Raw genomic sequence first — 72089 nt, 5'->3', positions numbered from 1 at the left:
TGGAGTGGGCAAGTTCTCAAGACTAGTCTTACCAAGTTTCAGATGTCTGGACTCCAAGTACCAGCTCCTTCCCAGTGTTCAGCCACTGCGTTGATCCTCCATGGGGGCCTGCCATACACTGCTCTGGAGAGGCGTCCCACTGGGGCACGTGCCTACCCGGGGGCACTCTCAGGATCCGTGTCGCTCGGGCTGGTCAGAGTCCCCCACAGGGATGTTCCACAGGACAGGCTTAAGCCACTTAAGGGGCTGCCTTCACCATCCGCCAGTCACCTCGCTTCCTGGTCAAGGAACCGAGAAATATAGCAGGATGAGCTGCAGAAAAAACTCCTCAGACACCGAGTTAAAGAAGGAAGGGGTTTATTTGGCCAGGAGCATCACAAGACTCCTGTCTCAGGAGCTGAGCTCCTCGAGTGAGCAATTCCTGCCCCTTTTAAGGGCTCACAACTCTAAGGGGGTGCACGTGAGAGGGTCATGATTGATTGAGCAGGCAGGGAGTATGTGACTGGGGGCTGCATGTACCAGTAATCAGATCAGAACAGAACAGGACAGGGATTTTTACAATGCTTTTCCATACAATGTCTGGAATCTATAGATAACATAACCGGTTAGGTCAGGGGTCGATCTTTAACTACCAGGCCGAGGGCACAGCACTGGGCTGTCTGCCTGTGGATTTCATTTCTGCCTTTTAGTTTTTACTTCTTCTTTCTTTGGAGGCAGAAATTGGGCATAAGACAATATGAGAGGTGGTCTCCTCCCTTAGCAGAATCTCACTCTGTTGCCCAGGCTGGAATACAACAGCAAAATCTTGGCTCACTGCAACCTCTACCTCCTGGATTCAAGTGATTCACCTGCCTCAACCTCCTGAGTAGCTGGAATTACAGGCATGGGCCACCACACGCAGCTAATTTCTGTGTTTTTAGTAGAGATGGGGTTTCACCATATTGGCCAGGCTGTTCTTGAACTTCTGACCTCAAGTGATCCACCCGCCTCAGCCTCCCAAAGTGCTTGCATTACAGGCATAAGCCATGGTGCCCAGCCTATTGTGTTCTTTTCTCTCTTATTTTGAATGGTAGAGAAAGCTCTTCCTTCCTTCCTTCCTTCCTTCCTTCCTTCCTTCCTTCCTTCTTTCCTTCCTTCCTTCCTCCCTCCTTTCCTTCCTCTCTCTCCCTCTTTTTTTCTCTCTCTTTCTCTCTTTCTTTCTGAGACAGAGTCTTGTTCTTTTGCCCGGGCTGAAGTGCAGTGGCCCCATCTTGGCTCACTGCAACCTCCACCTGCTGGGTTCAAGCAATTCTCCTGCCTCAGCCTTCCAAGCAGCTGGGATTACAAGCACGTGCCACCACGCCCAGCTAATTTTTGTATTTTTAATAAAGACAGAGTTCCACCATGTTGGCCAGGCTGGTCTCGAACTCCTGACCTCATGTGATCTGCCCACCTTGGCCCCCCCAAAGTGCTGGAATTACAGGCGTGAGCCACTGTGCTGGCTGAAAAAGTTTTCTTTATTGTGAGAGACTCATTTTCCCTCTTTACCAGGTTGTTGCTCAAGTCATACACTGCTAATATTGGCACACACACACGCACAAAAAGAAAACCAGTTATTTTCTTGACTAATTTATCAGTTTTAAACCAACAATTATTAATTAAAATTAGAAAAATACATCTTAATTTTAAAGATGTAAATCAGATTTAAAATACTTCATGTATGAAAGTTTGCATTTACCAGACCAAAAAGAAAAATTTACTTCACAGTTTGTTCTTTGTTTCACAGTTTTAAATTTTAAACACAAAAATTCCACACTGAATGACAGAATTGAAGTGACACAAGTTCTGTGTCATCTTTAAAACTACTTGGCTAATCTGTTTCAAACATAGGGATGTGTAAGACCACAGAGGAGAGCAGATACCAACATCCCTGAGTAAACTTCAACAGTTACATGACATCCAGAACTCACTCTTGAAACTAATACATGTGGCTGAGTTGGGATAACTTTATAACTAGCTTCCCAAATTAGTTACCTTTACCATACAATGTTTATTAATGGGTAAGTGACCAGGCACGGTGTCTCATGCCTGAAACCCAGTGCTATGAGAGGCCGAGGCGGGAGGATTGCTTGAGCCTGGTTCGAGGCTGCAGTGAGCTCTGATTGCATCACTGAACTCTAGCCTAGGTGACAGAGCAAGACCCTGTCTCTACTAAATAAATAAATTAATTAAGGGTAAGTAACTGAAATGTACTAACTTGAACCTTAAACACATTATTAAAACCCAACAGTGGTGGGGCATGGAACCTCACCCCTGTAATCTCAGCGCTTTGGGAGGCTGAGGTGGGCAGATCACTTGAGGTCAGGAGTTCAAGACCAGCCTGGCCAACATAGTGAAACCCCATCTCTACTAAAAATACAAACATTAGCCGGGTGTGGTTGTGAGCGCCTGTAGTCCCAGCTACTCAAGAGGCTGAGGCAGGAGAATCGCTTGAACCCGGGAGGCAGAGGTTGCAGTGAGCGAGATGGCGCCACTGCACTCCAGCCAGGGTGACAGAGCAAGACTGTATCTCAAAAAATAAATAAATTGATTAAAATAAAATAAAATAAAGTTAATTATTTTGCCTACACTGATATTTAATTTTGCTTTCATCTCAAAACCTTAATAGCAATCTTTTTCCTGCCACACCAAACGGAAATTGACCTGCTTTATTTCCAGGCTCTTCAAAGTACAACCCCACCCACTTACCAGTAATTCTTCTAATTCTTCAACTTCCAGTGGATAGGACAACCCCCCACCCCCTGCCAATGTTCCCTGAACTTGCCTTGCTTGTTCCTGCTCCTGGGCATTTGCACACCTTCCTTCTCTTGCCTGGGACACTCGTCCCTTGCCCAGCCACCCTACTCACCTTACTCACCCTGCAAACAGCTATGTCAGCTCTCATTTAATTAAAAAAAAATGGCAGGAGTGAGAAAGACCTAGACTAGATGCTCCATACGCCCCCTAGATCCACTCTCCTCACCTTCCCACCCAGCTCTGAGCCCCAGGAGGCTGACCTGTGGAAACTACCCCAATAGTCTCTAACTCTCTGGCTTCTGGTTGGAACTCTTACCCTCAAACTTTGTGAGGGTTTTGTTGTTTTCTTTATTTTATTTTTTTGAGACAGGGTCTCTCTCTGTCGTCCAGGCTGGAGTGCAGTGGTATGATCATGGCTCACTGCAGCCTGTACCTCTCAGACTTAAGAGATCCTCCTGCCTCAGCCTCCTGAGTAGCTGGGACCACAGGCACAAGCCACCATGCCCGGCTAATTTTTTATTTTTTTCTAGAGATGGGGTCTCACTCTATTGCCCAGGCTGGTCTTGAACCCCTGGGCTCAAGTGATCATCCCATTTTGGTCTCCCAAAGTGCAGGGATATCAGGCATGAACCACTGCACCAACCCTAACTCCTACTTTGTGAGATTGCCCTGGGATTGGTGGTGGCCCTTGACCAAAGGTCGTTGTTCCCTTCAAGGTGGCCTCTTCTACATGAATGTCCTTCTGATTCCAGTAATTATACTCTTCCCTACATCCCTCCAGCTTGGACTTGGTAAAAGCTCTGCTACTACCAGCCCAGAGCTATCAAATTATCCCTCATGCTTCCCTTAGGCTGCTATCTCTAGAAAGAGTGCCTTTATGAATAGATTTTTCTAACATTACCTTAATTTGAATGTCTTATCTCTTTTCTTTTGGAACTCTGTATCAGATAGTTTACACACCTCCTCAGGTTCCCCTGGTCCCAGCTGTCTCCCGTGCCCTTGGTTGCTCACTCATGGAGACCCCCACCACCAGCCATCACTCCTCTCAGTGCCACATCATCCGCTGGACTGACAGCCCCCAAGCCTCCACCCAGGGGGATGCCCAGCTCCAACACAGCCCCCATTGCTCCCGCTCCGATGGGAGTTGCAGCAGCTCTGATGCCCAGGCATGACCAGACCTAGAAGGCTCTAGTCTTTCCTTTCACTGATGGATTTGGAGGAAGTGCTGATGTGTAGCATGTGGAAACTGACTTTCCCAGCAGCTGCACAAAAGTATCTGGAGACACAATCCAGAAAGACAGGAGAGTGAACACTCATGGGAGAACCCTGACCAGTGGGAGACAGGAGAGAGGAGAGAGAGAGAAAATAGACTCCTCTCCTTTTTCTCCTTCAATGGGCTGTACTGGGACACTGTGTTCTCTGTGGCTTCTGTGAAGACAACCCGTGTGACTAAGCAACTAGCTGTGTGTTTTCCTGAAGCCATGACCAGTTCTGGAACGTGGCTCCTTTTATTTGCTTCCCCTCCCCTTCTGAGGCGATTCCCTCTTCCCACTTCCCACTTCCCTCTTTCCTTACTCTCACTGACCTGGAATTGGGCCTCCCATGACATGTTAGCAGTTAATTAAGCTTTGCCTAATGCTCAGTTTTCTAGGAAGCCTGTTCCAAGAAAGACTCTTAACTAGCAAAAAATAAATAAATGAATAACAATTAATTAATTTAATTTAATTTAAGAAGCTTGAGGCCAGCCATAGTGGCTCACACCTGTAATCCCAACACCTTGGGAAACTGAGGCAGGACAATCACTTGGGCCCAGGAGTTCAAGACCGGCCTGGGCAACATCACAAGACCCCATCTTTACCAATTTTTTTTTTTTTTTAACTAGCAAGTTGTGGTGGTGCACATCTGTAGTCCTAGCTACTTGAGAGACTGAGGTGGGAGGATCTCTTGATTACAGGAGATCTAGGCAGCAGTGAGCCATTATTATGCTACTGCACTCCAGCCTGGACAATGGAGAGAGACCTTGTCTCAGAAACATAAATAAATAAAAAATTTTTTAAAAGGAGTTTGAGCCGGGCAAAAGTGGCACATGCCTGTAATCCCAGCACTTTGGGAGGCTGAGCTGGGTGGATCACCTGAGGTCGGGAGTTAGAGACCAGCCTGGCCAACATGGTGAAACTCCATCTCTACAAAAAATACAAAAATTAGCCAGGTGTGGTGGCACGTGCCTGTAATCCCAGGTACTTGATAGGCTGAGGCAGGAGAATCGCTTGAACCTGGGAGGTGGAGGTTGCAGTGAGCCAAGATTTAGCCATTGCACTCCAGCCTAGGCAAAGATAGCAAAACTCCATATCAAAAAAAAAAAGAGGAGTTTCCCTGAGGCCGCGCATGGTGGCTCACACCTGTAATCCCAGTACTTTGAAAGGCTGAGGTAGGCGGATCACGAGGTCAGGAGTTCAAGACCAGCCTGACCAACATGGTGAAACCCTGTCTCCACTGAAAATACAAAAATTAGCTGCACGTGGTGGCAAGCACCTGTAATCCCAGCTACTCAGGTGGCTGAGGCGGGAGAATCGCTTTAACCTGGGAGGCCGAGGTTGCAGTGAGCCGAGATTGTGCCATTGCACTCCAGCCTGTGTGACAGAGTGAGACTCCACTTCAAAAAAAAAAGAAGAGTTTGAGTGCCATAGAGTTAGTTCACCGTATCTACCCATAACCACATCCCACAATTCTCTCTCTTTTTTTTTTTTTTTTTTTTTTTTGATACAAGGTCTCGCTCTGTCGCCCAGGCTGAAGTGCAATCGCACGATCTCGACTCACTGAAGCCTCTGCCTCCCAGGTTCAAGCGATTCTCCTGCCTCAGCCTCCTGAGTAGCTGAGATTACAGGCACGTGCCACCACACACAGCTAATTTTTGTATTTTTAGTAGAGACAGGGTTTCACCGTATTGGTCAGGCTGGTCTCAAACTCCTGACCTAAAGTGATCCACCTATCTTGGCCTCCCAAAGTGCTGGGATTACAGGTGTGAGCCACCACGTCCGGCTGCATCCCACATTTCTTGAGCCCATTGCAGGTATGGCAGCATTCTGTGTCATTGTTCACCTTAATGAGCAGCTCGTGACTTTATTTTCTTGCACCAAATCTCATTGATTCCTCTCCTTTAGTATCACCTTGATTTTGCATTCATGGTAGAGTCTCTTCTTTATTTTATTTTATTTTTATTTTTTTATATTTATTTATTTATTTTTTGAGACAAAGTCTCGCTCTGTTGCCCAGGCTGGAGTGCAGTGGTGCAATCTTGGCTCACTGCAACCTTTGCCTCCCGGGTTTAAGCGATTCTTCTGCCTCAGCCTACAGGTGCGTGCTACCACACCCAGCTAATTTTTGCATTTTTAGTAGAGATGAGGCTTCACCATATTGGCCAGTCTGGTCTCGAACTCCTGGCCTCATTATTAGCCTGCCTTGGCCTCCCAAACTGCTGGGATTACAGGCGTGAGCCACCGTGCCCAGCTGATCCTGTCTTTACAAAAACATTAACAGTTAACTGAGTATGGTTGTGCATGCTGGTAGTCCCAGCTACTCAGGAAGCTGAGGCAGGAGGATCACTTGAGCCCAGGAGTTTGAGGCTGCAGTGAGCCGTGATTGCAACACTGCACTCCAACCTGTGGAACAGAGTGAGAACCTGTCTCAAAAAATAAATTGGGCCAGGCGTGGTGGCTCGCGCCTGTAATTCCAGCACTTTGGGAGGCCGAGGCGGGTGGATTACTTGAGGTCAGGAGTTCGAGACCAACCTGGCCAACACGGTGAAACCTCGTCTCTACCAAAATTACAAAAATTAGCTGGGCATGATGGTGCATGCCTGTAATCCCAGCTACTTGGGACGGTGAGGTAGGAGAATCGGTTGAACCCAGGAGGCAGAGGTTCTAGTAAGCCGAGATCTCACCACTGCACCCCAGCCTGGGTGACAGAGTGGTACTCTGTCTCAAAGAAAAAAGAAAAAAAAATTAATTAATGAATTCATCTAATTGAATTACATACTTCCTCGTAATTTTTGGGAAATAGTCTGTCAAAAAAACAGATGGGCTGGATGAGGTGGCTCATACCTGTAATCCCAGCACTTTGGAAGGCTGAGGCAGGTGGATCATGAAGTCGGGAGTTCAAGATCAGCCTGGCCGATACAGTGAAACCTCGTCTCTACTAAAAAATACAAAATTAGCTGGGTGTGGTGGCATGCGCCTGTAATCCCAGCTACTTGGGAGGCTGAGGCAGGAGAATCACTTAACCTGGGAGGCAGAGGTTGCAGTGAGCCGAGATTGCGCCATTGCACTCCAACCTGGGCAAAAAGAGTGAAACTCCATCTCAAAAAACAAAATAAAACAAACAAGAATGTAGAGAGCTATGTATAAAGTATGCTACCATGTGCACCTTTGTTGTTGCTTATAAAGAAGAGTGTTATATAATCATTATATCATCACATATGTTTGTGTAGGCATAGACTATCTTTGCTAGAAGCAATTGCTTCTGGAGAACAGAATTGGGGAGTGTAGAATGTAGGGAAGTGTATAGAGGAAGAGGGACAAGCTGAAGAGGCAAATGAGGAAGGCACAAGCCAAATCTTTCTGTTCCCTCTTGCTTGCTGGCCAGACCAAAAAAGGACCTTTCAGTTTCAGTGAGAAAATCTGAATTAATTCCTTTGTTCTTTCTCTTTCTTCCCTAAGTAACTTAATTAAGACAGAAACAATTGGTGCTTTCTTGCTCGCTGGTCCTGGCAAGGGCTCACAAATTAGTCCACACAGGGAAACTGTGAGAGATTCTGGGAGCCTCCTAGGCTTGGAATCAGCTCCTAGCCCTCTGTCCTTTTGGGAGCAAAACTTGAGCAAGATGCAAATTTCCAATCAGAAGAAATTTCCAATCAGAAGGTAGCAAGAGATGAGTTGTGTGTGGATGCGAGGTTGACACCATTTCCTTTTCTCACAAACCCAGACATTGACAGAAGACTGTCTTAGTGCCAGCTGTTGTCAGCCTATAGCCTCTCTCTATTATCTTTTTTGTGTGTGACAGGGTCTCGCTGTGTTGCCCAGGCTGGAGTGCAGTGGCATGAGCATGTCTCATGCAGCTTTGAGCTTCTGTGCTGAAAACTCCTGCCTCAGCCTCCCAAGTAGCTGGGACTACAGGCGCATGCCACCATGCCTGGCTAATTTTTTATTTCATTTTTTGTAGAGAAAGGGTCTCTTTCTGCTGCCCAGTCTGGTCTTGAACTCTTTGCTTCAAGCGATCCTCCTGCCTGAGCCTACCAAAGTGCTGGGGTTATAGGCACGAGCCACCATTCTCAGCCCTCTTTCCATTAGTATCAGTCCCATGGGCTTACTGTCACTGGTGCATTTGCAAAAAGCAAGAATGAACCAAAAGTTAACTCCACTACAAGCTCGAAGCCTTCCTTCAGTAGTGCCTATTACCTCTCTTTTTGTTGAAAATATTCTTCTTCCTTCTCATCTCCCTTGATGCCTTGGAAGAAAGTTAATTAGGCTGAAAAGAGTCAAGTCTATTCAGATTTATAAATGGACCAGTGTGAAGATATGCTCCAATGAAATGCTGTCTGAAATTCTACATACATATGGGAAAGATAAAGTGGAATTTCATTAAGCTTCATAGGAGAACATTTAGCATTAATGAATTAAAACAATAATAATGCCAATATTTGTAGGGAAATTCCATATATCCTCTAATCTTTAATGTTATTCATGTAATGATACAATTGCTAGGCCAACTCAGGGTACCTTGGTGTAGAGCCATAACGAGAGACCGCTATGCTCCTAGCCGATTGTGCATTGATTTGTATTTCCAGTTGACCTCCTTGTACAGTCACCAGGATGAACAAGATGTCGTTCAATCAGCGATTATGCTCCAGGCAGCCAAACAGCCAGTTGTTATCACCTTTGGTTCTGTAATATGTGGTGAAGCAGATATCTCGAAATTGGTTAAGTGCTCAGAATTTATCCCAACCCTGAAAATAAACGCAGCGCATGCTTATGTGTGCTGGCTCTGAGTGGTCGTCTCTCACTGTGATTCTGAAGTGTGACAAAACAGATTTCCCACATTGAGGTTAAACATAGGCAATGTGGGAAGAAATCTGTACTCCAAGTTCCAGTTGTTGAAAATGCAGCTGTTGCCGGGCGCGGTGGCTCAAGCCTGTAATCCCAGCACTTTGGGAGGCCGAGACGGGTGCATCACAAGGTCAGGAGATCGAGACCATCCTGGCTAATACAGTGAAACCCCGTCTCTACTAAAAATACAAAAAACTAGCCGGGTGAGTTGGCGGGCGCCTGTAATCCCAGCTACTCAGGAGGCTGAGGCAGGAGAATGGCGTAAACCCGGGAGGCGGAGCTTGCAGTGACCTGAGATCCGGCCACTGCACTCCAGCCTGGGCGACAGAGCAAGACTCCATCTCAAAAAAAAAAAAAAAAAAAAAAAAGAAAATGCAGCTGTTGCTTCCAGAGCTGAGGACCATTGGAAGAAGAGGGACATGATTCTCCCTCCCGTCCGCACTTGTATCTGCACACCCTGCCTGGAGAGAGCTGAGCACAAATCTGGATGAGGGTGTTTCACAGATGAGTACAAAAATGCTTGATAGTAAGATCCTATACCTAGAAAACCCTAAAGAAAAAAAAAAAATCCTACATTTGATAAATGAATTCAGGAAAGTTTCAGGATACAAAATAAACATACAAAAATCAATACCATTTCTTTGTATCAGTAACAATCAAACTGAGAACCAAAGTAAGAAAACAATCTCATTTACAATAGCTACTAAAACAAAAAAATACCTAGGCATATATTTAACCAAGGAGGTAAAAGATCTCTGTAAGGAAAACTACAAGACACTCCTGAAAGAAATCAGAGATGACACAAACAAATGAACAAATATCACATGCTAATGGATCGGAAGAATTAATATTGTTAAAATGATGATTCTGCCCAAGTGATCTACAATCTACCGATTCAGTGTAATTCAAAACGCCAATGTCATTGTCACAGAATTTTTAAAAACCCCTAATATTCATATGAAACCACCAAATAGCCAAAGCAATCCTAAGGAAAAAGAACAAAGCTGAAGGCATCACATTACCGGACCCTAAATAATATTACAAGGCTGTAGTAAACAAAACAGCATGGTACTGGTATAAAAACAATTGCATAGATTAATGGAACCCAGAATAGAGAAGCCAGAAATAAAGCTATACATCTTTAGCCAACTGATCTTAGACAAAATCGACAAAAACATTAAAAAAAGAAAACATGTAACATATAACGAAAACATAAAAAAAAATGTGGAGAAATAGGAACACTTTTACACTGGTGGTGGAACTGTACACTAGTTCAACCATTGTGGAAGACAGTGTGGTGATTCCTCAAGGATCTAGAACCAGAAATATCATTTGATCCAGCCATCCCATTACTGGGTATATACCCAAATGTTTATAAATCATGCTGCTATAAAGACACATGCACACGTATGTTTATTGTGGCACTATTCACAATAGCAAAGACTTGGAACCAACCCAAATGTCCATCAGTGACAGACTGAATTAAGAAAATGTGGCACATATACACCATGGAATACTATGAAGCCATGAAAAGGATGAGTTCATGTCCTTTGCAGGGACATGGATGAAGCTGGAAACCATCATTCTCAGCAAACTATTGCAAGGACAAAAGCCAAACACCACATGTTCTCACTCATAGGTGGGAATTGAACAATGAGAACACTTGGACACAAGTGTAAGTAAGGGGAACATCACACACTGGGGCATGTCGTGGGGTGGAGGGAGGGGGGAGGGATAGCATTAGGAGATATACCTAATGTAAATGACGAGTTGATGGGTGCAGCACACCAACATGGCACATATATACATATGTACCAAACCTGCACGTTGTGCACGTGTACCCTAGAACTTAAAGTATAATAACAATAACGTGCAGGTTTGTTACATACGTATACCTGTGCCATGTTGGTGTGCTGCACCCATCAACTCATCAGCACTCATCAACTCGTCATTTACATCAGGTATAACTCCCAATGCAATCCCTCCCCCATCCCCCTTCCCCGTGATAGGCCCCAGTGTGTGATGTTCCCTTTCCCAAGTCCAAGTGATCTCATTGTTCAGTTCCCACCTATGAGTGAGAACATGCAGTGTTTGGTTTTCTGTTCTTGCGATAGTTTGCTGAGAATGATGGTTTCCAGCTGCATCCATGTCCCTACAAAGGACACAAACTCATCCTTTTTTATGGCTGCATAGTATTCCATGGTGTATATGTGCCACATTTAAGTATAATTAAAAAGAAAAAAAAAATAAAGTTTCTGAATATATTTTTAAAAAGTATAATAAAGATAAAAAACAACAAAAACAAAAAAAAAGCTTGGTAAATGACTACTTTGCATTTCTCCTCTCTCTGGCCCAAAGCAAACTTTTTTTGTTTTTTTTGCGACAGAGTTTTGCTCTTGTTGCCCAGGCTTCAGTGACTGCAGTGGCACAATCTCGGTTCACTGCAACCTCCACCTCCAGGTTCGAGCAATTCTCATGCCTCAGCCTCCCAAGTAGCTGGGATTACAAGCATTCACCACCATGCCTGGCTAATTTTTTGTATTTTTAGTAGAGACAGGGTTTCACCATGTTGGCCAGGCTGGTCTTGAACCCCTGACCTCAGGTGATTCGCCTGCCTTGGCCTCCCAAACTGCTGGGATTACAGGTGTGAGCCACTGCGCCCGGCCCAAAGCAAGCTTTTGAAACCTGATGCTGATGCCTAAACCATGTTCTTTTAGTCATCATCTTCTTATGCATTGGCGATTCAATGGACATTTAGAAAGCCAGCTCACAGGCAAAAGGTAAAATTTCAAGTAAATACTTGATGAAAAAAGCCTTTTTGGAGGCAGATGGAGATATACATTAAATCGAAGAACCTCCTAACAATTCCAAAATGCAACGTGCTTCCTTTCAGCAGTGAGTGGATAAGTTAGAGGGGCTAGAATCTTCTCTCACTTGTGTCCCCTTCAGGGCCCAGCACAGTTCCTTGCCCAGAGTTGGTCCTCATGAGACTTCAACTCTCCTTTACTAGGCCTGCTCTCCTGCTGGGCACATTCCCTCCTGGGTGCCCATGGGGCATGGCATCAAGCAATCCTTACTCCTAGTCACGTTACAGGCATATGAAAAATATCCCGCAGGCCCTCCAGAACACACTGACTTTCATAACTTGCTGTCAATAAAAGACCAAATTGCTTGTGTCTGCCAGACAGTGAGCATGCATCAGCAAGGAGCCCAGGGGACTGACAGAATCCCTTCCAGGTCCCACCGTGGTGCTCAGTGACATGGCAGTCATCGGTAGAAACTTAGCACCGCGGACACTGGCTGATCCCCAGATGAGAAGCATCTCTCCAAGGTTAGGCAAATTCCCATCAGGTCCAGTAAATTCCTGGTACAGTCTCCATCACCTGCTTCTGAATATTTTACAGACCTCAAGGAAAATACAAACAGGGTGGTGACAATCAGAAGATAAGACACTAGCACTGGTTGTGTGACCTCTAGCAAGCATGTAATCCCAGGACTTTGGGAGGCCAAGGTGGGCAGATCATTTGAGGTCAGGAGTTCCAGACCAGCCTGGCCAACATGGCAAAACCCCATCTCTACTAAAAATACAAAAATTAGTTGGGCATGGTGGTGCATGCCTGTAATCCCAGCTACTGGGATTATCGAGGCTGAAGCAGGAGAATTGCTTGAACCCGGGAGACGGAGGTTGGAGGTTGCAGTGAGCCAAGATTGTGCCACTGCCCTCTAACGTGGGCAACAGAGTAAGACTCCATCTCAAAAAATAAAATAAAATAAAATAAAAAGGGGAGGAGTGTGGGATGAAAAACTACATATTGAGTGTAACATACACTACTCAGGTGATGAGTCCATTAAAGTCTTATAATTCACCACTATGTAATTCATTCATGTAACCAAAAACCACTTATACTCCAAAAGTCATTGAAATAAAAAATACATTTAAAAAAATTAGGTACAGGACTATGGAGGCGCCCATGCAAGTGAGGAGCCCTGAGGCTGAAGCTTCATTAGCTTCATGGTCGATCTGCCTCTGCCCTTACCAGAGGGGCAGAAAAGGAAATCATTTCCTCTGCGGTGTTGATCTCTCACTTACAAGCAGCAACGTACGAGGGAGAACATGTGTATTGGAGTCAGAAAGGCCTGGGTTCAAATACCAGCTGTTTCTTCACTTGCTCTGTGGTCTTGAGGAACGTTACTTACCCTCGCTATGCCTCAATTTCCTTCTCTGGGAAAAAAGAGGTAGTAATGCATATGTCATGTGTATTTACATGGATTACAAGGGATGGCATGTTTTACGTAACACATGTAAAAGTGTTTAACACTGTTAGCTATGTAGATGATAGACTTCCATTCAACAGCTTTCACTAGATTTGATGTATGTGAGTTAAAGCCACCTTCTATAATGGCTAGTTATTAGCTTGCCACATAACCATGGACAAAGAGTATGCAAGCATGTTTTCAAGGATAGTATAAATGTATAAAAATAGGGTGCAAAATAGAACCACATAACCCTAAACCTGTGGCTCACAATTATTATTTTATTTCTGGGGGGAACAAGTCCTCCCTCTGTTATCCAGATTGGAGTGCAGTGGCATGATCTTGGCTCACTGCAACTTTCACCTTCCAGGCTTCAGTGACCCTCCCACCTCAGCCTCCTGAGTAGCTGGGACTACAGGCGTGCACCATCACACCTGGCAAATTTTTGTATTTTTTGTAGACACAGGAGTTCACCATGTTGGCCAGGCTGGTCTCGAACTCCTGGGCTCAAGCAGTTTTCCCGCTTCAACCTTCCAAAGTGCTGGGATTACAGGCACAACCACGATTACTTTTTCTACCTCAGTGTACCAGGGGGATGCAAACCATTCCAGTTGACAATAGCTTCATACAAGAGCAATAGAAAAGGAGTGTGTTAATACGATTTGCAAAGCTCCTGGTATTTTTTGCCTTCTTATGATACACATTTCCTTCCAATCTATATCGCAACTCCTATAGCCCATCCTCAGTCCCAGTTGAGAATCACAGGCTTCACAACAACTAAGGCAAAATACTGAATTTATTCAGTTGATTTGACCAGTCACATTGGACAAAAGTGTTGGGTTTTATTTGCATAATGTAAAACATACTTTACTTAAGACTACTCACATACTTTACAATGTTACAAATACATATATATACACACACATATATGAAAGATTTATGAAGGCATTTGATATAAAACATACACAGTATGCTATTTTAATATACAAATGCTTAAAAGAAAATTGAGTCATAAGAATTACAAAAGGAGCATCATCAATAATTTACAAAAGTGTTCATTTTTCTTCTCATTCTCATCCTTTGGGATGTACAAAAATTATGTGGTTTACACAGTTGTATCCACATTCAAAACATCATGTTTTGAATGTCTTAAGCATAGCATGTACAGTACAAAATGTTTCCATAGGAACACAAAAGAAACCGTCACTAGTGGCCTGCTGTCAGATGGCTTCTAATTCATCAGTTAGCCACTTTTAAGACACTAGTCCAGCTTATTGCTATGGTATTCAAGTTGTTCTATTCACCTAAATTATAATGAATTCAATATATACCAGAATTTACCAATAAAGGCTCAAAGAGTTATATAATATACACCAATATACACAAAACAACTATTCTGAGTAAAATGAAGATTCCATACTTAAATAAGAACCAAGAAGAGTAATTTTAGGCTACTCTGTTATCCTCGTGATGGGTATTTTTAAAATTTTGAGCAAAGTGCACAGTGAATGGAACAGTCAGCAGACACGATCCTTCTGTGAACTCTCAAATTCCTTCCTTCGAATCACATCACCTGAGAAATGAGAACCTTGAGACCTGGTGCGTATCAGAGAGCTTCACAAGTCAAACACACAGGAGCCACTTGGAGGCACATTCATGGGTCATGGGAGGTCACGCTGCTCCTTCAAAACTGGCACCATTCACTGTATAGGGCCCCTGTGTCAAGGCAGCAGAACCAGCCCCCAAGGAGATCAACGCTGTCTTAATTTAGAGCAAACGTGACATGTTTTTTGAAGTGGCATGCCAAAACATGCCACTTCAGCCATATTCAAGTGTTGGTGGCCCCCGAACAAGATTGAAGTAGCCAGCCAGAGCGCCGAGGTCTATGTAGAGAGAGCGTTGTCTCTTGAGCATCTCAGATTCCTCGGTGCTTCCTGTGCATGAAGAATCTGAAAAGGAAAACATTAAAAAGTAAGTTACAAGAAAACCTGTCAAATAATAAATACCTGTTCCTTCTGCAGTGAAATAAATCCTTTGGGGCCTAATGAAACAGTGTCTTAAGTGTGAAAGATGGGTCTTGGAACATTATGGATAAGTTCACATAATAGGACATAGAACAAAAAGTTCAAACAGGAGTCAATGGAGACCAGAAATTAGTTAGAAATCCTGGCATATTTTTCCAACAGCCAGATCGTTCTCTTTAAATACACAAAAGTCAGACAAGCAGCAAAGAAATATAAATAAGTGCGCCCGGCTTGACATCTGGGTTTGGACCTAAATGGATTAAGAATGCCACAGATTTTTAATAAAAATGGAAGCCCTTGTCTATGCATATTCAATGCTCCTGGAATGCATACAGACTTTCTTAAGTGGGAAAAATTTACAACTGGCAAGATTTTAAGCCAAGGAAGATGGAAATGCAAGCTGACTTCAAACTCAGTATTTTATCTGTGCAGGGCAGTGCCATGATGTTCCCCCACCAAGGACTGGGGTGGCTTAATATAAATGAGTTAGGCTGGGCGCGGTGGCTCACGCCTGTAATCCCAGCTCTTTGGGAGGCTGAGGCAGGTGGATCGCCTGAGGTCAGGAGTTAGAGACCAGCCTGGCCAACATGGTAAAACCCTGTCTCCACTAAAAATACAAAAATTAGCCAGACATGGTGGTGGGCACGTGCAATCCCAGCTACTCAGGAGGCTGAGGCATGAGAATCACTTGAACCCAGGAGGCAGAGGTTGCAGTGATCCGAGATAATGCCACTGCACTCCAGTCTGGGCAACTGAGCAAGACTCCATCTCAAAAAACAACAACAACAACAACAACAACAACAACAAAGGTGAGTTAAGACAAACGTTGCAAAAAAGCAAGTTGTAGAAAAGCAAGTCAGAAGCATTTTCCAGTGACTATGCTACCTACACTTGCACTGAAAATCTATTATAATTTGGTGCTAAATTAGCCAATTAAAAAAAAAAAACAAAAACATGCTTCTGTTAATCTTGCTGAAATTTCTCAAGCAAGGTATGGTACTCAAGAAGTCATTTCCTTTTTTTCCAAGTGCTTTCATGAACTACATTAGAGGTTGGATGTGGACAGAAACAGAAGGGAAGCAAGGGTGCGGCACACAGCAGGGTGTCCTCACCAGCAATGTTCTCAGGAAGTTCCAGCTCCTTCCTACTCAGCAGCCTCTTGCGCTCAAAGAGGGCAGAGTCCAGACTCTGACAGCGTGGCTGATCCTCTCTGGGCGGGTTCAGGGCCTCATGTTTTAGTAGGTCTGCGGCTCTTGGGCGGTGATTGGGGTTTCTCTCCAGCGCAGCTTCTATCAGCTCTCTCATCCCTGGACTGCAGTCATCTGCAATGTCTTCTAGTGGAGGCGCTTGCTTGTGGATCTATGAACAAACCAGCTCTCTTAGCATCGAAGGTATGGAGATACACCCTCAACAGCAAACGCACGCTAGTAACAGGACCTAGAAAGTAATCCGTTTCCCACCACATGCCCTGCAACAAATGCAGTTTGTGCCCTTAAGCAAGCAAGCTTCCCTTTAATTTCTTTTTTCTTTTCCCTTTGACACAGGGTCTCTGCTCTGTTGTCCAGACTGGAGAGCAGTGGCATGAACACAACTCACTGTAGCCTCGAACTCCTGGGCTCAAGTGATCCTCTCACCTCAGCCTCCTATGCAGCTGGGACCACAGGCCATACACTACCACACCTAGCTAATTTTTTTATTTTTATTTTTTGTAGAGATGGGGTCTTGCTTTGCTGCCCAGGCTGGTCTTGAACTTCTGGGCTCAAGAGATCCTTTTGCCTTGGATTTCTAAGGTGCTGAGATTACAGGTGTGAGCCACCGTGCCTGGCCCACTTTAATTTCTAAAGGATACCAGGTTAAACCCATCTTCTGGTTTAATGTTGCAAAAGATAAGTGCTAGGTTTGAATGTCAGTGACAGCTTCAAATCAGTGGCCCAAAAGTCACTATGTAGTAACAGGGAAGTGTCTGCTCCTGAATTTATCAACAGTAAATGGGAATTGCATGTTCCACTACAAGCCACGCTGGTGTGAACATTAATAATAAAAAATGTATTAAGTGTTCAAAGAACATATACAACTTCGGTGGCTGATACATTTACGCTACTCTGATGCTAGTAGTATTGCATTATTACACATAAAATGGAATAGCATAATTATGCCCAATGCACATTTTAGTAAGCTCCCACTAAAACAGCTATGTTTTCTTTGCAAGAATGGAGCTTACTTCTACATGGGAAGAACTTGTAGCTACCTGTCATTTCACCATTCCCTCATTCAGATGGGGGTGGTATAGAAGGCAGAGCAGTCCCTCCCAGCCTGCGGGATGCATAACTCAGCCCCCACCCCGCCCCAGGCCTGGTTGAACCCCACTTACTATGTACAGGTAGGAGGGATAGGCTGAGCGAGGGTAGCGCTTCACCCAGGGCGGGGTGCCCGTCTGCATGTGGATGAGCGTGGCTCCCAGGCTGTAGATGTCTGCTTTGGTTGAATGGCCCCTGCATAGGATGACCTCTGGGCTCATGTAAATCTGAAAAAGAAGCGGGAAACATTCAGCTTCATTCCCCTCCTTTGTGTGGGGTTCTATTTCCCTACTCCAGTTCTGGAAATTGACTCATTCGCCTTAAACTAGGAGAATAATGCAGGCATTCCCCAGGAACCATGCAGCTCTTGCTGGAGATGTCCCTGCAGTCCGATAAAGAACACCTGGCTGGGCGCAGTGGCTCCCACCTGTAATTCCAGCCGAGGTGGGCAGATCAGTTGAGGTCAGGAGTTCAAAGCCAGCCTTGTCTCTACTAAAAATACAAGAATTAGCTGGGCATGGTGGTGGGCACATGCAATCCCATCTACTTGGGAGGCTGAGGCAAGGAGAATTGCTTGAGCTTGGGAGGTGGAGGCTGCTGTGAGCCAAGATCGCACCACTGCACTCCAGCCTGGGAGGCAGAGTGAGACTCCATCTCAAAACAAAACAAAACAAAACAAAACAAAAAAACACCCTTTTCTGGTTGATCTGGCAGCAAAGAGACTAGAACCAGGAATCTATCCGGGATTGCCACTCATCAAAGTTCTGCAGTACACTGATCAGGTGCAGCTAAGTTTTCTACTAACAGCCAATTCCTTTTATATTTAAATGAACTACAAATAGACTTCTTGATCTGTTTGTTGTTACATTGCTAACCCTCTAAATATCTGCAATGATAAAAGGCGATATAAGTCTATAGGGTATTAACACAAATGTCTTGAAAGGGAAAAACTTAAAAAATAAAGTGTAATGTTGTGAAAGTGATTTTAAAGAGTCATTTTTACAAACTATCTGTTCTTTTTACCTACCATGTAGCCCAGTGACTAAATATTAAATGCAGCCATATTAACATCGTGTAAGTTATTTTTGGTTTCATGAGTCCATGCTGAATAAACGGGGTTGGTTTTATAAATAGTTTCTCTAAGAAGCATTTATTTCTAAACTTAAGAAAGAAACAAAGAGAGGTGGGGCATGGTGGCTCATGTCTATAATCTCAGCACTTTGGGTTTTTTGGTTTATTTTTGTTTTTTTTTTGAGACGGGGTCTCCGTCTGTCACCCAGGCTGGAATGCAATGCAATGGCGCGATCTTGGCTCACTGCAACCTCTGCCTCCCGGGTTCAAGCTATTCTCCTGCCTCGGCCTCCCAACTAGCTGGGATTACAGGCGTGTGTCACCATGCCTGCCTAATTTTGTATTTTTAGTAGAGAGGGGGTTTCACCATGTTGGCCAGGCTGGTCTCAAACTCCTAACCTCGTGATCCACCTGCCTCGGCCTCCCAAAGTGCGGGGATTACAGGCATGAGCCACCGAATCTCAGCACTTTGGAAGGCCGAGGCAGGAAGATTGCTTGAGCCTAGGAGTTTGAGACCAGTCTGGACAAGATGGAGACCCCCCATCTTTACAAATTAGTTAGTTACCTAATTTAATTAAACATTTTTTTAAAAAGGAATACAGCAAACACTGGTGACCAGTTATTTGTATTCACGGCTGGTGCAGACATATAGTAGTTAATATCCTAATTATCAATATTTCGCTTGAAACAGCTTGTACGCTGTCTGCCACGTGAATAAGAGAATGGAGGTCAGTGTTCCCGGAATACATTTCAGGGTAAGTAAGTAGAGAACTAGCTTACAAAAACCGAAGAAACTGCCCAGTCTCCCCACCCTAACCCTGCTCAACTCCTTCCTACAAGCCACTTCCGGGCCAGCTTCCTTTTGCTTTCAGCAAACAGGTCGAACTGAGCTCCTGTTCTCAAGCTTTCCCTGCAGCAAAGCCAAAGGATTTTCCAGAAGGACTTTGCTACTAAATAGATCACAAAGTTAAAAAATTAATGCACAACATTGTACCTATAGTCAACAATAGTGTATTGTATACTTAAAAATTTGTTGAGAGGGTAGAGTTCATGCTAAGTGTTCTTAACACAATCAAATAAAAAAGAAAAAGAAATGCGATGGGTATTATTAACTGTCCATAGAGGATGCCTACCTTCTCTCCTGTACCCCCTCCCAATCCCACCAATACAGCAAGGATTGGGCCGAGTGCTCACTGCTGGTGTAGGCAACAGGGGTTGTGTAGAGGTGGCTCTGCAGGTTCTACGTGACTGCACGCCTAGGCAGCCTGGGGAGATGGAGCATCTGTAAGCTTGGTGGCCTGGGTGCTGGCCCTCAGGCAGAAACCCTGGCTCAGGGCTCTTGTTCTTCAAGCTCTACCAACTACCAGATAGATCATGGAGCAGCAGAGCATGATGTTCAAGCACTCTGGCTGATTAGAAGGCATGAAACAGCCCTGGTGGGGCCAAGACAGGGCTCTCTGAGAGTTCTGCACCCTTGGGGCTGGGCACCAGAGCAAGAGAAAACCTTGATGTCAGCGATCGAACCCTTCACCTCTCAACATGTTTATTAGAAAGGGAAAGAGACCGTATGTGTGCGTATATGTGCGTGTGATGATTATATAGTTAACTTACAAGTTAACTTTTCAAAAAGGACCAAGTTCTAAAAGTAATTCTGATTTGTTATTCGCATTCACAATGTATGCTTTCTCTGTACCATGTAACTCAAAAACAGTCGATTCTGTATACACCAGATTAACCCTGTATGTGTATTACATGGTTACAATAGAATGCTCTGAATACCGATGCTTAGAGAGAGAAATCAAACAGAGGTAAGCAGGATTTGCATTTGGGAGCTATACTGCAGAAATCAGAAATTGTCTATGACTGTGCAGTAGCCACATGATCAAATTCTAACATCAGCCAATCTGCACAGTTGACTGACTAATTCGATCTCCTAGCTCTTTAAGTAGGAAGAGTAAAAGCAAGCTTGTTGAAAGGTTTCATTGGTGACTTCACAATTTTGTTCATTACCAAACTTCAACTCGTGTGTATTAGGCAGATAGTAAATGCAGGCTGATTAGAAGAGGGTTTATATTTATAAACACCGAGGCTCAGTTTTGGACTTCACAAAAAGCAATTTGCATTTGCCAAAAATAACCTGATCCAAATACTACTCAAGAGTAAAGTACGTTATTATCTCACATCCATGCATTCTGCTAGACAGCCCCAGAAAGAACACTTCTTTCTCCAGTGTTGCAAAATGTTCAACTTCACCACACTGCCAGGAAGAGAAAAGTATTTTCCATCTTTCATACCATAAATAGTTTGTTTCTTAAACTGGTTCCAGGAAAAAGGGTGGTGGAATATTACATATCTGAACTCCTGACTAACGCCAAATATGCTGAAACATTTTCCAAAGAAAACATGTCGTAAGCATTAAGTCTTATGAGATCTCACATTTTGGTGAAGTATTCTTAAGATCTAGGGACTAAGCATTCTTAAAAACAAACAAACAAACTACAGTTTCCCTTCTGAATATTGTTCTGCTCAAAGACAAACTATCAAGAATCCCCACTTGAGTATTTTCAATAACAACTTCGGTAATATTTGCAAAAGCAAGGATTTCTTCTGTTGCCCCGGAGAGTCTTGGCTTTGAGAGAGTTGAGAAAGCACTTACATACAGAATCTTGTTTTTTTTTTGTTTTTTTTGTTTTTTTTTAGGACAAGGTCTTGTACTGTCCAGGCTATGGGTGCAGTGGCATAATCACAGCTCACTGCAGCCTCATCCTGGGCTCAAGCAATCCTCCCACCTCAGTCTCTTGAGTAGCTGGGACTACAGACATGCACCACCATGCCATTTTTACAAAAAGTGAAGTTTTTGTTTGTTTGTTTACTTTTTGTAGTGATGGGGTCTCATAATGTTGCCCAGGCTGGAAGAATCTTGGTTTGAAAGGAAGATAATTTTTTTGTTGCTGCAATCCAGTTCAGTGCAACACGTATACTAGCTAAACTAGACTAAGGGTTGTCATCTGATTGAACACCAAGACTGACCTGGTAACCTTGACATAGAGGTGCAGTCAAAGACCCTCTCTCTATTTCCTGTGGGCACTTCCAGCAAAGAGAAGGGCATGGGGCTGAATGGCTCAGGCGGTGAAGCTTCCCCCAGTAGTGGTGAGGGGCCAAGGAGGCAATTTTACACCCATTTACCTTCCTGCTTGCATCCAACCTTGTGCCCATCACAATCAACTGTGAACTAAACTGTTGTGCTCTTTCTTTTCTCTCTTTCTTTCTTTTATTCTTTCTTTCTTTCTCTTTCTTTCTTTCTTTCTTTCTTTCTTTCTTTCTTTCTTTCTTTCTTTCCTTTCTTTCTTTCTTTCTTTCTTTCTTTCTTTCTCTCTCTCCTTCCTTCTTTCCTTCCTTCCTTCCTTCCTTCCTTCCTTCCTTCCTTCCTTCCTTCCTTCCTTCCTTCCCTTCCTTCCTTCCTTCCTTCCTTCCCCCCCTCTCTCTCTCCCTCCCTCCCTCCTCCATCTTCCTTCCTTCCTTCTCTTTTTTTTTTCAAAAGAGATGAGGTCTCACTATATTGCCCAGGCTGGTGTCGAACCCCCAGGCTCAAGCAAACCACCCCCACCACTTTGGCCTTTCAAAGGGTTGGGATTACAGGTGTGGGAACACCACGCCCATCCCTAAACGGTTGCTCTTTTAATAATTCAGGTAATTTAAAGTAAGTCCCCCCACCAAAGAGTGAGGATTGCTGGAGTGCCACTAAGGCTTGCTCCTCACTGCCTTGTCTTATGCTTCCTTGTTGGTGCCCACAAGAACCTGCCACATAGCAGATGCGCAGCGGACACGTGCTAATTGAATCAACCAGCCAGCATAATGATGTGAATGTTAAATATATGATTTGGAAGCCCTCAAATGAATTTTGCAGAATCTCATTTAGAGTCAGGAAAGAAAGGCTTTTCTGGGTCGTTTTTTGCTTCACAGATGAGTTAAACATGAGTGCTATTTTACATCTTTAAATAAGATACATTTATGCTCACTACTTGAGGTTTATTATAGGATTCCTAGGCTCAAAGAGAGGCCTTTAGAGTCCTCATAAATATTAATGACCATGATAATTAAGACTGTCATTGAGCCAAAACTCAGTGATATTAGTTATATCAGTAATATATTTTAATAATGTATGTAGTAGTATATTTTTTTAAAGTTAACGTAGCAGTTAGACCTTAGGGTTAGACTTGGAAAGAACTGGGTACAAGTCCAGAGTCTGTCACGGAGTGACTCTGGACACTTTATTTTAATCTCTGCAAACTTATTTCCTTTATTGTGAAACGAGAATAAGAACAGAATCTGCTTACAATAATAGTATTTACAACAACTGGGTTGTTGTAAGGATTAAAGAACATACTGCTTTTTAAGGGCTAAACTTATTATAAAGTTAACTATAATTCTACAATTATTATGAAAGCTGAACTGTGGGCCAGACACGGGGGCTCACACCTATAGTCCCAGCACTTTGGGAGGCGGGAGGATCACTTGAGGCCAACAGTTCAAGACCAGCCTGGCCAACATAGTGAAATCCCCATCTCTACTGAAAAAGCAAAATAAACAAAAAATTAGCTGGATGTGGTGGCACACACCTGTAATCTCAACTGCTCAGGAGGCTAAGAAGCATGTGAACCCAGGAGGTGGAGATTGCAGTGAGCTGAGATCATGCCACAGAGTAAGACTCTGTCTCAAAACAAAACAAACCAAAACCAAAACCAAAACCACACAACATAAAGCTGAACTGTGGATATGATCTATTTGTGGGGGAGGGGAGGGTTTGAAACAAGGTCTTATTCTGTCTTCCAGGCTGGAGTGCCCATGGCTCACTGCAGCCTTGAACTCCTAGGCTCAAGCAATCCTCCCACCTCAGCCTCCCAACTAGCTGGGACTACAGGGGTGTACCACCACACTGAACTAATTTTTTTTTTTTTTTTTGAGATGGAGTTTCACTCTTGTTGCCCAGGCTGGAGTGCAATGGCGCGATCTCGGCTCACCTCAACCTCTGCCTCCCGAGTTCAAATGATTCTCCTTCCTCAGCCTCCCGAGTAGCTGGGATTACAGGTGCCCACCACCATGCCCAGCAAATTTTGTATTTTTAGTAGAGATGGGGTTTCGCCATGTTGGTCAGGCTTGTCTCGAACTCCCGACCTCAGGTGATCAGCCCACCTCAGCCTCCCAAAGTGCTGGGATTATAGGTGTGAGCCACCGTGCCCAGCCTGAACTAATTTTTTTTATAGAGATGGGGTCTTGCTATGATGCCTAAGCTTGTCTCAAAGTCCTGGGCTTAATTAATCCTCCCACCTCAGCCTCCCAAAGCATTGGGATTATAGGCATGAGCCACCACACCGGGCCAATATGATCTATTTTGTCATTACATTATTTCTAAATGTTCTATATATGTTCTATATATAGAAATGTTCTATATATCAACATGTATATTATATTACAAATACTATTATGTATTATAAATAACATAGCAAAAAAAATAAAAAATCAAGTGCTAAACTTAGTACTTGACACAGAGCAAGTGCTCATTAAACGTGTTCCAAGGATAATAATGATTTAATGCAATGGATTTCTTTCCCTTCTTTGTCCTTCATTCCCACGATAATTACAGAACAATTTTTCCTTTTTTATTCTTAATAAAATAGTAACCCTTTTCATGTGAATATAATTACCTCTGTTCCCCGGAGATCCTTAGGAAAATAGACATCTTCGGTCATTTGAACACTTAGGCCAAAATCCACCAAAACAGCTTTTGTGGACATGAAAACAATGTTGCTAGCTAAAATGAGAGGAAATTTTTTTAAGATAAAATTTTTTATATATTCATAAGTCAAATGAAAACATTATCTGAAACAATAATGAATCGCAAATCAGAAAAGACTGAAACGCTTCCTCTAGTGAGATGGGTGTATTATATTCAAAAGGGGAGAATGCATCTCAGATTGTAGGTGAAAATCACTTCGGATCCATCAGGAGTTCAGCCAATGTGGGTATGAATGATTGTAGCCATTAATAATGGTCAAGAACTTGAGTTTCAAACTCTAAGACATAAGCATATTGTTGTCAAGCCACTTTTCTAAAGCAGAAAAGTAAAATACCCATTTTTTTTCCCCAGTAAAAGTTATGCCACTCTAATTTAGTACTGGCTATTAAAGGTTTACCTATTTCCTCATCATATCAGACTCCTAGAAAAGTTATCAAAGTTGTGTTTAATGGATTATTATTACATTGGTATATAAAATGAAAGAGGTATTTGTTTCTCAAAAATATTTGTCTCTGTGTTTGTATGTTTTTAAGTAAATTGCATTTTTTTTGGTGGGGAGGGGATGGAGTTTTGCTGTTGTCACCCAGGCTGGAGTGCAATGGTGCCATGTCAGCTCACTGCAACCTCCGCCTCCCAGATTCAAATGATTCTCCTGCCTCAGCCTCCCAAGTAGCTGGGATTACCAGCACTCAACACCACGCCCAGCTAATTTTTTTTTTCTTTGTATTTTTAGTAGAGACAGGGTTTCACCACATTGGCCAGGCTGGTCTCCAGTTTCTGACCTCAGGTGATCCACGTGCCACAGCATCCCAAAGTGCTGAGATTACAGGCGTGAGCCATCACGCCCAGCCTAAACTGCAATTTTAAAAGCCTTTTTAACAGAGCAGTACCTAATAGGTATGTAGCTATAACTTTTCAACAACTGTTCAAAGTAATCTTTCCGTATGACTTGGAAAGCTCTAGTAACCCCGCATGATTCTAAGACACGTCTCTGGAGAAGGAAGATGGACGGTGCTCTGAGGGAGCTTTCCACCCTTCATAGAGGGTCTTCAGATTACAGGAAGGAGCTTGTTTGTCTCCTGAATAACTAGTCTCTTTGAGCCAAAAAGGTGTATGTCCAAAGATACTTACGTTTAATATCATGATGGATTACTTTCTTTGAGTGTAGAAAATCAAGTCCCTTGAGAACATGCTTTGTCACCCAAATAATTTCAAATTCTCTCATTGGTCCACAGCTCTCCAGTTTCTCCAGAACAGACCCTCCCTCGCCTGCTTCCATAAAGAGATGGACAGTTTCACCCCACAGGACTGCGCCATACAGCTCTGCGATGTTCTCGTGCCGGAAGCAAGCCTGGATCTCCACATCAGATGGCTTAAATTGATCTACTGGGATCTAGAACACAAAAATACAAGCGAGATTCTAAACAACCCCAAAGTCATCTTAAAAATATATAATATAGGTCAATGCAAAAACCAAAAGGCAAACAAATGCCCTCAAGAATACTCTGCCCTGTGTGAAAATGGACTGCCCAGTTACAATACTGTTCGCCTCAGATCTGCCTTTAACTATGCTAGTCCGCTTTCAGTATAAAATTCAGAACAAGAAAATAAAAAACAAAATAATGAGTTATTATTTTCACTTAGAAGTCAGAAATCCATCCAATGTTTTCAAATTATGGATGAATCAAAAAAGAGATAATTTCCCACCTATTAGACAACAGTATCTATGGTACCTAGATTTTAGGTTGCATTTTCAATATTTCAGTTTGTTGTGAGATAGTATGAAGTGTTTGTTGCCACAGTTCATACTCTATTATAGCAACGTATTTAAAATAAGCACTGAAGCTGGGCACGGTGGCTCATGCCTGTAATCCCAACACTTTGGGAGGCCAACGTGGGCAGATCACTTGAGGCCAGGAGTTCAAGACCAGCCTGGCCAACATGTTGAAACCCCGTTTCTACAAAAAATACAAAAATTAGCCAGGCATTGGTTGTGTACGCCTGTAATCCCAGCTACTCTCTTATTACAATAAGAGAGACCAAGACATAATATTTGGCAATTATTTATTTTATTTTTTGTTAAATCAAAAGTGAATGTATTTTTTGTTGTACTTTTTGAAAAATTAATTAAAGCAAAACAGACATACAAAAAAGTGTAAAAATGATGGGTCCAACTTAATGAATTATCAACTGAATGTAAAAATGTAACCCCCATCTAAATCAAAACGAAAAATGACATCAGGCCAGGTGCGGCAGCTCATGCCTGTAATTCCAGCGCTGTGGGAGGCCAAGGCAGGTGGATGGCTTGAGGTCAGGAGTTTGAGACAAGCCTGGACAATATGGCAAAACCCCATCTCTACTAAAATACGAAAATTAGGTGGGCATGGTGGTGGGTGCCTGTAATCCCAGTTACTTGGGAGGCTGATGCAGGAGAATCGTTTGAACCCAGGAGGTGGAGTTTGCAGTGAGCCAAGACCCCAACACTGCACTCCAGCCTGGACAACAGAGCAAGACTCTGTCTCAAAAAAGAAAAAAAAAAAAGAAGGGATAGGGTCTTTTCAATCATTGATGTATTTAAATTCAGCCTTTTAAATCTGCCTTCCTGAGAAGGCTACCTCCTTCCCAGTTTCTGCCTCTGCCTGGCCCCCTCCGCAGTTGAATGAAAGGAGAAGCACATAGAATTGCTCCTACTTCGCAGGATGGCTCTTCTCTACCTCTCTCCAAGAGTGATGATGTTATTTATCCAAATCAGTGCTTTAAAAACCAGCACTTTCCTTGTAATCATCTAGATTAAAATCAACTATGCTCCTAAACAGAGATTTTGGGGCTGAATGGCCCCAGGTAGCCAACGAATTCAGAAAAACAAATGCTTTGAGGCAGTGCACCCTTAGATAAGATCCAATCAAAGGATAAAAATCTTTGGTTAATGCAAATGGACAAACAAACAAAAGCCAGAATGCCAAACACACAGTGTGGGTTATCTAGTTATATAACACATACCAGTTTACACGCCATTCTTTTCTTCGTCTTTATATCTTGTGCCAAGTATACCTTTCCAAAGGCTCCCCGAGGAATAAAATCAGAACCAATATTCCTGTAAGTCAGCTTCCAAGGGATCAGGAGAACATCAGAGTCTATTTGGTAACGTCCATTTTGAGGAGTGATGACCTACAGCAAAATAAAAATGTGAGAGGGTGAGAACTTCAGTCAAGTTGACTTTTTCTAAGTTTCCATTGGGAAACTGGTTATTTTAGCAGCATTCTGATACACAGTTACGAAATTAATGTCACCGTGCTTAATCCTACCAACTGTACAGACCTATATTTAGAGCTTGAGGAAGTCAGAGAGAGCATGTAACAGACACAGGTGCCTGGTCAGACCTGGTCATATTTCCACCTACTCATGAGTAATTAATTGCCAAATAGAACTTTAAAAATTATTTATCTAAAAAAGCATGACTACAGCAACCAAAAGGTTGAAAATAAAGATTGCGTAAATATAAACCATGCCTGCAGGCTGACTTGTTTCTATTAAAATGTGCGAACCTGTTAGTCCACATAGCTATTACTCACACATGATGCATACAGAGAAGGAGCATCAAAATGAACTGATGATCATGGAAGATTTTGGAACACCACAGCGTATGCCAGAGCTATGAGTTGACAATGCTATGTAAATTAAGTGAGGGCTGAATTACTTCTCATCTACTTACTCACTTAATATCTATTGCATGCATTGTATCTATTGTGTGCAAAAAAGTTGCTAGGCACTGTGTTTGGCGCTGGGGAGGCAGCCATGAACAAGAGATGGCTGATCCTTGACTTCCCAGGGTTCACAAGCAAGCTGACTCTTAGAAGTTTTGAAACTAGTTGATTCAAACATTGAGAGACAGCTGGGAGCAGTGGATAACGCCTGTAATACTAGCACACTGGGGGGCTGAGGCAGGAGGCTCTCTTGAGGCCAGGAGCTCAAGAGCAGCCTAGGCAACATAGCGAGACCTCATTTCTAGAGAAAGAAATAAAAACACAATATAAATTTTAAAATAATAAAACAAAAATTAAGAGGTCTACTCTGATAGCAATGTGGGTTCAAAGGCACATGCATTTGTCAAAACTCATAAAATTGGACATTTAACATCTGTGTATTTGGCTATATATAAAATATATTTCAATTTTTAAAGAGGAAAAAATTAGAAGAGAAAATAATTATAATCAAAATTAAAACAAAATAATATGGTAGTTCATGGTAAATGCGATCTGGAATACCTGTCTGTAACATGTCCAAAGTGTTCTTTCAAGGGATAAATCGCCTCAGTACCAGTTTCTCCTCAATATAATCAGTAATATTACAGCTTCTGATTCGGAATTCAGCAATTATGAAACTTCTTCTTTTTTTTTTTTTTTTTTTTTTTTTGAGATGCAGTCTTGCTCTGTTGGCTAGGCTGGAGTGCAATGGAATGATCTTGGCTCACTGCAACCTCTGCCTCCCAGGTTCAAGGGATTCTCTCATCTCAGCCTCCTGAGTAGCTGGGATTACAGGTGTGCACCACCACGCTTGGCCAAATTTTGTATTTTTAGTAGAGACGGGGTTTCACCATGTTGGCCAGGCTGGTCTCGAACTCCTGACTTTAAGTGATCCACCTGCCTCGGACTCCCAAAGTTCTGGGATTGCAGGTGTGAGCCATGGCGCCTGGCTCAGGAATTGTGAAACTATTAAAGGACCTTAACTTATTTCAAGTAACAGAAGAAGCTGAACAACTAGGTGTGGTGGCTCACACCTATAATCCCAGCACTTTGGGAGGCTAAGGTGGGAAGACTGCTTGAGGCCCGGAGTTCAAGACCAGCCTGGGTGACACACTGAGACCCCATTTCTATTTTGTTTAAAATTTAAAAGCAGCAGCAGCAACAGCTGAAGGGAATGGGACAAATCCCCAAATCTACGACATGGGAAGAGAATGAACTCCTGATTCATCTGCAGATGTGTGGGACTTCTCACTTGGGACATGGCTATAGAAATAGTTCTAGTAACTGTAAGGGCCATTCAGTCAGCTCCACCACTGCTAAGTTTAGCTACACATCCCACAAACAGATGTGTTCACTATTAGTCAGGGAATAAAGCAGACTAACTCTAATGCTTAGAAATATGAAGTCATTAAATTTAGAAACTATTTACTGAGCGTTTCTGCCGTGTGAGACCCTGTGCAGGGCCCTAGGGCTAACATGAATAAATGCAGATGGCGGTCTTGCCTTGTTTGAAAGATGACTTCCTTTCAAGAAGTATGTCGCCTCTGGTTGCTGAGGCCTCTTTTGCAGCATGTTGAGAACATGATGGATTTAGTCCCTTTTGACATTTAGACACTCAAGAGCACTTGCTGATTTTCCCTTTCTTGTCATTAAATATTTACAGGCCTAATTTCAATGCACCCTCCAGTGAACCATCTCTATATTTAACTCACTTTCGTGAAAGTTTTATCAACCTAAATTTGTTGTAACCCAATTTGGGTTTTTTTGTTTGTTTTTGTTTTGAGACAGAGTCTCGCCCTGTCACCCAGGCTTGAGTGCAGTGGCTGGAGTGAGTTCTCCTAGTCTGGCCCTGAATTTCTAGTGTAATATGCAAGTCCTGACCAGTTTGTAGTTCTGCAAATGCCTGGTTCTTCCCCTAGCCCCAGGTCCCCTGTATTTAACTTTCTTTTTTTGTTTTGTTTTGTAACGGAGTTTCGCTCTTGTTGCCCAGGCTGGAGTGCAATGGCATGATCTCAGCTCATCACAACCGCCGCCTCCTGGGTTCAAGTGACGCTCCTGTTTCAGCCTCCCAAGGTGCTGGAATTACAGGCATGCGCCACCACACCCAGCTAATTTTGTATTTTTGGTAGAGACAGGGTTTCTCCATGTTGGTCAGGCTGGTCTCGAACCCTATATTTAAATTTTAGATAGGTGTTTTACTTCTTTCTAGGGGCCCTTATAATTTTTTTTTTAAGACAGGGTCTTGCTCTGTCACCTAGGCTGGCGTGCAGCGGCCCCATCACAGCTCACTGAAACTTCAACCTCCCAGGCTCAAGCGATCCTCCCACCTCGGCCTCCCAAGTAGCTGGGACTACAAGTGTGTGCCACCTCACCTGGCTGACTTTATTTTTTGTGGAGATGGGGGTTTCACTATGTTGCCCAGGCTGGTCTCAAACTCTTGGTCTCAAGTGGCCTCAGTCTCCCAAAGTGCTGGGATTACAGGCACGAGCCACCACACCCAGTCCTATTAAACCATCTTAGGGAACTCTATGCTGCTTATCTCTGCCAATTCTTCAACTTACCAAAATCATCTCTAAGGGCAGGTATTATAAGCACACTTTCTATTTCCTCATCCAGATCACCGTCATTTATACTAAACAACACCAGGCCAAGAAGCAGCATATTGAGAAAAATTTTTAAGTATTACAGTAAGAATAAATTCCACAAGTGACCTGTGTGATATGCTACTATGAAACAGACATGGTATTGATCTCTAGTCATGCAGGCATATTATCTAGCACAAAGGCCAAGCAAGCTCTGTCCTACTCTGCTGATCACAACGAATGGATCCTCACATTCAAAATATGGCCCCAAGATAGACACCAATACCAGCTTGAGTTCACAGCGTCCTGCCCAGATGATGAGAAAAGTTAACAGTATAATTCATGAGAAGTCATGGACACAGTTGGAAATGCATGTGAAAGAAGAGAGAAGATCTGGGGAACATGCAATTTGAAAAATTTTGGAAGGACTGCCATAAGGAAGGGGTGTAACAATTGTATACAACAGCAACTCCCACAAGGCCTTGTGTCCATTTAACACTCACTATGTGTAACCAGGTCATGTGTATTCATTAATTGCTCCAAATATCAACCCTATGGAGTGTCATGATGTTATCCATTTTACAGGTGAGTAAACTGAGGAAAGGACGGGTGAAATGACCATCCCAGGGTCACATAGCTAATCCGTTTCAGAGCTGAACTACATAACACAGGTACTTTAATTCAGGGCCCATCATCTTCAAAACTGCTCATCATATGTACTTTTTTAAATGGCCAACAAGTAGGGCTTGCACTAAATGGTCAGAGATGAATTTTGGTTCTATATAAGGAAGAGAACTTTCTTACAGTCAGGACTGGACAAATAGGAAACTGTGTCCCAGTGTGTAATAAGCTCCTTGTCATAGTAGATTTTCAAGAATAGACCAAAATGTTCTACCAATTATTGGAGATGATGAATTGGGTTATTTGAGTACTAGACAGAGAGTTAGACTCAAGTATCTTAAGTGCTTTTTCAACTCTGAGAAGCCATAACTCCATGACTAAGCCCTAAGGAACATCTTCAGCATTTCACACTTACAGATATAAAGTTGTAAAAAAGTGAAGGAATGGGGGTCCTTCAGTCCCCATAAAACCACCACAAAGTTGAGTGTTTGGAACCCATTTTAGATGATTTGTTCCCAGACCAGGTTATGAATCAGCATAGATTCTAAATAACATGCAGCACTCTTACCCAAAGCAATTCCCAGGTTATTCTCCCAAAGCTTCTTCCCCAGGTCTTGCTGGATGTTGGTGGGATCTTTAACAAATATTGTTTTTAGTAAAATCACACACACACAGACAGTCACTGAACATGACTGTGCTTCAGGATACTTTTGTGATTCCTGGTTCTGCACTCTGTCTAAATAACCCTCTGGTGTTGCGGTTGTTGGCTGCCTGAACTCATCAGGTCTCTATGTCTCTGGGTCTCCGCACATGCTGTTGGAACCCTCTCCACTTCATCCCGCTGACTCCAACTCAACGCTTCAGACCTCGGCTTAGATATCAATCCTTCTTGGAAGGCTGTGCTGACATTCTCCTTCCTTCTACCACACTCGTGGCTATGTAAGGTATCCTGCCTGTGCACTGCCAGAGGAAACAGGGTGCAGGTATGCTGGGAAGCAGCACATTCTACTATAATTGCCTATTTAACTGCATCCTGCATGCACCAGGCAACAAGCTCCCAGAGGCACAGACTGTTCCATACTATCTCTAGCACCTGACGCACTGTAGATGTCCAAGCTATGTCTAGCAAATGAATAGGTAAATACTTGAACGAAAGTTTCCCCATCCCTATGTAGATACACCGTATAGATGGATTTTACCTAGGAACCAATCGTGTAATAGATAATCAGCTGCTATTTTCCTAAAGCCGAGAGTTAGAGAGCAGCAAATGAAGCCCAATGAGTAAAGTTTTGATAGGGTAGTGGGTGGAAGATGATGGGAACAGAAAGATCTTGAACACTGGGTGGTTCCAATGTTCCATGTGAGGATGAAAGGGAGCCGAAAGCAAGCCTCGCTTCCCTCACTACTGTCTTGAAGTGACTATGTTCAGAGATGACAGTCCCAATCCCTAGGCTATCATTTATGAATCATGGAGCTCTGATGGGTTACCTAGCAGGCACAGCAATGTAGTCCATCTTTAATGTGAGTAGCAGGAAAGTCAACTGCAGTCCCCCAGAGCCATCAACCACTGGGTCGATTTGCCTAGTGAGGTCATGTCTATGATCCAGTGGATTTTAAGGTCCTCCTCTTATTCTATTCTGTTTTTTAGTCTTCTTGTTTTATATGTTATATTCTTGATCATTTTTAAAATAAAAATCTTTTTCAAGTTTTTCAAGATCCCTGCCTTTACTTATGTATTTGTTTACTCTTAAAATTTTTCCTGGTCAGGCACAGTGGCTCACGCCTATAATCCCTGTACTTTGAGAGGCCAAGGCGGGTGGATCACCTCAGGTCAGGAGTTTGAAACCAGCCTGGCCAACATGGTGAAACCCCGTCTCTACTAAAAACACAAAAATTAGCCGGGCGTGGTGGCAGGCGCTGGTAATCCCAGCTACTCAGGAGGCAGAGGCAGAAGAATCACATGAACTCATGAGGCAGAGGTTGCAGTGAGCCAAGACTGCGCCACTGCACTCCAGCCTGGGTGACAGAGCGAGACTCTGTGTCAAAAAAAAAAAAAAGAATTCTCCTTAATTATGTACTTGTTCACTTAAAGAGCACAGGACCCATGGCAGGTAATGACAACATTTTACTCAAATCCTTTGCTGATACAATTTTACCCTCCTCTTATTGTCTTAGTCTCTCTCCTTTTTAGGATTAACTTTTCTGGTCCCACTCCTAAAAGACTTCAGAAGGCTATTTTTTTGTATTTCTTCTAATTTTCCTGAATTTCTTTCTGTACATTCCCAGATAGGCCAGGGGAATAGGCAAACATACCTAAGTCTTTGCATGTTTACAAGCAAGAAAAATTTAGTTTTTTCTGCATATTTTCATTTAAAATACTCATTTTTATAGAAGCAGCAGGATTTTAAAAAAATTAATTCCCATTTTAACAAATAAATATGTTAAAAATGATAGAAATACACAAACAATTATATTTCTCGGTATAGACATATATATAACTTTGAACCTGAGTTCTCCAACTATCCTTTAGTTGGGAAAATCAGATATGGCTTCTAGTTCAAATGATTACTTCTCATTTATAAAAGGAAGAAATATTCTGAAGATAAAGTACTTAATCGACTATTAAATAGAGCTTGATAGATCCAGACCAAAGCAGTCACACAACAGTGCAAAATATGATCTTGCTCCATGGTGAGCGATGGTTGAATATGACTGGCTTCTGACAAACAATTCATACCTGACCTAAATTACTGTGTTGTTTTTAATTAAATGAATGTGGTATGCAAAAAAACAAAATAATTAAGTACTTTGTCTGGACTCCATACTCACTCAGCACTGACTTTCCCCCCACATTAGCCATTTTGCCATTTAGATACACCAAAAGAAAGGGCGTCACTTTCATCCATAAGCATGTTTTGTAAGTTACCACCTACTCCTTTGCAAATTATTCTTTTTAAAAATATTAGGTTACCTTTAGCCAGCACCTACGTTCACCTCTGCCATACTAAAAGCCTGACAGAATCCCAGGCACACCTAAACACATCACCTGATCTACTATTAGGGCAACAAAATATTGCCACAATATTTTGCATGATTTGCATACTTGCGATGATTAAGCAAATATATCATTTGCCATTCATACTTTGCCAATTAAAGAGAGTGAATCTGTGGATAGCTATTTACTGCCTACATACTACGTGTTTGCAGAAATGAATTAATAACATTTCAAGATGTGACAAGAAAGGAACAAATAATTCAACCTTCAAGAAGATTAATTAATAACAAAGTGTTTATTCTCCTCTCAGATGAAGAAGTCTCATTAAGCCTTTCTTTTCTGCATAACTGATGAATAAACTTTTTAGTGAATTGTTAAATTAAAACACATTCTTCTTTTTTGTTGTTGTTGTTGTTGTTGTTGAGACAGGGTCCCACTTAGTCGCCCAGGCTGGAGTGCAGTGGTGCAGTCTTAGCTCACCACAGCCTCCACCTCCCAGGTTCAAGGGATTCTCATGCCTCAGCCTCTCAGGTAGCTGGAATTACAGGCGCCTGCCACCACGCCAGGCTAATTTTGTATTTTTAGTAGAGACGGGGTTTCACCATGTTGGCCAGACTAGTCTCTAACTCCTGACCTCAAGTGATCCACCCACCTCGGCCTCTCAAAGTGCGGGGATTACAGGCGTGAGCCACTGTGCCTGGCCAAAATACATCCTTCTTCATGACCTATTTGTAGAAATACTACTAAAATATGATCAAGAGTCTTTAAATAGAACTTTTAATGAAGACCTTTTTTTTGCATCTTTAACATGGAGGTACTTCTTACTGATGATTACATTTTTAAAAATCATACCTGGCAGCCCATCTAAACCAAATTCAAACACCACTGTGCATTAAATGAAGCTGCAGTAGGAAAGCTGAGCACACAGCACCCAACTGATCGGAAAGAAACGTACCATGTTTAATAAAATTCCAGACTCTTGTGGTCGCTGTCCATAAAAATGCTTTGCAGTGTTGGATATATGGTTGGCAAAAGCCAGCAAATCCTCCACGGTTCCATATCTGACTGATGACAACCATGGTACCTCTTGGCCACTAAGCAGCAGAGACTTAGAACGCTCATCGTTTTGATTGCTGTCTTGACACATGGTCATTAGACTGGGTTCATAAACTGCTGGCTCTTCACTTGCATAAAGATTTTCCATAATGTCTATTACATCGGACACATTTAAATGTTTAATTAATAAATCAATCTCTTCTTTATTGTCACTTCCAGTGCTCATGTACTCCATTACTGTTGCGCTTTCCGGAGAGTCTAGGAAAGAAAACACAAATCCTTAGTTTACGATATTTGAATTTGCATTCAAGACCAATGGGAAACTAACATACAAGGATTGGCAACAGGATTTTATATGCTTTTGTTCAGAAAACGAGGGTTTTGTGTCAACTGTGTGTGTGAATTCAAGTTGACAGTGCCGCAAGGGACCTAAGATAACCTTTAGTCCAGCTCACTGTGCAGAGGGGGAACCTGAGACCCAGAGAGCTTTTTTTTTTTTTTTTTTTTTTCCGAGACAGAGTCTCGCTCTGTCGCCCAGGCTGGAGTGCAGTGGCCGGATCTCAGCTCACTGCAGGCTCCGCCTCCCGGGTTCACGCCATTCTCCTGCCTCAGCCTCCCGAGTAGCTGGGACTACAGGCGCCCACCACTTCGCCCGGCTAATTTTTTGTATTTTTTAGTGGAGACGGGGTTTCACCGTGTTAGCCAGGATGGTCTCGATCTCCTGACCTCGTGATCCGCCCGTCTCGGCCTCCCAAAGTGCTGGGATTACAGGCTTGAGCCACCGCGCCCGGCCCAGAGAGCTTACTGTTACTCACGGAGTCAGTGGTATCAGCTACAGGCACTGAAGACAAACTTTCACTACGCAGACACACGAATCAAGAGCAGCTCAGGAATCTTTGAAGACCTCAGGCTTCCGGCTCTTTAGGGCTTCCAACTTTACACAACCCAGCTATTCCCCCAAAGTGGCACCCTCCCTGCAAGAATTGCTATGGCTTTTTTATGCCTCCGGTGACTTGAAAGAAAAATAACCTCTTCACTAAATGCAGGAGCTAACTTGGCAAATAAAACTCAGGCCCTGAAAGCCAGAAGCTGGAAAAATGGATTTCAATCTAAACACATTTGATGGCAATAGGTCACGTTTCAGGAATGATTCTTATGCAAATGAGTTAAACAGCTAATTGGAAGGGTGACACGGAACCTTGTTCTCCCAGCGATGAGTATGAGAAAGATGACGATGCATTTAACCTATGATTCAGCTGTCCTCCCTTAGGACCAGAATTCTTTAATAGTGCAAAGCAAACATCTTGAGGGTCCCAGAAGATTAATATCTAGATAAACAGCCCTCTAGAAGCTGTGAATAGTAGAAAGAAGTCAGGAAAGTCAAATATATCATAAGCAAGGCCAAGTGACTATATTAACCAAAATTGCATTTCAGCTCTTATATACAAATCAGCTGCCACACTTGGAGATCGGTAGATGAGAAAAAGAAAGTAAAGCAAGAGTAAAAACTGACGTTGTTACTCAGGATTTTAGAATAACTCTGTTCTGAAGGAGAAAAGACAAAAGCTCTAAGAGATCTAAGAGAATTTCAAGGCACACTGGTCTACTTAAATCATCGTTTGCACTCCCAAAAGCACAGCCTCTTTCTGAAAGGTATTTCAAGTTCCGAAAAGCAGAAGCCTTTAACATACAGGACACTCAGGGCTAAAGCCACGCATCTCTGATCAACCTGGAGCTTCATTTCAAAGCTCCAGGAAATGCTCCACTGCAGAGCCACCTGCATGCATGACCCAGCCATCTGCCTCTCAGTGAATATCATTTGACAAAAGAACCATGCAATTTAGTGTCATCATTCACTTACTTGATGGTCATTTTCTGACGTATGAATTGTGTCTGAGGAAAGTGGTCTAGCATCCTGTAATCCAACATTCCTCTGGTCTCAGACTGCTTGGAGTCAAATCACATCACCTCCCCACCACACTCCCATTTACTGCTTGCATGATGTTGAGCAAGTATCTTAATCTCTCTCAACCTCAATTTTCCCTATCTGTAAAATGGAAGTAATAACAGCACCTACCTCATGAAGTGGTTGTGAGGATTAAAAGAGTTCAAGCTCATAAAGTGCTCGGGGCAGTGTCAGGGGCATGGTAAATAAGCTGTGTCATTTTTAGCTGCTTTATATGCATGAGAGAGAAAAGTACTGAGTCAGACTCCTGGCTTTGCAGATACTGCATCAGCTTCCTTTCTTATCTGCAAATGAGATGTGGCTACCTATTCCCCGGCTTCTTCGCAGTAAGAAGATTGTATCTAAAACAAGACATAAAGAGAGAGAGAGAAAAAAAGGCAGAAACCCATGAAATGCTTTGATGGCTGTTATCAACACAGTGAAATCTAGAGTGAGGGGGCAGCTTCCCCTCCCGAGATCTTGTACATCTTTGAGGGAGATTGTGATTCAGGTTCTTGGAGTCTACTGAGTTAGGAAAGGAACTTCTTAGATTAATGGAGGAACATTTGACATCGGTTTTACTGAGCCATCTAGTTGCAGTTTCTGCTTGTCGAATTTACTGGAAACACAGAAGTTAAAACAAAAACAGCCTAATTTGGGGCCTCAGGGGTTGAAAGGATCCAAGTCTCCTGGACTTATTTATCAAATGGATGACTTGACAGAAAAAAAAAAAAGTTCTCAGACTAACACGACTCAAGAAAGAAAGAGGAAAGATGTCCACACAGTTCAAACTCACTCTGCTGATCCGGGAAGACAAATTTTAGAGGTTTAAAAAAAAAAAAAATTAGTAGTAGTATTCTTTTTATTCTTTTATTTTGTTAATTGGGGGGTTTTCCTGTGAGGACTGGAGATTCTAAAAGACAAATCCTAAAAGAGCTGTAATACAAGGTTTTGGTTTTTAAATCCTGCAGAAAGTCTCAAGCATTTATATGTAAAACCCAAGAGCTTAAACACACACAACCACACCCCTAAACTGTGAGTTGCCTGGAAAGGGGAGAGGGAGGGAAGCAGGACCCGGGAGGTGGAGGAGTGTCTGACACTGAGACTTTTCTCAGTGCCTGCATTAATTCCTTAGCAACACAGGGCCCCTGTCAGGCAAATCTATGCTCCCCAGAAACCCTGCTGACCAGTTCGCCTGCTAACTGCTCCTGCAAAAAGCCTCAGCACTTTCCAGCCTTAAAGAAGCACACAATAAGCTAATGGTTTCTGAGTTATTCATGATCTGTAGCCACCTAGAGAAAGTTCAGATTGTGAAGGTATTCTAGTTTGGCAATAAAGACGTTTAGTATAAGATGATTTTTCCCTTGACACAGTTTACAATAAAAGTCCTCATAAAATTCCTGCTTCCTAACCAAACAGAAAATTATGCCAGCTTTTGGAATTGGAGAGATGGGCAAATACAGTCAAAACTAGTTACACTGAATTATTTCAGAAATCAGCAATAAAATCACGAGGAAATTCTGTTCCTAAACATTAACATAATACTCTTGGCTGCCTCCACATACATAAACAAAATGTGAGTGTTTCCTGGCAAGTGTGAATGAAAATGGCCAACGTACCAGCATATGCTTCTGCCTCACAAAGAATGACTATTCCTTGTGTTATTTCCCATTTAAAATATTTTTTTTTAGGCCAGGAGCAGTGGCTCATGCTGGTAATCTCAGCACTTGGGAGGCCAAGAAGGGTGGATCACCTGAAGTCAGGAGTTCAAGACCAGCCTGGCCAGCATAGTGAAACCCTGTCTCCACAAAAATTAGCCGGGTATGGCGGCGGGCGCCTGTAATCCCAGCTACTCAGGAGGCTGAGGCAAGAGAATCGCTTGAAGGTGGAGGTGGAGGTTGCAGTGAGCCGAGATCGCGCCATTGCAATCCAGCCTGGGCGACAAGAGTGAAACTCCGTCTCAAAAAAAAAAAAAAAAAAAAAAAATTATATATATATATTTATACTAATATATATATATATATATATAGAGAGAGAGAGAGAGAGAGAGAGAGATCCTGCCAAAATAGTATATTCTCCCTCAGGGCACATCTCTGATTATGTTTTTGTTCTCAAAAAGCCCCGGAATTATGCGTTTCAGGGGTATAGAAGGAAGGACCGCCACTCTGCTTCAAAACCTCTAGATGCCTCAACGTTCCCATTTTCTTTACACGACAAAGTCCTCATGGGCCACCTGCCAGACGACCTGCACACAAACCTCAATCCTTCGGAGAGAGCTGGGGGCGTCAGCTGGAAGTGGATTACACGTTCCTTGGCACATACGACTCAGGCTACAAGTATGTAAAGCAACTGCAAGAGCCCTTCTGTCCCTGTTTTTATCAAGAGCAGCATTTTATCTTGTCTTCCCAAAAGTGAAATAGACAAGCATCGCAACGTTTCACTCTTAAAGGCAGCGGGTGGCTTCCCCTGTTAACTATGGGGACAATCCCTGGGCGTCCTTCTCCGCCTAGAGCTAGAAAAATTTCAGTCAGCCCTGATCATGCATTATCGCTCGAAAACAACTTCCGTGAAAATAACTTTTTTTTTTTCTCCTAGTATTCTTTTTTAGACCAAAAGCCCAGCCTTCGTGTTCTGCTATGACTCCTTTAGTCACGGGATACAGTCCAGGTTACAAACTTGAATTTAGTTCCAGCCATTCACAAGTCTCTGGGCTCCGCCAGCCCACACTCCCACTCCCTTCCTCCTGGTTCTCTAAGTCAAGGGAGCCTAAAAAGCTTGTAAATTATCAAAGCACCCAACATTTGGGAGGGTCGGGTCCTCCAACCTCCCAGCTGCACTCACCGGGTCTGGGGCAGGGACAGCGCGGCCGTCCAGGCGGTGTCGGCGGCTGGAGGCGCGGTGACAGCGGGTCCCCGCTTCCCCGCGCACTGCCCAGACCAGGACTGCCCGGGCCCTGCGGATCCGGGAAGAAGGAGGAAGGGGGAGGAGTCGCGAGTCTGCACCCCGTGAGACCCTTGCGCAAGGTGCTTTCCAGCTGTGCCTGGTGCAGCCGGCGACCCGCGAGCGCAGCTGTGGGCACGCCCCCACCTCTTCCCACGCCAGAGTTTTCCCCTCTGCTGGGGGCACCCTCCATTTCTGCATGGGAATCCCCGGGGCACCCAGGCGGGACGCGACCCGAAAGACACGCCGGAGACCCCCAACCCTGTGTTACCTGCGGCTTTGGCGCTCCCACGCCTGCCAAGCGCTCCAGCCGCGGCCCCCCGAAGGTTCGGTGCGATGCTGGCTGCAGGCCAGTGCGAGCCGGGCACGCCGGGCCACCGGGATCCGGCGGCAGCAGCGGCAGAAGCAGGAGCCAGGGCGCCGGACCCCAGAGCGTGGCGCGCAGTCCAGAGCCGAGCGGACGAGTGAGCCCCGCGTCGCCCGCACGTCCAGAGAGCTGTGCTCTGCCCCTGACTCACGGCTTCTGAGCCGGCCCAGGGGCGGCGCAGCGGACGCCAGCCACCGCCTCCCCGACTTTTCCATTTCCCCTTTCTCTCCGTAAACAGAAAGAGACTGCCTAGCTGCAGGGGAAGCCAGAGCCCCCGCGCTGGGAAATTCCGCGTCCACCCCCCCGCGCGGTCCCCGCCGCCCCTCGTTTACCCTCTGGGCGCCCGGGCGGAGCTGGAGGCGGGACTAGGGAGGAGCGGAGCGGCACGCGGGGAGGGGCGCAGGACGTGAGCTGCGGCTCGAGTTTGAGAGCCTGGGATGTGGACGAGTTTTCCCCCGGGGCCTGGTGACCCAAGGCGTCCTGGTGGCGGAGTTGCAAGAGGCAGTTGTGCCCTTTCCAGGTCCCCAGGGAAGGTCGTATATCTTAGTGTACTCGCGCCCTCTGCGCTTCTCTGGAGTCCCAGGGTCCGGCGGGAGGGCACGCTCCCAGGGGGCGGGGGGGAGGGGGGGTGGCGGTCACCAGGACGTTTGCCGCGCGCCCCGTGCTCTGGGGTGGGGACAGAGGCGCCTCGTGCCCTCCCCGCCGTGCTGCGGGAGGCCGGGGAAGCTTGGGGCTTCTCGGAACCGCGACTGTGGGTCCGATTACTAGTAGCACGGCCCCGCCTCGCCCAGATTTCGCTTCAAGTTCACACACAAAGAGGGCAATGGCTCACGCACACATTCCAGCTTAGAGATTTCCAAGAGGCTGCCTCAGGGTGGGCCCGGAACCTGGGTGTTGGGCGCTCGGCTGGGGGCCTGTGCACTCCGACAGCAGAACCTGGTTTTCTTCTTTGCAGTCTTTATTAAAATTGGTTATTTTGTAGCACCGCCTCATTAGGAAGAGTACCTGTACTGATCTCCCCCCTCCCGCCCACACCCTCAGTCCTAGCTGCTCATCTGGGGTTTTTCTTCTTGAGTGGCAAGCGTTTACTCCAGGTGTAACCCGAAGAGAGTTCTAGAGAAAAGCGCCACTCTCCCGAAATCCACTCCGCGGGACATTCCCAATACCCCGCCACCCCCTCCCCCTACATTTCCCACGTATCAAGCATCCACTAGGAGCCAGGCATTCGGCTAGAGCGCGGAGAGCGAGGGACCATGTGAGGAGGACATCCTCTCTCTCTGCCCTACGGCCCAGGAGGTGGGGTGTCCCAGGCACAACTCAGATTCAAACGCGGTCACACTTCAAGTCCATGCCCTTTTCTTCACAGTGCCCAGGTACGTGCTCCCGCTGCAATTTCTAAATTGCCGTGCGCAGGGGCGCACGCCTGTAATCTCAGCGCTTTGGAGGCCGAGGCGGGAGGATCACTGGAGGTTAGGAGTTGGAGACCACCTGGGCAACATAGCTACCCCGTCTCTACAAAAAATAAAAATAAAAATTGGCCAGGCATGGTGGCTCACGCGTGTCATCCCAGCTACTTGGAAGCTGAGGTAGGAGGATCCCTTGAGCCCCGGAGTTCGAGTCTGCTGTGAGCTATGATTGAGCCACAGCACTCCAGCCTGGGCAATAGAGCGAGGCCTTGTCTCAAATTTAAAAAATAAAATAAAACGAAAAAATTTTTTGAGACTGAGTTTCGCTCTTGTTGCCCAGGCTGGGGTACAATGGGGCGATCTCGGCTCACCGCAACCTCCGCCTCCGGGGTTCAAGCGATTCTCCTGCCTCAGCCTCCAGAGTAGCTGGGATTACAGGCATGCGCCACCACACCCGGCTAATTTTGTATTTTTCGTAGAGATGGGTTTCTCCATGTCGGTCAGGCTGGCCTCAAACTCCCGCCCGCCTCAGCCTCCCAAAGTGCTGAGATTACAGGCGTGAGCCCCCGCGCCTGGCCAAAAATAAAATTTTTTTAAACGATTTGCCTTGGACCTTCTCTAGAGCCCTCCACATTTCTGCTATGGAAAATGAATTACAATTCCAACCCGAGGATGTACTGAGAGAATTGCTGGAGGAGGTAGGTTAGCTGAGGTGACAAACTAGGGGCTTTTTGCAGGACCTTAACTCGCAGACAACAAGCCCAGGTAGCTAATCCAACATCGAGGCCCGATTGACTGGACACTGTCATCCCCCAAGTTATTTTAAATACGAGAGCGATTTAATTTATATTTATTCACCTCATGAAGCAGGGCGTTTGCATTCCCTCCAAATATCCAGGCAGTCCCTTGCACCTAGAGGAGAACCACTTCCTGAAGCCTCCGCCTTTCTGATCTTGGAGCGAGGGAATTCCACCAACGCGGCAGCATTGACCCGGCAGAAGCAGCCTGGGCCAGGGTTGGGGAGGAGAAGCCCCGCTCGCCTGCGCGCCGGATGGGTGGAATTTGGCATTGGCTCAAGTGGGTTATCCCAGTCTCAGCTGAAGCCGAAGTTATTAGTACACTTTTGGCCTTTTCGCTGGAAACCGGGTTAGCACAGGTTGTTACCTCTGATTGTAACGTGAGAAACTGGGAGACGTTTCTTTCTCTTCTGCAGTGTTTAGACAACAAAGGATGATCTTTACAAGAGTTTTAAAAATAGAACCATGGAACCACTCCCCTCCCCACCCGCCTTGAGTGAGCTCATTAAAACCACACCTAATCTTCTGGGAACTGCATTATTAGCCTTACTTCCTACATAGAAGTCTCCCAAATAGAGCTGCATTTTAGAGAGCTCGTGAAATGGCTGGTCTAGCAGGGTTCTCTCTTGCTTCTGGCTTAAGCCAGAGTAGGTTTCATCTGTTGGGGTGAATTAGAAGGTTTTACTTGAAAATATTTGTAAAGTTTTTAACAAGGTGGCCAAAAGGGAGAGAACAGCTGAAAAAAAATAAAACGTTTGTGGACTTCTTGTATGTATGTATGTGTATGTATTTGAGACAGGTTCCGGATCTGTCGCCCTGGCTGGAGTGCAGTGGGGCGATCTCAGCTCACTGCAACCTCCACGTTCCTCCTCAAGTGATCCTCCCACCTCAGCCTCCCAGATAGCCGGAACTACAGGTGCATGCCACCACACCAGGCTAATTTTTGTATTTTGGGTGGGGTTAGAGACGGGATTTTGCCATGTTGCCCAGGCTGGTCTCAAACTTCTGAGCTCAAGCGATTTGCCTGCCTCAGCCTCCCAAAGTGCTGGGATTACAGGCGTGAGCCACCGTGCCTGGACTCCTTGCATTTTTGTTCGTCTGGCTTTTCGTTTTTTATGCAGGCTTACTAAAACAATCCTGCTCTTTTAGGAGCAAGCTAAGTGAGTTTTAAACCTACCAATGAGAAGTCCCTTGAGCCAGAGTGCACACAACCTTAGGGGGTTATTCTGGAAGCGATCCTAAAGCACGTTATGAAACAGCTCTCTAGAAGCCGTTTGAAGCAAGCAAAATGCATTTGCAAATGAAGTTGTAACCGATTGCAGTTTACCTGAAGAGGCTTGCTCCAACTCACAGGTTGGGACATTAATGGGTTTGTAATTTGTAGTTTGGAAATCCAAATTATTTTACTCACAGAAACAAAATTATTAACAATGGGTAGGTAACCCTGTTGGCCTATTAACCGATGTAACCACAATTGTGCTCTAGACTAATTAATATGATGTGGGGCATTGTTTCTCAGTTTTTTATATTAGTAAAATATGGAATTTTGTGAATAAAATAAACTGCAATAAATTGGGAGCATAGCTATAGGTCGCTTGGTGAAAATATGTTGTTTTTTTGTAAAAAAAGTAAAATAAAATACAAAGTATTGAAGGAAGATAATTTGAATAAAGGTTTAAATGAGATATTTTTAAAGTTAAGAGGAACTTGAGCCTGATTTCATGATCGTAACTTTTTCTTTATGGTTTCATGTTGAAACAGCTATACAAATTAAGATGTTTCAATAACAACTTATTTATATTTTTGATAATAACCTTCAGGTGAGAAGCTGCACAGACACATAGCTAATAAATTTACAACCATTATTATTGTCTTAAGTTGTAAACAACTTGAAATTGGATTTTAAAAATCCAGTAACTCTTTTTTTTTTTTTCGTTGATATGTGTAAGTTTCTTATGATAATGTGAGTGGATTTCAGATATAATTGAAGTTTTTCTGGCCGGGCACAGTGGCTCATGCCTGTAATCCCAACAGTTTGGGAGGCGAGGCAGGTGGGATCACCTGAGGTTGGGAGTTCCAGACCAGCCTGACCTACATGGTGAAACCCCGTCTCTACTAAAAATACAAAAATTAGCCAGGTGTGGTGGCTCATTCCTGTACTCTCAGCTACTTGGGAGGCTGAGGCAGGAGACTCACCTGAACCTGGGAGGCGGAGGTTGCAGTGAGCTGAAATCACGCCATTGCACTTCAGCCTGGGGGACAAGAGTGAAACTCCATCTCAAAAATAAAAACTAAAATAAAAATAATTAAAGTTTTTCTGGTGTTTTTTTTTCTTTTCTTTCTTTTTTTCTTTCTTTCTTTCTTTGTTTTTTTCCAGACACAGTCTTACTCTGTCACCCAGGCTGGAGTGCAGTGGCACGATCTCGGCTCACTGCAAGATCCGCCTCCCAGGTTCAAGCAATTCTTCTGCCTCAGCCTCCTGAGGAGCTGAGATTACAGGTACATATCACCACGCCAGGCTAATTTTTGTATTTTTAGTAGAGATGGGGTTTTGCGTGTTGGCTGGGCTGGTCTCAAACTCCTGACCTCAAGTGATCCACCCACCTCAGCCTCCCAAAGTGCTGAGATTACAGGTGTGAGCCACCACACCTGGCGAATTTTTTCATATTAAGAGTTTCAACCGGGACATGGTGGCTCCCGCCTGTAATCCCAGCACTTTGGGAGGCCAGGGGAGGATTTCTTGAGCCCAGGAGTTCAAGACCAGGTTGGGCAACATGGCAAAATCCTCTCTCTACAAAAAATAAATAAATAAATAAATAAATTAGCCAGGCACAGTGGCACGCACCTGTAGTCCAAGCCACTCAGGAGGCTGAGGTGAGGCAGAAATTTAAAAATAAATATGCATTCATTCACTGTAAGAAAAGCAACAGGTATTAGCCGGGCATTGTGGCGGGCGCCTGTAGTCCCAGCTACTCGGCAGGAGAATGGAGTGAACCCGGGAGGCAGAGGTTGCGGTGAGTGGAGATCGCACCACTACACGCCAGCCTGGGCGACAGATAGAGACTCTGTCTCGAAAAATAAATAAATAAATAAATAAGAAAAGTAACAGGCAAGGCAAGGCAAGGGTTAAAAAGAAAAGAACAAGTTTTAAGTTTTTCTCTGCCTAACAAGCTCACTTCAAGGACAGTTATAAGATAATGCTGTCCAGAAAGCCAAGGCCAAGGGAATGGGCTCCAGACAACACCCCCCTCCAGAGCAAGGATGAAGGAAAAAAAAAAAAGAAGAAAAAGATAAATTCTTTTACTGTTACTCCTTTCCCTGGTTTCTTAAGCATGATTATGTTTTACAAAAGTCTGTATTTAGCCAGTTCTTGTTTTTCTTTTGACGCAGCTACAAGGTCACCAGCTATGCAATGCCACAAGTTATGCTAAGTCAACAGTTGTGCTGTAGATTACGTGACCTGTCACTGTATGATTAATTGCTTTTGTTTGGCTTTTGTAAGTTTGCTTATAAAAACCCCGCTCAATCTTTGTTCAATGCTCAGCTTTTTGGATGTGAATCCACTGAGCTGGTGCGTACCTAAAATAAACAATCCTCCTGTTCTCCATATCGGTCTCTCTGGTCCTCAGTTTCCTGCAACAGAGGAGGGGGGATTGCTTGAGCCCAGGATGTTGAGGCTGCAGTGAACTATGATCATCTCACTTTGCTGCAGCTTAAGTGACAAAAAAAAAAAAAAAAAAAAAAGGAGGGGCGGGATTTTCAAATTGACAAAGTAACATGCAGAAAATGCATGCATGCTTAGAGCAGTTAGCTTGGATACCACTGAGAAGGCACATCGGCCCAAAGAATGAAGTATCCAATGGAGGTAGAGTTTTAGGGTTGCCTTTTCCACTGTGGGAACCGATAGCTCCACCCCATACCCCATCCCTGCCACTGACTGCTCCTTGGACTATGGCCATCTGCTCCAATACCTAAAACATAAACTCCTTCCTCTAGCACAGACTGGGCCCTCTGTTCATGACCACGCAGTCATGAGAACCTGTTCAGCCTCACTTAGCATCTTGAGGTAGAGCAGAGCCATCCATCAGACCTGTGGGGACCACAGGGTGCTTCATTAGATTCTGCTGCCCCCCAGCAACCCTCTAAGACAACCCAGGTGAGATTGCAAAGACACCAGGCCCTGGAGCCACAGGCCCACCTGCCTGCCTTAAGGAATAGAGATGAGTATGTATACCGCATTCATGGTACAGCAATGGGCAAGGCTATGCCCTCAGCTCTTACAACCCTCTTCCCTTCCCATCCACCTTAGGACTATGGGGGAGGAATGCAGACAAGGTTGAAAGGGACAGTCTTCTCCATCCTCCTTCCTTTTGCCTTCTCCTCCCCTTTGGGAGCATTTCTGTGCACACCAGCTTTTGCCTTTACTGTGTAAAGTGAAAACAGCAACTGAGCAAGGGAAATGGGGCCCCAGGCAGAGACGAGGTCCTCCCGTGGGGTAAGGGGAGAGAAGTCCCCGGTAACCCTGGGAAGGGAAGGGGAGTTCCTAAATTCACTCAGTTGTGGCTGTTGTTTATCTTGAAAGCTGGGTGTAAACTGGGCCTGTGTATGAACCAAGACCATCTGTTCTCATGTGCGGAAAACTAAAATGTAGGCCTCTCGAAGGGCCTAAAAAGCACTATTCTGTATGCTAAGTGTTAAGAATTGTATTACTTAGTGTTGTGGCTTCCCCAAATTTGAGGTTCTTGAATGGCACTTTAAAAACAGAAACTATTGGTCTGTGCTCCTCTGTTCCACCTCCCAAATGGAAACTCCTTGTGCAGCGTTTCTTGATCATGGCCTTCCGAAATGACCACAAGGCATAGGACTGCTGGCACCCAGGAACTGTGCAAGGTTCTGTCCTCATGCACATGCAGTAGCTTTCACTTGCCACCCTTTTTTTTTTTTTTTTTTTTTTGAGACAGAGTCTTGCTCTGTCATCCAGGCTGGAGTGCAGTGGTGTGATCTCAGCTCACTGCAACCTCTGCCCCACAAGGTTCAAGCCATTCTCCTGCCTCAGCCTCCCGATTACCTGAGATTACAGGCATGTGCCACCACACCTGGCTAATTTTTTGTATTTTTAGTAGAGATGGGGTTTCACCATGTTGGCCAGGTTGGTCTCGAACTCCTGTCCTCAAGTGATCCACCTGCCTCGGCCTCCCAAAGTGCTGGGATTACAGGCATGAGCCACAGCACCCTGCCTCACTTGCTAAACTTTTAAAGGGGGAGAAAGACTCAGCAATCATGCTCCCTCCAACTCTGTGTCTCTCTAAACTGCCTAGGGCTAAATGCTATGGTGTAGCCCCAGTTGAGTTGGTGGAGATTTCCCATATGCAATCTTAAGTGCCTCCTCTCACTCCTTTACTTATTAACCTCACAGTCCTCTCTCTCCCCAGTACAATGCAGGGCCTGAAAATATTGCACAGCGAAGGCTCTGCCTGTGATGGGAGGGAACTGCTGTCAACATATTGTTTGGACAGGGGGAGGAACTAGTTAAAAAAAAATATGTACAATCTGATCCCCATCCTGTACATGCAAGTGTAAATGCATAAACAAAGAAAAAAAAAGGGCTGGGCATGGTGGCTCACCCTGTAATCCCACAGTTTGAGAGGCTGAGCTGGGAAAATCACCTGAGCCCAGGAGACCAGCCTGGGCAGCATAGTACTACAAGCAATTGCCAACAAATTCAATTTCTGTAGTGTGGGGGAGGGGATATTGCTTGCCTTTCTTAATTAAATCTGTGGATTAAAGCCCATCAGAACTTTTTTTCCTTTTTAAAACAATATTTTAAATATTTATTTATTTTTTTAAAGACAGGGGTCTCACTATATTGGCTAGACTGGTCTGGAACTCCCAGCCTCTTTTTCTAGAGACCCCATCTCTGAAAAAAAGACTTTTTTTTTTTTTTAATTAGCCCATGTGGTGGGGGTGCCTGTAGTCCCATATAATCAAGAGGTTGAGGTGAGAGGATCGACTGAGCCCAGGAGGTCGAGACTGCAGTAAGCTGTGATCAGGCCACTGTAATCCAGCTTGGGTGACAGAGCAGGACCGTATCTTAAAAAACAAACAAACAAACAAACAAACAAAAAACATGCACAACCAGGTGCAGTGGCTCATGCCTTCATGCCTGTAATCCCAGCACTTTGGGAGACCAAGGCGGGCAGATCACTTGAGGTCAGGAGTTCAAGACCAGCCTGACCAACACGGTGAAAACCTATCTCTACTAAAAATATAAAAATTAGCCTGGTGTGGGGGCATGTGCCTGTAATCCCAGCTGCTTGGGAGGCTGAGGCAGGAGAGTTGCTTGAACCTGGGAGGCAGAGGTTGCAGTGAGCCAAGATTATACCACTTCACTCCAGTCTGGGTGACAGAATAAGACCGCATCTCAAAAAAAAAAAAAAAAAAAAAAATGAACGAAACAAAACTAGAATATTATACTCTTCAAAAATAATTTGTCTTTTTGAAATGGTGTTTTTCCCATGCAATGGTTTGGGAAGTGGCATTCTTATCTTCATGCAAGACTTTGTTTTAAGCTGAGTTAAACACATTTTGTTCCTTGGCTTTTCCTTTTTTAGTCCCTTTTTGTGCTGCTATAACAAAATACCTGAGACTAGGTAATTTATAATGAGGAGAATATATAAAGAACAGTTCTAGAGGCAGGGAAATATAAGATCAGGGCACTGGTAGGTTGGGCATATTTGGTTGTCTGGTGAGGGCTGCTGTCCCCTTCCATGATGGTGCCTTGTTGCATGATGGAATGTCAAAGGACAATGGAGCCACTGCTCCCTGAAGCCTCTTTTATAAGGGCTTTAATCCCATTCCCAAAGGAAGAGCCCTCTTGGCTTAATCACCTCTTAAAGATGCCACCTCTTAATCCTGTTGTCAGAAGCTTTTGAACCAGAGCGACTCCATCTTGAATACAGCTTGGTAAAATAATGCTGAAACCTACTGGGCTGCATTCACAGGTTAGGCATTCTAAGTTCTAGGATGAGATAGGAGGTCGGCACAAGATATGGGTCACAAAGACCTTGCTAATAAAATAGGTTGCAATAAAGAAGCCGGCCAAAATCCACCAAAACCAAGATGGTGACAAAAGTGACCGCTAGTCGTCCTCACCGCTTATTATATGCAAATTACAATGCATTCACATGTTAAGAGACCCTCCCATGAGCACCGTGACAGTTTACAGATGCCATGGCAATGGCAGGAAGTTACCCCATATGGTCTAAAAGGCAGAGGAACCCCCAGTTATGGAATTGCCCACCTCTTTCTCCGAAAACTCATGAATAATCCAGCCCTTGTTAACCATATAATCAAGAAATAACTATAAGTGTCCTTAGTAGAGCCCCTGCCCTGCCTATGGAGTAGCCATTCTTTATTCCTTTACTTTTTTTTTTTTTTTTTTGAGATGGAGTCTCATCCTCCAGGCTGAGGTTCAGCGACACGATCTCGATTCACTGCAACCTCTGCCTCCCAGGTTCAAGCGATTCTCCTGCTTCGGCCTCCAGAGTAACTGGGATTACAGGCGTGCATCACCATGCCAAGCTAATTTGTGTATTTTTAGTAGAGACAGGTTTCACCATGTTGGCCAGGCTGGTCTTGAACTCCTGACCTCAGGTGATCCGTCCACCTCGGCCTCCCAAAGTGCTGGGATTACAGACGTGAGCCACCGTGACTGCCCCTTTACTTTCTTAATAAACTTGCTTTCGCTTTACTCTATGAACTTGCCCCGAATTCATTCTTACATGAGATCCAAGAACCCTCTTTTGGGGTCTGGACTGGGACCGCTTTCCAGCAACACTATCACATTGGCAACACCTGAATCTTGGAGGGGACATATCCAAGCCACAGCAGTTATGCTGCAGTACTAAAAGCAATTGCTAACAAATTCAATTTCTTTAGTGTGGGCAGGGGAGATTGCTTGCCTTTCTTAATTAAATCTGTGGATTAATGCCCATCAGAACTTTTTTCCTTTTTAAAACAATATTTTAAATATTTATTTATTTTTTTTAAAGACAGGGGTCTCACTATATTGGCTAGGCTGGTCTGGAACTCCCAGCCTCTGACAGTCCTCCTGCTTGGCCTCCCAAAATGCTGAGATTTCAGGCATGAGCCACCCTGCACCCAGCCCAGAAGGATTTTTTCCTTAATACTTAGATGCTTTGATTGATCAATTTCATAATAATGAAGCATCATGATACACTCTGACGGTGTTAGACATGCTATTAAGTCCGGACATGGTGGCTCATGTCTGTAATTCCAGCACTTTGGGAGGCCCAGGTGAGCGGATCCCCTGAGGTCAGGAGTTTGAGGCCAGCCTGGCTAACATGGTAAAACCCCGTCTCTACTAAAAATACAAAAGTTAGCTGTGTGTGGTGGCAGGCGCCTGTAATCCCAGCTACTCCGGAGGCTGAGGCAAGAGAATAGCTTAAACCCAGAAGGCAGAGGTTATAGTGAACCGAGATTGCATCATTGCACTTCAGCCTGGTCAACAAGAGCGAGACTCCATCTAAAAAATAAATAAATAAATAAAAATTTTTTGAAAAACATTAATAGCAGCTGCATTTTGAGCATGTAGTACGTTCCAGGGACTCTGCTAAGCCCTGTAAATGGATTATCTCCTTTGACTGTCACGACAGTCCTGAGGTGGGTCCTATTCTCTCCATTTACGCGTAGGATTTACATCAGTTTAAAGAGGTTAAGTGTCCAGGGAAACCCGATTCTAATCCATGTCTGACTGACTCTGAACTCAAATAAACAACTTCCTGCATCTACAGGCAGGGGCTCTGCCTCCTGCAGCAAAGGCAACTCTGTATGCAGCTGGTGTTTGTTGCTGCCCATTGGAGGATAACAGGGTTGCCATGCACCAGTTGTGAAATGCCTCAGCCTGCTCTCCCAGCCCAGCTTCTTTTCCTACGCAGGCTGAAGACGTCAATGAATTTCAGGCAGTTTGCAGATCTAATGTTTTCATCTTTGATCTCTAACTCAGGGAAGGGGCTGTCAAGGAATTTCAGCTATTTCCTGGGAGTAGGGATGTGAGGGAGGGCTGAGCTCAGGACACCTTCGAAATAGAACACTAGTTTTGCTTACCCTTAAAGTAGTCCTGCCTTAATTTCTCCAGGTTTGCAGGAACACAGAGACATGCTGCCTCCTCTCACCCAGAGATGCTGAGGAAGTTCTGGATGGGACAATAGGAGGTGGGAGGAGGTATTGCTGGGGCTTCAGGCCTGTTTCTACAGTATTCCCAAGAATGCTTGAGGGAGACGGAGGCATCTCCCCATTTGCCCAGCCAGCTCTAGCACAAATCCCAGTCTTCAGGCCAACACTTTCCCTACAACAACGGTTCCCTGCCCAGAGACTCCTAAAGGCAGTGGCCTGCTGCAATCCCTTGTTAAGGCCTTAACCAAAGCCAGCATTAAACTTTTCAGGGATCTGTGAGAAAGAGTTATTAAACATAGCCATTATCAAAAATAAAATTCCTGGCTGGGTGCACTTTGGGAGGCCAAGGTGGTTGGATCACTTGAGCTCAGGAGTTTGAGACCAGCCTGGGCAACATGGTGAAAGCCCATCTTTAGAAAAAATACAAAAATTAGCCAGGCGTGGTGGCTCATGCCTGTGGTCCCAGCTACTTGGAAGGCTAAAGTAAAAGGATCGCTTGAGCCCAGGAGACAGAGGTTGCAGTAAGCTGAGATCGCACCACTGCACTCCAGCATGGGCAACATAGTAAGAACCCGTCTCAAAAATAAATAAAATAAAATTTAAAAATTCCAAGAAAGTAAAGTATATATTAAAGACAAAGATAATAAGTACAAAAATTCACCACTTCCTGATAATCGTGATACATTTGTCCCTTCTTGAGGCTCTCCGGGTTACTTAGGTCTATCATATCTGTGTGGTGGAAACACTGCATAATGATGTACCTCTCTTTCCAACATTACATTCTGTGGCCTCACATTGGTAACTTGAAATACGTCGTGGTGGGAGAATTTACATCACAGAGACCAGCAAATACTACACATCAGGGCAGGGCTTTCAGAAAGCTGATTCTTAAATATTTACTAGCACACCATTGCCAATGGGCAGAGTTTGTATTTTCTGGTACTTCTGACCTACTTTAGGTTTTCTAATATTTATTTATTTATTTAAGACAAGGCCTCACTCTGTCACCCAGACTGGAGTGCAGTGGTGATCACAGCTCACTGCAGCCTCAAACTCCTGGGCTTAAGCAATCCACCGTCTTCAACCTCCTGAGCAGCTAGGACTACTGGCATGTACCACCATGCCCCACTAATGTTTGTTGTTTTTTTTTTACAGTTCTTTTTTTAGAGAAGAGGATCTCACTCCATTGCCCAGTCTTGTCTCAAATTCCTGGCCTCAGGTGATCCTCCCGCCTCCCAAAGTGTGGCTTTTTTTTTTTTTTTTTTTTTTTTTAGACAGAAGAAAAGGCGTGATCTCGGCTCACAGCAACCTCTACCTTCTGGGTTCAAGCAATTCTCCTGCCTCAGCCTCCCAAGTAACTGGAATACAGGAGCCCGCCATCACATCCAGCTAATGTTTGTTTGTTTATTTATTTATTTATTTATTTTTAAGACAGAGTCTTGTTCTGTCACCCAGGCTGGAGTACAGTGGCACAATCTTGGCTCGCTGCAACCTCTGCCTCCTGGGTTCAAGCAATTCTCCTGCCTCAGCATCCCAGGTAGCTGGGATTACAGGCTCCTGCTGCCATGCCCGGCTAATTTTTTTATTTTTTTTTTCTAGTAGAGATAGGGTTTCACCATGTTGGCCAGGCTGATCTCGAACTCCTGACCTCATGATCCACCCACCTCGGCCTCACAAAGTGCTGGGATTACAGGCATGAGCCACCGCGCCTGGTTAATTTTTGTATTTTCAGTAGAGACGGAGTTTCACCATGTTGGCCAGGCTGGTCTCCTATTCCTGACCTCAGTGATCCACCCGCCTTGTCCTCCAGAAGTGCTGGGATTACAGGCATGAGCCACCATGCCCAGCCGCCTAGCCCTTTTCTAATGTATAATACCACATCTGTCTATCTTACTTCTATCTGAGTAGCAAAATCACAGGCAATAAATGGTGACTGTGGCCTCAATTCGTTAGTCGAGGCGTTACTGTAGCTCCATCCTTATTCCAACAACATAATCAAGGGAAGAGGAGATTATCTGTCACCTGTCCTGAGGGGCAGGCTGTTGCCTTATGGTAGCCCTTCATGGGCATGGCCAGCCTGTCACGGGGGACAGTGAAGGGGACACCTTTACTCAGGATCTTAACTCCATGCTGATGAGGGCTTGGTTTTAGGATCAGTGATTCCCATTTGCCTCATAAGTATCACTTAGGAAATTCTCATTCAGTAGGGGTAGGCTTAGGCCCCTCAAATCTGAACTTCAGAAAGCAAGAGGGGAATGTTCCTGGGAAATACTCACCAAGTGAAAAGAATACTTTTTAAATTCAAATCTCTGCTTCCCCATTTTCTGCCCATGTGACCTTAGGCAAGTCACTTAAACTCGTAGAGCTTTGGTTTCTTTATTATATAACAGAAAAAAGAAAAGTTATCTTGTTTTCATTTTACTTTTCATAATATCAAAACCTCTTAACCTACAGCTCTGACCATAGGAGAAAAGTGAAATCGTGTATTGCATGTATTTATACTGTACTAAAATGCTTTTGAAAAGCATACTTATTTACTCAGTTAATATCCCTGATGCAGTGACCCTGAAAGTTGCTGTTACAAGGCTTGTTTTGTATTTGAGGAATCTGAAATTTGAGATTAGTAACTTGTCCAAGATCACTCAAATAATACACATGGCCAAAATTCTAACTCAAATATATTGCCTTCAAAATTATATAGCCATTGGATTTTTATATTCTTGGACTTAGCAGGTGGTAAGTCACCCACTCATTCAAGAGACACTTACACATATCAGTGGGCTCCAGGGATTGCTATAGGTACTGGAGATACAGCCCACATTACTCATGGGCTGCTGTCACCCATGAAGCCACTGGCCAGCCCTCCTCACTTCTGCATGCAGCCCTGAGTTGACACCAGATTGCCTCCCACATCCTTGTTTGCTTGAAACCCACCACCATGAGTGGTTCTAGCTGAGTAAACTGCTGCCCAGTTGGATCCCCCAGTTTTATCCATCAGATCCAAGATTCACAGAGCAAAGTCTGGGCGCAAAGACCTCCTGGCAGAAGGAGATACTGGAATATTGATATGTATCTTCTCTGCTCTAGTTAGTTACATTTGAGGAAACTTCAGATGCTCCCCATCCTGATGCACAGATTAGAGCTCTAACTGCTCTCAGAAGAACAGCAAATTAGAGAGCGTACCAAGAGTTTATACTTTTTAAAAGCTTAAATCTGATTTCAAAACAATTCCTGTTTACTAAAGACTTGCTAGAAAATAGGGATAATGAAATTTACCCACCAATCCCGACACTCAGATCAACAATAATTGCCGTCAACATTTTAGTGAACATAGTTCTGATTTTGTAAAGCACAGATATTAAGATTTTATAACGTTTATCTCTGGTATCTGCTTCTAAAATCAGCTTTGCAAGTGAGAAGAAAAGAATAACCACTACATCATTTAAAAGAGAATTCTGCTACTTCATCCGTTCATTCAACAAATACTTGAGTGTGTAGCATATGCCAGCCACAGTTTCAGGTGCTGGGGAGCAGCAGTGCACAAAACTCGATGGCCTTTGTGGAGTCTAGAGTTTAGTCAGGGAGAGAGAGGGAGACACTGGACAAATAAAGAAACACACGTAAGTGCACAATTTATGACACGTTTCAAGAAGGAAATGAACAAAGTGAAGGAAGTGAACGGGATGGGGAGACATACTTTTGGACTAGAACTTACTTCGGTCAGGGAGAATATTTCTGAGACTGTGACACTCACATAAACATAATGCTCTAGATTATAGCAACCTGGTATAAGTCAAAAGTCACTGTGGGTGAATAAACATTTGTCACTTAAGTCCATGTTTCAATTTTCTTATTAATTGATATGGATAGATCTTGCCACTGCATTTCAGCCTGGGCAACAGAGCGAGACTTGGTCTCAAGAAAAAAGGAAAAGAAAAGAATATTGTAAAGAAATGTTGCTTTACATAGTCCCCATAAATACGCCATAATCAAATATAATCAATTACACAGTATTTGAACCTGTTTTAGTCCCTGGCGGAAAGTCTGAGGTAAAAGAAAAAAACATGAGCTTTAGTGTTATATAACATCCAGATGCCAATTTTTTTCTCTTTTGGCCTGATACTAGCTGTTGATTTAGAAAAGCTATTTAATCCCTTTGAGCTTTACTCTCCTTGATTATGGGAAAAAAATAAAAGGCATAAATAGAGTGAAAAAAATTAACCTCCTTGATGCTGGAGAAATAGAGTAGCGCTTGGTGGTGGTTGGATTTTTCTTTCAACTCAATAGGGTTCTGTTAGTAGCAGAAACCCCACATGGAGGTTTCTCCAGGAACTGCCTCCAGGAACTGGAGAAACCTGGGTAACCGACTCAGCAGGTTGAAGCCTTATCGCTGTGGTTTTTCTTTTTTAAGATATGGAAACTTCCGGTTTCCTTTTGTGCCTCTTTTATTTCACTTACTTTATTGCATCACAAGCTATGTGGTAGTGGTTTCACTTTTACCATGTGAACTGGATTATCCCACTGCAAATCTCCCTTGAGTTCTTGGAAAAATATCTAACATTGATAAGAAACAGGAAAATTTTAAGAAAATACCCAACTAAGGAACTATTGAATGTTTGACATAGTTTGCAGAGACTTTAGGGAGATCTTAACAGGTTCTTTTTTTTGTTTGTTTTGAGACAGGGTCTCCCTCTGTCACCGAGGCTGGAGTGTAGTGGCATGACCTCGGGTCACTGCAACCTCTGGCTCCAGGGTTCAAGCGATTCTCCCACCTCAGCCTCCTGAGTAGCTGGAATTACAGGTGTGTGCCACCACAGCCTGGCTAATTCTTGTATTTTCAGTAGAGACAGGGTTTCACCATATTGGTCAGGCTGATCTCAAACTCCCTACCTCAGGTGATCTGCCAGCCTTGGTCTCCCAAAGTGCTGGGATTACAGGTGTGAGTCACCTCCCTTGGCAACAGTTTCTTTCCTTCTTTCTTTCTTTTTTTCTTTTCTTTCCTTTCCTTTCTTTCCTTTACCTTTTCTTTTTTTTGTTTTTGAAATGGAGTTTAGCTCTGTCACCCAGGCTGGAGTGCATTGACGTGATCTCAGCTCACTGCAACCTGCACCTCCTGGGTTCAAGCAATTCTCCTGCTTCAGCCTCCCAAGTAGCTGGGATTACAGGCACCCACCACCACACCCCACTAATTTTTTTTTTTTTTTGGTAGAGATGGAGTTTCACCATGTTGGACAGGTTGGTCTTGGACTCCTGACCTCTAGTGATCTGCCTGCCTCAGCCTCCGAAAGTGCTGGGATTACAGGTGTGAGCCACCGTGCCCTGCTAACAGTTTCTTTAGAAAGGTCAGTTTAAAGGCCTGTTTTTGTGTCTCAGGGAACTACACGGAGTGTTTGTTTTTTAATACACTGGGACAAAGAAGAGCAAGCCTAGTATTTAACGTCCTGAGCCTTATAGCTATGCAGCTGCCCAGGCGGGCTTTTCTTTTCCTAACCCAGCTGGATTGCCATAGACCAAGGAGAAGTCGCTTGACCCAGGAAGAAAACATGGGTTCTATCCCCAGGAGTGGAGTCAGAGTATTTCCCAGATGCTGGTCCCCATCCAACTAGAGGCCATTTCCTCTGCCTTGCAGCCACTGGCAGGTACAGGCACTTCTGCCCACAAGACAATCTGGCAGCAGTAGCACTCCTAAGGGAGCCAGTGACAGATGGCTCTGACATGGTACAACAGCCTGCAGAGGAAAGAAACATGGGACAGCAATCTCTCTTCTCTATTGTCTCTTCCAATGACACTTTCTTTCTTCCGTTCTTATTTTGAAGAAAAGAAGACATGAGTTAGTATCAAATGTGGCAGGAATTGTGGGCCAGGTGCGGTGGCTCCCTCCTGTAGTCCCAGCACTTTAAGAGGCCAAGGGGAGAGGATTGCTTGAGCCCAGGAGTTCAAGATCAGCCTGGGCAACGTAGGGAGACGCTGTATCTACAAAAATATAAATAAATAAATAAATAAATAAATAAATAAATAAATAAATAAAATTAGCTGGGCACGGTGGCGCCCACCTGTAGTGCCAACTACTCTGGAGGCCGAGATGAGGGGATCGCATAAACCTGGGAGTTCCAGACTGCCCTGCACTTCAGCCTGGGCAACAGAGCCAGACCCCATCTCAAAAAAACAAAACAAAACAAAACAAAAAAACAAAGAATAGAAATGAGTAATGCTATACTTGTACAGGTGACTGTGCATCTGAACACATGGAATTATTGGGGTCTAAGTTCATAGAACTCATTATTAAAGAGGGGATGACAGTTGAAAATCACATGTAAGTAAATTAACAAAACTCTCTGTAATCTAAGTCAAAAATTAATATGAAGCAAACATAGAAAAAAAACATTCGCTTGGTCTGCATGGAGAAAAGCGCTTAACTCTAGCAATAACTGGATTTGATGAGATGTTTTTCATGTGGTAAAACATAGGGCTATGTGTTGTGGCTCATGCTTGTAATTTTAGCACGTTGGGAGGCTGAGGCAGAAGGGTCCCTTGAGCCCAGGAGTTCGAGACCAGCCTGGGCAACATAGGTAGACCTTCTCTCTATAAAAATAAAATAATACATGAAATAAAATGAAAAAAGAAAACCACATCCTTATCAGAAAATTAAATACAAAGAGTGGGCGTGGTGGATCATGCCTATAATCCCAGCACTTTGGGAAGCCAAGACTGGAAGATCTCTTGAGCTCTAGAGTTTGATACCAGCCTGGGAAACATGGAGACAATCTGTCTCTACATAAACTACAAAAATTAGCCAGGCGTGGAGGCTCGCTACTTGGGAGGCTGACAGGGGAGGATCCCTTGAACCCAGGAGTTAAAAGCTGCAGTGAGCTGTGTTCACCATTGCACTCCAGCCTGGGTGACAGAGTGAAACTCTGTTTCAAAAAAAGAAAGAAAAGTAAATTAAAAAGTAAATCTAGAATTCCATGAATTATGGGCACACATGTAGTGATGATCTTCAGTAATGGTTCTCATGCTTTAGCTAAAACCATTTATAAATGCTAAACATTGTTTTTAAAAAAAATACAGATTCCTGAATCTCACTTCTAGATATTCTGATGAAGTAATTTTAAGGGTGTAGCCCAGAAATCTATATTTTAGTAAGCTCACCTAATACTTCTGACTCACGAGTCAGTTCCCTGGACCAACTTTAGAAACTATAGTCTCCCAAAAACAGAAAGAAAACTTATTTGGGAATATACAAAGCCAAACTGCAAGAGCATTAGTGTCAGATTCCAAAATCCAATGTTCCCACTTTAAAACATTTGCCTGTGGGCACTGGTACATGACTTTCAGTCTCACCGATCCTTCATGGTCTCCATGGCAACAATGACTTAGCAAAGGAAATCACAGAGGAAATAAGAAAATTGTTAATGCTACTTCTTTTTTTTTTTTTTTTTTTTTTTTTGAGATGGAGTCTCACTCTCTTGCCCAAGCTAGAGTGCAGTGGTATGATCTTGGTTCACTGCAACCTCCACCTCCTGGGTTTAAGTGATTCTCGTGCCTCAGACTCCCAAGTAGCTGGGATTACAGGTGCACACCACCATACCCAGCTAATTTGTGTATTTTCAGTAGAGACAGAGTTTTGCCATGTTGGCCAGGCTGGTCTCAAACTCTTGGCCTCAAGTGATCCTCCTGCCTCAGCCTCCCAAAGTGCTGAGATTACAGACAGGTGTGAGCCACCATGCCTGGCCAAAATAATGAAGTGTTTCATAATGACGATGTCTTACACTAGATAAAATACTCTATTAATACCTGTATCCTAGGGTTTTCTGGGTATTAACGAAGCCAAGATACCTAAAATGTTTAGAATTATAAGTGGCTAATATTAACATTAATCACTTAATAAATGTAATATGTTAGCTGGGCATGGTGGCATGTATGTAGTTCCAGCTACTCTAGAGGCTGTGGCAGGAGGATCACTTGAGTCCAAGAGTCTTAGGCCACAGTGACCTATGATTGTGCTTGTAAACAACCACTGCACTCCAGCCTGGGCATCATAGTAGACCCTGTCTCTAAAATAAATAAATAAATATATATATGTGTGTGTGTGTATGTATGTATACATATATGTGATATATGTATAAACATAGATCTCCCCATATGTTACATACTATGTAATATGTGTTATATATAACATGCACGTTTATGTATATTACACATAATGTTTATATATTGTTACATAAAATATATATGTAACACATATAAATATGATATGACATATATAGCATATAAATATGATATATACATATTATATGTAACACATACAAATAGAGATCTATATTTACATATAAATTACATTACATATAATATAAATGTGTAATATAATACATACATATAATACATATATAACATATAAATTATATGTAACATATGTATAAACAGAGATCTATATTTATAATCTAACAGTAGTCTAATCTGTGGATAGATTACAAATTAACTAGTCCCCTCCTCACATTGAAACTGTAGATTGCTTCTAACTTTCCTACATATACGGCATTGAATATTCTTGTATGTACCTTCATGTGCATCTCTAATTCAGATAGATTTCTAGTAATGGAATTACTAGATCAAAAAACCTGAACAAATTTAAGGGATGGACCTGTAATCATAATGATTAGAAAGTCAGTCAAATCTGTGTGGGAATCACCTTGGTCATAGAATTTAATTTTCTCAATTTTCGTATCCATAAAATGGGGATAACAACATTCACAGGCATACTGTGATGTAATTAGACACAACACAATACTGGCACACAGTATGTTCAAAGTAAATGTAAGCTATTTTTATGAGGACATTTGAAACAGCAGGGCATTGTTTCATCCTAGCATTGGTGAGAAAGCACTGGACTGTGGAAACCATCAGTTTTCAACAGTGACTCCATGTGGCCATAATAGAAATAGCAGTGGCAGAAAACGCATGTATTGTCAGAAATAACCAGATTTATCAGTTCCTTCTTTGGTGTTTGTTAACAGGACTGTCCATTTGCATGGCCAAAGCCTGTGCCTGAGATTCTTTTTTTTTTCTGAGACAGAGTTTCGCTCTTGTTGCCCGGGACAACACAAGACTTACACAAGGACATAGCTCAGCAGCTTTCTCTTCTGTCTTCAATATCACTTATTTTCTATTTATCCTGGATAATTTTGATCAACATACAAACATGGTGTTTCCTCACACCCCATTTCTTTATTCACCTTTATAGTAAGATCCCTAAAATCATTTTCAGTGCTCTGTTTTAATTTCTCTCCTTTCATTTGTATTTGAATCTACTCCAGTAAGGTTTAAATGCCCATTTCTCCATCAAAAATGTTCTTATTAAGAACATCATACCCAGGAAATGACTCAGAGCAAGAAGACAGCTTCAATTCCCTATGATTTCATCTCCTACCTAGTCAATCAACACTCCTGGCCCACTGGCTTCCCCCACCCAGCAAGTTGTCCTTAAAAACTCTGATCCCCAAATGCTCGGGGAGACTGATTTGAGTAATAATAAAACTTCAGTCTCCTACACAATAAAAACAAACAAACAAACAAACAAACAAAAAATCAGAGGCTGCTGGTGCTTGCTCATACCTGTAATCCCAGCACTTCGGGAGGCTGAGGTGGGAAGATCACTTGAAGCCAGGAGTTGGAGACCAGCCTGGGCAACATGGTGAGACCCATCTCTACAAAAAATGTATTTATTTATTTATTTTAAAAAAGAACAACAGTGACCTCTATATTTCTTTTTTTTAAATAAATTTTATTGTGTATATTTGAGGTTTACCACCTCAAATCCCACCACTTTGGGAGGCCGAGGCAGGTGGATTTCTTGAGACCATGAGTTCCAGACCAGCCTGGCCAACATGGGGAAACCCTGACTCTACTACGTCTGTATGTACTAGGATACATATAGACAGTGAAATGCTTACTATAGTGAAGCAAATTAACATATCTACCATCTCACAGTTCCTTTTTTTGTGGCAAGAGCAGCTAAAATTTGCTTATTTAACAAAAGTCCCTAATTTTACTAACTGTAGTGCTTACTGTACATTAGATCTCTAGTTTATCCTACATATCTGCTTGTTTGTATTTTTTATTTTTTATTTTTATTATTATTATTATTATTTTTTTGAGATGGAGTCTCTTTCTCTGTCACCCAGGCTGGAGTGCAGTGGTGCGATCTTGCAACCTCCGCCTCCTGGTTTCAAGTGATTCTCCTGCCTCAGCCTCCCAAGTAACTGGGACAACAGGCACGTGCCACCATGCCTGGCTAATTTCTTGTATTTTTTGTAGAGACAGGGTTTAACCATGTTGGCCAGGCTGGTCTCAAACTCCTGACTTCAAGTGATCCACCCACCTCAGCTTCCCAAATTTCTGGGATTACAGGCGAGAGCCACTGTCCCCGGCCTGCTTGTTTGTATCTTTTGACCTACATCTCCCCATTTCCTCCCCACCCCAATCTCTACATTTCTTGCACCAATTTCTCTATAGCACTTATCACTACTGACATACTATATATTTTACTTCGATTTGTTTATTGAATTTCTCTCTTCACTGTAGGTTAAGCTCTATAAGAAGAAGGATTTTATTGTTTTTTTTTTTTCATCGTTGTATTCCCAGAATCTACAGCATTGCCAATAGTAATAAATTTGTCATTGTTGTTGAGACAGGGTCTTGCCCTGTTGCCCAGGCTGAAGTGCAGTTCCATGATCGTGTCTCACTGCAACCTCCACCTCTCTGGCTCAAGTGATTTTTCCTGCTTCAGCTTCCCAAGTAGCTGGGAAAAGAAGCATGCACCATCATGCTGGGCTAATTTTTGTAGAGACAGGGTAGAGACAGGGTTTCATCACCATGTTGCCCAGGCTGGTCTCGAACACCTGGGCTCAAGTGATCTACCCAACATGGCTTCCCAAAGTGCCTGGGTTACAGGCATGAGCCACCATGCCTGCCTGATAAATGAGTAGTAGTTGTCCCATATACAGTTAAATGAATTAATTTATGCTTATATTCTGCTTGAGGAAAGACAGACAGCAAACAAACATGTAAAAATATATAGAATGTCATAGTAACGCATTCTATGGAAAAAGAGCAGTTAGGAGAATGGAGAACATCATGCCATGCTTAGAGGTAAAAGGGTTGCTATTTTATAGAGTGATCAGAAAATGCTTCTCTAATAAGGCAACATTTGAACTGAGGCCTGAAGGAAGAAAGGCAGTAAGCCATACAGGAGAGTACACATCCGGGAAGGGAATACAGTAAGTGCTAATATCTTGAGGTGGAAATTTTCTTGGATGTTTGAGAAATAGAAAGGAGATTAGTATAGCAAGAGCAAAGTAGTTGAGGCAGAGAGTGCCAGAAAATGTGCTAGAAAGGATGTAGGAAGCGTGCTCACATTTGGTTTTGCAAGCATTTAGCTTGTAAGCCTGGGTAACATGACAAAACCCCATCTCTAAAAAAAATTCAAAAATTAGCTGAGCATGGTGGTGCACATCCGTAGCTCCAGCTGCTCGGGAGGCTGGGGTGGGAGAATTGCATGAGCCCAGGAGCTGGAGGCTGCAGTGAGCCGAGATTGCACCACTGCACTTCATCCTGGGTGACAGAGGAAAACACTGTCTCAAAAAATAAAAAGAAAGAAAGAAAGAAAAAGAAAAAAAAAGAAAGAAAAAGGAAAAAAAAAGAAAAGAATTTATCTTATTTATCTTTTACTCAAGTGGGAAAAAAGCCCTGGAATGTATAAAAAAGAAGTGTGGCATGATCACAAAACTCTAGCCAGTGTGCTGAGACTAGAATATAAGAAGCATGGGATAGAGATGCAAACCACTTAAGAAGTTATGACAAAAATATAAGTAAGCTGAATGCAGCAACATATGAAAAGGTGATATATCATGACCAATTGGGATTAATCCGAGGAAGGCAAGGTTGGTTTAACATCTGAAAATTAACCAGTATAATATATTTTATTAACAGAATAACGGACAAACCCATATGATCATCTCAATGTAAGCTGAACATATTGCCAAAATTTCATGATAAAAATTCTTAACAAACAGAAAAGAAGGAACTTCTTCAACCTGGAAAAGGGCATCTACAGATCACCCCAGCTAACATCATGTGTAATGGTGAAAGGCTGAATGCTTTTCTTTTAAGGTCAGGTACAATACAAGGAGCTGCATTCCAACCACTTCTATTCAACATTGTACTAGAGGTGCTAGCCAAGGTAATTAGGCAAGAAAGTGAAACAAAAGCTTCCAGATTAGAAAAGAAAAAGTAAAATTATCTTCATTTGCAGATGACATGATCATTGTATTAGTCTGTTCTCATCCTGCTTATAAAGACATACCCAAGACTGGATAATTTATAAAGGAAAGATGTTTGACTCACAGTTCCCCATGGCTGGGGAGGCCTCACAATCATGGCAGAAGAGCAAGGAACATCTCACATGGTGGCAGGCAAGAAAAGAATGAGAGTCAAGCCAGAGGGAAACCCCTTATGAAATCATCAGATCTTGAGAGACTTATTCACTACCAGGAGAACAGTATGGGGGAAACGCCCTTATGATTCAATTATCTCCCACTGTGTTCCTACAACAACACGTGGGAATTATGGGAGCTACAATTCAAGATGAAATTTAGGTGGAGATACAGTCAAACCACATCGATTTTTTTTCTTCTTCTTCTGCTTTTTTTTTTTTTTTTTTTTTTTTGAGGCAGAGTCCCACTCTGTTATCTGGGCTGGAATGCAGTGTTGTGTGATCTTGGCTCACTGCGACTTCCGCCTTCTGGGTTCAAGCGATTCTTCTGCCTCAGACTCCTGAGTAGCTGAAATTATAGGCACCTGCCACCATACACAGCTAATTTTTGGTTTTTGGTTTGTTTGTTTGTTTGTTTGTTTTTTGAGACAGAGTCTTGCTCTGTCACCCAGGCTGGAGTGCACGGGTGGGACCTTGGCTCACTGCAAGCTCCACCTCCCAGGTTCAAGCCATTCTCCTGCCTCAGCCTCCTGAGTAGCTGGGACTACAGGTGCCCACCACCATGCTAATTTTTTGTATTTTTAGTAGAGATGGAGTTTGACAATGTTAGCCAGGATGGTCTTGATCTCCTGACCTCGTGATCCACCTGCCTTGGCCTCCCAAAGTACTGGGAGTCCAGGTGTGAACCAATTTTTGTATTTTTAGTAGAGACGGGGTTTCACCACGTTGGCAAGGTTGGTCTCAAACTCCTGACCTCAGGTGATCTGCCAGCCTCGGCCTCCCAAAATGTTGGGATTACAGGTGTGAGCCACTATGCCCCGCCATATCAATCTTGTATATAGAAAATCCTAAAGAATTTACCAAAAAAACCCTATTAGAACTAATAACTGAGTCAGCAAGGTTGTAGACTATGAGATCAATATACAAAAATTAACTCAATTTCTGTACATGTGCAATGAATAACCCCAAAACGAAACAGAGATTATAATTCTATTTATAATAGTATCACAAAGAATGACAATACTTAGAAACAAATGATGGGTGCGCCCTCCCACCCTGCCTGTGCGCTGCCCACGTATGGAGCTGCTGTGCTGCGAAGGCACCAGGACTCACAGCCTCCAGGGAACCAGCGTGTCCTGCAGACCTTGCTCCGCTTGGAGTAGTGATACGTGCACCGCACCTCCTACTTCCAGTGCGTGCTAAGGAACAGCAAGCCGCACATGCAGAAGATGCTGGTTTACTGGATGCTGGAGGTGTGTGACGAGCAGCGCTGTGAGGAGGAAGGCTTTCCCCTGACCCTGAGCCACCTGCGTCGCTACCTGTCCTGCGTCCCCACCCACCCGAAAGGCGCAGTTGCAGCTCTTGGATGCGGTCTGCATGCTGCTGGCCTCTAAGCTGTGCAAGACCAGGCCCAGGACCATCGAGAAAATGTGCATCTACACCGACCAGTTGCCGGACTGGGAGGTGATGGTCCTGGGGAAGCTCAAGTGGGACCTGGCTGCTGTGATTGCTCATGACTTCTTGGCCCTCATTCTGCACCAGCTCTCCCTGCCCCGTGACCAACAGGCCTTGGTCAAAAAGCATGCCCAGATCTTTTTGGCTCCCTTTGCTACAGATTACACCTTTGCCATGTACCCACCATCCAGTTGTGAAAACAACCCAGATGCCTATTAACTGATGAACAGATAACCATATGTGATATATAGCAATACAATGGAAAATGGCCTGGCATGCTGGCTCACGCCTGTAATCCTGCACTTTGGGAGGCCAAAGTGGGAGGATCACTTGAGCCCAGGAGTTCAAGGTCAGCCCGGGTCACAAAGTCAGACTCCTTCTCAAAAAAATAAAATAAAATAAAATAAAAAATAGGCTGGGCGCAGTGGCTCACACCTGTAATCCCAGCACTTTGGGAGGCCAAGGTGGGCAGATCATGAGGTCAGGAGATCGAGACCATCCTGGGTAACATGGTGAAACCCCGTCTCTACCAAAAATACAAAAAATTAGCTGGGAGCCTGTAGTCCCAGCTACTAGGGAGGCTGAGGCAGAAGAATGGCGTGAACCTGGGAGGCAGAGCTTGCAGTGAGCCGAGATCAAGCCACTGCACTCCAGCCTGGGCACAGAGCAAGACTCCGTCTCAAAAAGTAGATAAATAAATAAATAATAAAATAAAATAAAATAAAACATAAAACAATGGAATATTATTCAGTCATAGAAAGGAATAAAGTGCTAAACACACTATAACATGGATGAACTTAGAAATTATTATGCTAAATGAAAGATGCCAATCGTGAAAGACCACATATAGTATGACTTCATTTATATGAGATATCCAAAATAGGAAATTCCGTAGAGACAGAGAGTAGATAAGCAGTTGCTCAGGGCTGGAGGGAATGGGGTCATTGTGGGTGGGTGGTAATAGCTAAAGGACACAGGAGTTCTTTTGGAGCTGTTGAAAATGTCTTAGAAATGATTGTGGTGATTTTTGCACAACTCTGAATATACTACAAACCACTGAATGTAGTACACCTTAAGTAGGTGAATTGTACAATATATGAACTAAGTCTCAATAAAGCTGTTACAAAAAAGTAATAAGAAAAAGAAACCCCAGCCATAAAAAAGGATGAGTTCATGTCTTTTGTAGGGACATGGATGCAGCTGGAAACCATCATTCTCAGCAAACTATTGCAAGAACAGAAAACCAAACACCGCATGTTCTCACTCATAGGCGGGAAATGATCATTGAGATCACTTGGACTCTGGAAGGGGAACATCACACACTGGGGCCTATTATGGGGAGGGGGGAGGGAGGAGGGATGCCATTGGGAGTTATACTTGATGTAAATGACGAGTTGATGGGTGCTGACAAGTTGATGGGTGCAGCACACCAACATGGCACAAGTATACATATGTAACAAACCTGCACGTTGTGCACATGTACCCTAGAACTTAAAGTATAATTTTTTAAAAAAAAGAAGAAAGGAAAAAAAAAAGGAAAAGAAACCCTGTACCAGAAAACATAGGTTTAATTCCCATCTCTGCTCCTGACTGCCTGTGTAACTTTAGGAATGTTACTTAACTTCTCTGTGCCATATAGTTTCCTAACAAACAAACAGAGGAAAACAATAGTTTCTACCTTACAGGGTTGTAAGGTTTAAAAAAGCCGGTATACATAAAGCACTCAGAATCCGTGCCTGGTTTTAAAAAGTAGGGGAGAGGTTACATCACTTATTATACTCTAAGTTATCACAGAAGACACTGCAAAAATACTTTACCACCCCCGCCAACCAGCCCCCAAGACTCCAGTATTGTAAATAATGACACAAACGCTACAAAGTTATCTTTTTCTTTGGAATTATTCAATGGATTTCTAGAAATCAGGTTCCATATTTATTTTTAAATCATAATCCTTGTTCAATTATTTTTCCTGATGCCATTTTATTTATTTATTTATTTATTTATTTATTTATTTATTAAGACAGAGTCTTGCTCTGTCGCCCGGGCTGGAGTGCAGTGGCACAATCTCGGCTCACTGCAACCTCCACCTCCTGGGCTCAAGTGATTCTCCTGCCTCAGCCTCCCGAGTAGCTGGGACTACAGGTATGTGCCACCACACCCAGCTAATTTTTGTATTTTTAGTAGAGATGGGGTTTCACCATGTTGGCCAGGTTGGTCTCGAACTCCTGACCTCAGGTCATCTACGTGCCTCAGCCTCCCAAAGTGCTGGGATTACCAGCATTGATACAAATTGCTTAGAACTTTCCTCTTTTATGAGTTGGAGCGAAGGAATGTAGTCAGTTCAGTTAGTAATGCTTCCTAGAAACATATGGAGAAATTGTGCAGGAGAGGGGGAAAAAAAAAGGCAAACGCAAAACTGAGCCAGTCATATTAATCATTGTATGTGCATCCAAACCTATAAGGATGGTAACTTTTTTGTGTTCAAATCCCATCTTTTGTAGAGGACAAAATGAGTACATTGGAAGTAGACTTGGGGTCTAACTTCTGAGCCTCGTTCATTTTCCTCTTCTGTAAAATGAGAATAAACTGCGACAAGTAAGTTAAAGTCTGTGAAACAGGAATACTACTACTTAACCCACAAGCAAATACTACTGGAAGCTTTGAATGAGACATTCAAATGCTTAAATTCTGACCACGTTACATTTTTTTGTGTGTGTCAAGGTTAGGTAATTTGTGTGTGTCTAGGCTTCTAACTCCTAACTTAGTGCTCCTTCCTCTGACTTGCTCTCTGACTCTACTTTCTTTCTTTTATTATTATTATTATTAATTTTCTTTTTTTGGGACAGAGCTTTCCTCCATCATCCAGGCTGGAGTGCAGTGGCACAATCTCGGCTCACTGCACCCTCCGCCTATGGGGTTCAGGTGATGCTCCTGCCTCAGCCTCCCAGGTAGTTGGGACTACAGGCATGCACTACCACGCCCAGCCAATTTTTGTGTTTTTAGTAGATTTGGGGTTTCACCGTGTTGGCCAGGCTGGTCTCAAACTCTTGACCTCAGGTGATCCGCCTGCCTCAGCCTCCCAAAATTCTGGGATTATAGGCATGCACGAGCCACTGCACCTGGCCTCTGTGACATTTTGGACTAGGTAGATCTTTTTTTCTATCTAGTTCTTTACCCCAATGCGTGGTAAAGGTCACAATGTCAGGCTAAGGCTTTCTATTAAAGCTCCTGGTTGTCATGTAGTGGGAGAGGGCAGAGCTGAAATCAGGATTGTGAGATGTGACTGAAATGTCTGCTGCAGCTCCAGGTGAGAGAGGCCCAAGACCTAGGATGCCAACAAAATCTCCCAAGATCTGGCCAGCCAAGCAAGCTTCTACTTTCTTGATGTTCCCCCTGACATATAAAGATCACAGCTTTTGCCAGCCAAGGCGGCTCATGCCTGTAATCCCAGCACTTTGGGAGGCCAAGGCAGGAGGATTGCTTGAGCCCAGGAGTTTGGGACCAACCTGGGCAACATGGCAAGACCCCATCACTACAATAAAAAACACAAAAATTAGCCAGGCATGGTGGCATGCACCTATAGTCCCAGCTACTCAGGAAGCTGAGGTGGGAGGGTTGCTTAAGCCTGGGAGGCAGAAGCTGCAGTGAGCTGAGATCACACCACTGTGCTCCAGCCTGGGTGACAGAGTGAGACCCTGTCTCAAAAAAACAAAAACAAAAACCTACAGCTTTTGAAAAGAGATGGAGTGACAAAGATCACAAAACAAAGAGTTAATTTAAAAAACCACGTTGGCTGGGCAGAAATGAAGCCGTTTCCCCTCCCAGATGATTGGACACCTCACCTTTTAGGGGCAGGGTCTGGGTGGGAAGAGGGAAGAAGCTTCCTTCAAAACCAGCTTTCAGAGAGTTGGATGCTTTTTGGAGAGGACTGAATTTGGATTAGGCATTCACATGTATTTCTGCCCTTTGCAGTCATTTCATAGAAGCTAAATCATTTCTTAAAACCAATGTTATTTCCACCCCTTCCAAAAGGAGCTTTATCATGTAAACTGAGCATCTACAAACCAATCCTAAAATGACTTGATTAGTCCTGGGAAAGCTCCTGCCTTTAATCCTTTTCTGTCTCATCTCCTGGTGCCAGGAAGGGCCACCATAGGACCCTCCCAGGTCTGGAGGTGTCCCCCTCACTGTCACTCTCTCCTCCCCTGTCACCTGCTAGCCCCTGAGGCCTTCTGAGTGATGTGGAGGGCTTGGTCCAGATCCTTACAGGGAAGAAGGCAGGAGACCCTTCCCTAGGAACTTGATCCCACCATTAGTTTTTGAGCTCTTGCCACATGCCAGGCATAGGCCCTGCCCCAGGAATCCTATCATACCATCATGTGCCGTGGCCTGGGTCTCTGCTACGGCTTCAGTAGCTCATGTTCCCCTCTTCCTGGACACCCATCTTCGAGGATCCTAAAGCCTCAGGCCAAGGCATCCCTAGAATCCCTGAGCTTCTGGGCCCCTGCCTGGCAAGACTGATGCTGATCAGAGTCCTGCACCCTCTCCCTGCTCCCAGTCCAGGCCAGATGGCTTCTGTTTACCTAGGTCTCCCCTGAGCTCAGCTGAGCTCCAGCTCATAGTGGGTAACGTGTTGGGAATCAGCGGAGAGCTGGCCCGGAAGATCCCTAAATAATGCATTAAAGTCCTTCTCCCCTGCAGACCCATTAGGGTGGGGATGAGGGAGATAATGCAGAGGAGTCACTGTGTCCCCCACCCCAGGAAGAATACTAGGGCTCCAAAAGCCTTTGCCCTGGTGTGCATGGGCTTGAGACTCAAAGGTCCACAGGGTTGGGTGATCCAGTACATAGGTAAACCGAGGCAGGTTTGGGGTGACAACAAAACCAGTACATCCTCCAAAAGAGGGCAAAGGAGGTTCAGCTTCCAAATATTCAGACTTTTGCCATTGGAAACGTTAAGGAAAAAAATCATTTTATTTTTAGCATCCATATAAAAGTTGTGCTGTATGGTTTATGGTTTTGTTTTTATTTTGAATTTTCTCCCCTGCAGAGAAGCACCAAAGCATCTTCAGTGCTTAGACCTGGAAAAGTCAAAGTCCCTTCTGGAGTTCCAGTCACAACCACAGAAGAGCAGAGCTGGAGGGGCCTGCTGAGTTCACTCCATCTACCCCACCCCACTCCCAGAACTGTACAGGCTGGGCAGTCCAGGCCAATTCAGGCATCCCCTTCTGATTCTATGAAGAAAGTCCTGGCCAGAACTTCCAACACTATGTTGAATAGGAGTGGTGAGAGAGAGCATCCTTGTCTTGTGCCTGTTTTCAAAGGGAATGCTTCCAGTTTTTACCCATTCAGTATGATATTGGCTGTGGGTTTGTCATAAATAGCTCTTATTATTTTGAGATACGTTCATCTCAATATTTGAGATACGTTCCATCAATACCTAGTTTGTTGAGAATTTTTAGCATGAAGCACTGTTGGATTTTGTCGAAGGCCTTTTCTGCCTCTATTGAGATAATCATGTGGCTTTTGTCTTTGGTTCTGTTTATATGCTGGATCACGTTTATTGATTTGCATATGTTGAACCAGCCTTGCAGAAGCCAACTTGATCATGGTGGATAAGCTTTTTGATGTGCTGCTGGATTCGGTTTGCCAGTATTTTATTGAGGATTTTTACATCAACGTTCATCAGGGATATTGGTCTAAATTTCTCTTTTTTTGTTGTGTCTCTCCCAAGCTTTGGTATCAGGATGGCCTCATAAAATGAGTTAGAGAGGATTCCCTCTTTTTCTACTGTTTGGAATAGTTTCAGAAGGAATGGTACCAGCTCCTCTTTGTACTTCTGATGGAATTCAGCTGTGAATCCGTCTGGTCCTGGACTTTTTCTGCTTGGTAGGCTATTAATTATTGCCTCAATTTCAGAGCCTGTTATTGGTTTATTCAGAGATTCAACTACTTCTTGGTTTAGTCCTGGGAGGGTGTATGTGTCCAGGAATTTATCCATTTCCTCTAGATTTTCTAGTTTATTTGCATAGAGGTGTTTATAATATTCTCTGATGGTAGTTTGTATTTCTGTGGGATCAGTGGTGGTATCCCCTTTATCATTTTTTATTGCATCTATTTGATTCTTCTTTCTTTTCTTCTTTATTAGTCTTGCTAGCGGTCTATCAATTTTGTTGATC

The 72089-nt window shown here is 43.7% G+C and overlaps 1 protein-coding gene and 1 pseudogene across 3 annotated transcripts; one reads left to right on the top strand and one right to left on the bottom strand.

The window, feature by feature from the left end:
* Positions 1–13908: 13908 nt before the first annotated feature.
* Positions 13909–40857, bottom strand: MAP3K8 (mitogen-activated protein kinase kinase kinase 8). Of its 3 annotated transcripts, XM_073018842.1 has the most exons (9): positions 40473–40582; positions 37394–37623; positions 35216–35574; positions 27320–27487; positions 25451–25712; positions 24228–24334; positions 17526–17678; positions 16267–16513; positions 13909–15079 (listed from the first exon to the last, which is right to left on the bottom strand). In XM_073018842.1, the coding sequence occupies exons 3-9, from the start codon at positions 35549–35551 to the stop codon at positions 14949–14951; spliced, it is 1404 nt and encodes a 467-aa protein (XP_072874943.1). In that variant the 5' UTR covers positions 35552–35574; positions 37394–37623; positions 40473–40582; the 3' UTR covers positions 13909–14948. The 3 variants fall into 3 exon arrangements, with proteins under 3 accessions (XP_072874943.1, XP_008017783.3, XP_072874944.1); XM_008019592.3 differs by lacking the exon at positions 37394–37623 and having other exon boundaries at positions 40473–40857; XM_073018843.1 differs by lacking the exons at positions 37394–37623; positions 40473–40582 and adding an exon at positions 40103–40205.
* Positions 40858–65533: 24676 nt separating this feature from the next.
* On the top strand, positions 65534–66130 carry LOC103247460 (G1/S-specific cyclin-D3 pseudogene; annotated as a pseudogene).
* Positions 66131–72089: the final 5959 nt, after the last annotated feature.

This window comes from Chlorocebus sabaeus, chromosome 9 (assembly GCF_047675955.1).
Source record: "Chlorocebus sabaeus isolate Y175 chromosome 9, mChlSab1.0.hap1, whole genome shotgun sequence".
NCBI classification, from domain to species: Eukaryota; Metazoa; Chordata; class Mammalia; order Primates; family Cercopithecidae; genus Chlorocebus; species Chlorocebus sabaeus.
The sequence above is the reverse complement of the archived record's forward strand: the minus strand, read 5'-3'. Positions and strand labels throughout refer to the sequence as shown.

What these genes read in the sequence shown, in the direction of transcription:
- MAP3K8 (XM_008019592.3), bottom strand. Translation starts at nt 35,551, where the DNA reads ATGGAGTACATGAGCACTGGAAGTGACAATAAAGAAGAGATTGATTTA. An exon ending in AAAGAATGGCGTGTAAACTG is followed by an intron (nt 25,713 to 27,319) that starts GTATGTGTTATA and finishes TTTGTGTTCTAG; the next exon opens with ATCCCAGTAGATCAATTTAA. An exon ending in ATCCCTCCTACCTGTACATA is followed by an intron (nt 16,514 to 17,525) that starts GTAAGTGGGGTT and finishes GTTTGTTCATAG; the next exon opens with ATCCACAAGCAAGCGCCTCC.